Below are 66610 nucleotides of genomic sequence, written 5' to 3' on the forward strand. Positions count from 1 at the left end.
TATGTGCATCTGTGCATTAAATTTATGTTGAATGTTAGATGAAGAGCAAGCCTTAGAAAGCAAGGTTAGTAGAGAATTGAGAGAATTAAACCTAAATCACTTGAGTGATTAGAGTGCATACACTCCCAGTGAGGGTTCGATGATCGATTCTTTGTTCCCGGCTTTCATGAGCTATTTTCTTCTACAAGCCTATTTGTACTTCATTTTTATGATTTGAATTAGTAAAATCCAGTTCATATTTATTCTTGGAGAATTTATTTACTTTTAAACCAAGTAGGAAAAAGCATTCTTCATGTAGTTTGATTCATATAGATAAGTTGCATTTCATAGTTTCTACCATTCCTCTTCACTCCTTTATAGTTTCTCTTGAGCTTAGCATGAGAACATGCTAATGTTTAAGTGTGGGGAGGTTGATAAACCACTATTTTATGGTTTATCTTGTGCTCAATTGAGTGATTTTTATCAACTCTTTACCCACTTATTCATACTATTTGCATGGTTTTACGTTTTCCTTCCTAATTTTGTGCTATGATTGAAAACATGTTTCTTGGGCCTTTAAATTGCTAATATTAATCCTCTCTTATTACCATTAGATGCCTTGATATGTGTGTTAAGTGATTTCAGAGTTTATAGGGCAGGAATGACTTAGAGGATGGAAAGGAAGCATGCAAAAGTGGAAGGAATACAAGAAGTTGAAGGAACTGCAAAATTGTCAGCCTGACCTCTTCGCACTCAAACGGCTATAACTTTAGCTACAGAGGTCCAAACGATGCGGTTTTAGTTGCGTTGGAAAGCTAACGTCTGGGGCTTCGATTTCATATATAATATGCCATAGTTGTTCTGAATCTAGGCGACGCAAATGCGTGCTCCACGCGGACGTGTCGCAGTGGCAAAAATCAGCGTGGCAGATTTCTTCTCCAGCGATTTCTGAGCTGTTTTCGTCCCAGTTTGCGGCCCAGAAAATACAGATTAGAGGTTATAAAGTGGGGGAATCCATTCATTCATAAGAAGGAGCTCATAATTCATAATTTTTAATTTTAGATGTAGCTTTTAGAGAGAGAGGCTCTCTCCTCTCTCTTAGGATTAGAATTTCTACTTTTATGCTGTTGAGTTGGATATTACTACCTCCATTGAGGACTTTATTATTCTAGTTTGTTTTCTATTTCCTTACTCTTTTATATATTTAATCCTTATTCAGAGTTACAATTGGAAAGCTTTTATGACATTATTAATGCAAAGAGTATTTTTCTATTTACCCCATTATTTGTTTGATTATCCTCAAGTATTTATTTAGTCATTTATTATATGAAATTGGCATCCTTGTCAAGGGAGTAGGTTCCCAACTTGATTTTGGAGTTGATTAATATTTGGATACCCTTGAGTTGAATTACTTAAGAGTTAAATTGTAATTGGGTTTATTGTTGGCTGGCTCTCTAGTCACTAACGCTAATCCTTCCCAAGGGAGAGGATTAGAACTTGTGAATAGAAGTAGACTTCCAACTTACTTGACTTTCTTTTACTTTACTTGGTAAAGGATAACTAAGTAGAAGCAACCTTCAATTATCAATTGATCTTGAGAAAAATCCAACAAGGATAGAACTTCCGATTAATCTGTCCTAATCAAGGCTTTTTATTGTTATTATTTTATTTCCTCTGCCATTGCTATTCTTGCTTTTTATCTTAATCTGAAACCCCAAAACACACTTTTTCATAACCAATAATACGAACACCTCCCTGCAATTCCTTGAGAAGACGACTCGAGGTTTAAATACTTCGGTTATCAATTTTAAAGGGCTTTGTTACTTGTGACAACCAAAACGTTTGTAAGAAAGGTTGATTGCTCGGTTTAGAAACCATACTTACAACGGGAATTTATTCTGAATTCTAAACTGTCAATCTTCAGTTCTTCAAACATCCACCAATGCTTGAATCTCCAATAAGCTCCATTCTTCAATGTTGATATCTTCAAGCTTTGATGGAGTTCTTCACAAACCAGGAGCTCCCAAAGTTAATTTTTCTTGTGCGATTCGGGATCCCACACTTTGTTTTGACACCCATCTTCAAAGTGATCATCATGATTCCACTTGGGTGGTTTAGCCTTGGAATTCTCAAAAAAGCCTCCAAACAACTTCCTAGACCCATACAATTTAGCTCCACACCAAACCTTGCAATTAAACTTTGAGCAAGCAACCGTAATGAACCAAGAATGATGTTTCCAACCACTACACAACTCTCTCATACTCTTAATTTCATAAAGAGCTCTAAGTTGACCATCATTTTTAATCAAACCATATTCAAGTGGGAAATTAAAGCTTAGAAATAAGAATTTTACCCACTTGAATGTTGTGTAGGATGGTGACTTAGGAAGGGGGACTCCCCCACACTTAGCTAATGTGAGATCCATTCCCTTGTGCTCTTTCTTTGCATCTTCCACCTCTTTGCAAGCTTCTTCAATTTCAATTCCTTGCTCACCAACTTCTTCTATACACCCTTCATTGCTCAAACCATGTGTTGGAGGTTGTGCGCTGTCCTCCTAGTCATCAATTTCACAACACAATGAAAGAGATTCATCAATTCTAAAAGACTCATTAGTTGGTGTAGAATCATCTTCAATGATGGAACTTGCTTCTTGCTCAACCTCCTCCTCTTGGTAGCTTCCTTCCAATTCAATCTCTTCTTCATTGCTTACCAAGGGTATGGGAGGTGAGGTATCTTCTTCCTTACCTTCTATGTCAAACCCAATTGGAGAGGATTCAATTGTACATAAGAATTCTTTAATGATTGAATCCATTGTTGAGAGGCTCTCTCCTCTCTCTAGATCTTAGGGTAGTTTTAGTTAATTCTTCTTGGATCCAAGTTTTAATTCTTGTTTTGATTTAGTTTCTCCTTTTAATTTCTTGTTGTTACATCTCTACTCTTCTAGTTTTACTTGTCATTTCCTTTATTTTGTCCTCTTTTATGTTCATGAACAATTGTTGGATCTTAATTTTCTTTAACGCAATTTTATGTTTTCATGCTCTTTTATGTTGATCTTAGTTGCTATTATTGATTTCTTGCAATTGGTAGTTGGTAGATTTATTATTCTTGCACTTTATTGTGTTTTCCTTTATTACCCACCAAGTGTTTGACAAAATGCTTGGTTGGATCTTAGAGTAGATTTTGAGCATTCTTGGCTTGGAAAGAGTAATTAGGCAATCTTGAGTCATAAAAATCCAACTCATGTTGGTGATCTAGAGTTGTTAGCTAATATTGTTTCCATTGACGCTAATCTTTTGCTAATTTAATTAGTAAGTTGATTTGGACTTTTGGATTGAGATTAGCTAGTCTTGTTAGACTTTCTCTCATGGAAGATAACCTATATCTTCTTCCAATGTTGGAGATGACGTAATAAGGTAAATTCTTGTTTATTATTGTGGTATGATTGATTAATCTTATTTGACTTTCTCCCTATTTGTTGGAGTTGACTAAATAAGATGAATTAATCATTGTATGACTAGGATAGGAAGCCTACGATCTCAAACCTTGCCATGAATGTCTCTCTTTATTAATTGCTTTCTTTAATTGCTCATTTTACTTTATTGTCATTTAATTTCTTGCCCTCTTATCAATCAAACCCCCCCCCTTGATCTTCATAGCCAATAAGCATACACTTCATTGAAATTACTTGTGAGACGACCCGGAGTCTAAATACTTCGGTTAATTTTCATTTGGGGTTTGTTATTTGTGACAACATAATTTTTGCATGAAAGGACTATTGTTTGGTTTAGAAAATATACTTTACAACGAGAATTCATTAGTGGAATTCTAGACCACACAAAAGTTCGCTCATCAAAATGGCACCGTTGCCGGAGAGTTGCAATGGTGTTACATTATTGGCTATTGTGAATATTGTGAATATGTTTGCCTTTTGCTTATTTGTTAGTTTTTGTTGGGCTTAGGACTTTGTTGCTTATTTTTGTAGCTTTTATTTTTATTTGCTATTATGAATTCTCATCACTTTGAATATGAGTTTGGCTCAAATTATGTTGTAGGGAATGGAAGCTACAATGAGGATGTGCATCAAGGATTGAACAATCAAAGGTGGGAGGAGCCTCAAAGGATTGATCACCCTTCTTGGCAACAACAACCTCCGGATTCTTATGGGTATAATTCTAATCCTAATGCATATCAATCTAATGGATGTGGTGATCCTTATTGTAATTGTCAACAACCACCACCACATGCCTTTGAACCACCCCCTCAACCTAATTTTGAACCACCTTACTCACAAGTCCCCTACCACCAAACACCTCCATATGACCCTAATCCTTATCCACCATACCAACCACCTTATGAGCCATATGAACCATACATAGAACCACCCCAATTCCAACACAACTACTCTCAAGAACCACCTCAAAATACACCATCTCCATACCCTTACCAAGATAAACCAACTTCTAATTATGAACCTTCTTTCCCAAACAATGAACCTTCTTTCTCCACACCACCCCCAATGGATGATCCTCTCCAAGAATGTGTTAGTTCTTACATTTGAAGGCAAGAAGAGGACCAAAAGGAGTTCAAAGAGCTAGAAGCCAAGATGGCTATCCTAGTGGAAGCCGTTAGCAATATGATCTCCTCCCGCCTAAGCATATGCGATCAAGGAACTCCCATTATTGAATGTGGAGAAGCACTTAAGGAGCATAGTGAGGGAGTGAGCTTAGAGCTTCAAGGTGAAGAAGAGAAGTTGAAACAAGGATTGCCACAAGGGGAGGAAGTTAAGACAATTGAGCCGGAAGAAGTGCTTGAAGCCTTTGAAGAGGTTGACCAAGAGATGGATTCAATTATTGAAGAATTCTTATGTACAATTGAATCCTCTCCAATTGGGTATGACATAGAAGGTAAGGAAGAAGATACCTCACCTCCCATACCCTTGGTAAGCAATGAAGAAGAGATTGAATTGGAAGGAAGCTATTAAGAGGAGGAGGTTGAGCAAGAAGCAAGCTCCATCATTGAAGATGATTCTACACCAACTAATGAGTCTTTTAGAATTGATGAATCTCTTTCATTGTGTTGTGAAATTGATGATAAGGAGGTCCGTGCACAACCTCCAACACATGGTTTGAGCAATGAAGGGTGTATAGAAGAAGTTGGTGAGAAAGGAATTGAAATTGAAGAAGCTTGCAAAGAAGTGAAAAATGCAAAGAAAGATCACAAGGGAATGGATCTCACATTAGCTAAGTGTGGGGGAGTTCCCCTTCCTAAGTCACCATCCTACACAACATTCAAGTGGGTAAAATTCTTATCTCTAAGCTTTAATTTCCCACTTGAATATGGTTTGATTGAAAATGATGGTCAACTTAGAGCTCTTTGTGAAATTAAGAGTAGGAGAGAGTTGTGTAGTGGTTGGAAACATCATTCTAGGTTCATTATGGTTGCTTGGTCAAAGTTTAATTGCAAGGTTTGGTGTGGAGCTAAATTGTATGGGTCTAGGAAGTTGTTTGGAGGCTTCTTTGAGAATTCCAAGGCTAAACCACCCAAGTGGAATCATGATGATCACTTTGAAGATGGGTGTCAAAATAAAGTGTGGGATCCCGGATCGCACAAGGAAAATCAACTTTGGGAGCTCATGGTTTATGAAGAACTCCATCAAAGCTTGAAGATATCAACATTGAAGAATGGAGCTTATTAGAGATTCAAGCATTGGTAGATGTTCCAAGATGGTTACAAGCACAAGCCACCTTAAGAGGAGCTCCCCATAAGTCCAACTTAAGGACAATAAACAAAAGTGCTAGGTGGGAGACACCCCACCATGGTAAATTCTTTTCATTTTTCCCTTTTGTACATATTGGTAATTAGTTTAATTTCAGGTTTTGTTGATTTTGTTGAGTATAATTGTTAGTTTAGTAGGTTAAATAAGGTTTTATGGTGTTTGGGTAGCTGTTTGGAGGTTTGGAATGCTTGGATTGGTGCAAGAACATGGAAAAATTTTAAAAAACGAAGCACCAATCCGCGCGTGCGCGTACCTGGCGCGTACGTGCGCCTCAAGCATTTTCGACCATCCACGCGGGCGCGCCATGTGCGCAGACGCATGGATTGAAAAATCTCACCCCTCCATACATTGACCCGAAAGTTGTGCCTACACTGCGCCAGCACCATGCCTGAGGCACAAACCACTCACGCGTGCGCACACCTGGCGCGTACGCGTCCTTCAAGCTAATTTTGCAATGCGCGTGCACACACGCTGTGCGCGTACGCGCCGATAGCGTCACCTGCCCTCCTGGTACATGTTCCAAAGAGTTGGTACTTCCATGAGAATTCATCTCTCTTGCCACCCGGAGAAAACCACCATGATCAACTCAAGGACGGGTGTGAAAACAAAGTGTGGGATCCTGGATCGCACAAGGAAGATCAACTTTGGGAGCCTATGGTTTGTGAAGAACTCCATCAAAGCTTGGAGTTATTAACTTTGAATGATGAAGCACAATGGAAGTCCAAGCATTGGTGGATGTTCAAGGATGGATTTAAGCACAAGCCACCTTGATAAAGAGCTCCCCATAAGTCCAACTTAAGGACAATAAATAAAAGTGCTAGGTGGGAGACACCCAACCATGGTAACATCTTTTCATCTTTCCCTTTTGTACATATTGGTAAAATAAGTTTAATTTCATGTTTTGTTTGATCAGTTGAGTTTAATTGGGAGTCTAGTAGGTTAAATAAGGTTTTATGATGTTTTGGTAGTTGTTTGGAGGTTTGGAATGCTTGGTTTGGTGCAAAAGCATAGAAAAATTTTGAAAAATAGAGCACCACTCACGCGCACGCACACTTTACGCGTACGCGTGAATCAAGCAATTTTGGCCATCCACGTGGACGCGCAATGTACGCGTACGCGTGGATTGAGTTTTTCTACCCCTCCATACATTTACCCGAGAATTGTGCCTGAAGTGTGCCAACTCTGTGCCCCAGGGCATGCGAACGCGTACCTTGTGCATTCGCGTCACTTCCATTTCATCAATCCACGCTTACGCGCACATGACGCGCACGCGTGGATTGCTCTATTTCACTCACCTTCTTTCCTTCTCCTCTTTCCATTTCTTTCCTTCTTCTCTTCTCTTTTCACCCTTCAATCATCATCCAACACTACCAAGCATCATATAACACCATTTCTTTTAGTTAGTTAGTTAGTTTAATTTTTTGATTTCCGTTATAAGTGTTGGATTACTGATCTTGTTTACCGTTTACTGCTGCTTATTACTAATAGGATGTTAGTTTAACATCATTGTTGTTATTGTCATTGTTGGATTCCTTTATTGAGGTTGCAATTTATTACTTGGTTTTGAATTTTAATGTTGAACATTTGTGAGCACCAAGTGAATGTTACATTGCCTTTAAGCTTCTTAACTCTTTTGAATTGCATGTTTTGGCCACCATGCGTTCATCATATATTGTTAGGCAATTGTATATTATCATTGCATTTTTTTTAGGTGATGCTTGTTTATGGTTTACCTTTATTCACATCATTTATTTCATGCATTGAGATTGTAGAATTGTGAAATGGGATCAAAGCTTACCTAGTGACATATTTTTGAGCCTTGTAAAGCTTTGTGGGCCATGCTTGCTATATGATTAATTTCCACTTCTATCTTCTTTGTCCTAAGTTCCATAGCATCCATGTGTTTCACCTCTATGCCACTTAGGTGTTGCAACAACTTCAACATGTGTCATTGTTTGATGTGTGAGCTCTCTATACCATTTTGTTCATTAAATTTACTTACACATCAATCAATGTCCAAGCATTATCCAATTTCACAATTTCTTGATTAATTGCATGAATGCTTTCATGCCTCTTCACTACTTGTGTGGTTGACTTAACCTACAAATCTTTTAAAGTATCTCAAGCACACTAGAATGAGTGAAGTGCATGTTTTCTTTTGTATAATTGTGCCATGATTTTTAAATACTAGGGTGTGAGCTCTAAACCGCATGCAAGTTAGGACCCACACACTTATTTTTCATCAATGTCACACCAATTCACTCACTCAATTCTAGTGATCCACCTCATTCCAACAATTCACGCTTCCTAGCTTTTGTATATTTTCATCTTACGGTGTTTATTTTGTTTTTCATGATCAATGCACCATAAGCCAAAACGGAAGTGGGAAAAGAACATGCAACATCAGTTGACCTACCAATTGAAGGTAGCAACTAGGAAAGTCGCCGTACACCCTTGTTCATCTTTGAGTGCACCAAGGACGGTACAAACTTTTAAGTGTGGGGAGGTCGTCTGACCGCTCGGCATTTTTGGGTGACAAGTTCCTAATCCCAACACTTTTGCATTTCATTTTAGGATTTTTAGTTGCATTTTCTTATTTTGCATATGTATATATTAAGCTTAGTCAAAATCATGATATTTTCCAAGGATTTTATCTATAAGGCACCCCAATTGATTGAAAAAAAATTTTTTTTTTAGAACTTGCTTGAATTATATACTTTGTGGAACATGATTTTTGAGCAAAGAACATAAGCATGTGAGGTTTGAGCCTAATTGTGTGGTTATATCATATATAACCACTTATTTTCATTCTTGTGTGCATTATTCTCTTTCTATGATTGTAATTTTTGATTTGTTTAATTCTATATGTCCATTATTTTTTGTATACATGCATTTACATGATTGAGGCCATTGTTCAAATAACTCACTTACCCAAATAGCCTACCTTTTATCTTCCATTGTTAGCCAATTTTGAGCCTATGCTTAACCCATTTGTTCTTAATTGTAGCACATTACAAGCCTAAGCGAAAAACAATAAATATCACTTAATTTGGATCTTTGATTAGCTTAGGCTAGTGAGAGTATTTATCATATAATTTTGGGAGAGTTGGGAACATTGGGTAGAGATAAAAGTGTGTTTTTGTATTTGTGTTGAGAATCTTGGAAATTAGGTACATACTCATGTATTAATCATGTGTAAACCACATGCATTGATGTTCTTGTATATATTTTAGTTTGAATATATATATATATATACAAAAAAAAAGAAAAAATAATATATAAAAAAAAGAAGAAAAAAAAAGGGAAAGCAATAAGAAGGGGACAAAATGTCCCAAAGCAAGGTTCAATAAAAGTCAATGCATATGGGTGATGATCAAGAAAAGAGAATGCATCAGTGTGTGAAAAAGTGAAGAATGGGTAGTTAGGTTTGTTTAGAATTGTATAGGTTGTCATAGGATAGGTGGGAAGTTTAAGTTAATCAAAGATTCAAATTTCAAGCTCACTTGACCATATGCATCCTACCTTGACCCTAACCCCGTTACAACCTATGGGAAAGCCCTCATGATATTTGTATGCATGCATGAAATAATTGTTTATTGTTAGATGAAAAATAAATCTTGGAAAACATGATTAGGGAAGAATTGAGTGAATCAACCCCATACACTTGAGCGACTAGAGCGGATACACATCCGGTGAGGGTTCGATTGCTCAATTACATGTCTCCACACATGATCATCTTTTCTTGCAAGTTTGTAAGATCTTTCAATGATTCAATTCAATTGTGGGTTGATTTGATTACTATTGCCTTAGCCCTTGTGTTTGTATATGTATTCTTAGAAATTGATTTATTTTGACTAAGTGGATGCATTTTATGTAGATAGATTGCATATAGATAGGTTGCATTTAGTTAGTTTGCATTGAATAAATGTTAATACCCTTTGCTTCTTTCTTGATTTTAGCATGAGGACATGCTTAGTTTAAGTGTGGGGAGATTTGATAAACCCCGATTTTGTGGTTTATCTTGTGCTTAATTTGGGGGATTTTATCAACTTTTCTCACATTTATTCAATGAAATAGCATGGTTTTGCAATTCTCCCTTGAATTGTGCTTAAATGTGAAAACATGTTTTTTAGGCCCTAAAATTGGTAATTTTAATTCACTTTAATTCCATTTGATGCCTTGATGTATTTGTTGAGTGATTCAGGTTTATAGGGCAAGTATTGGATGGAAGAAGTGAGGAGAAAAGCATGCAAAGTGGGAGAACTCATGAAGAAATGAAGGAACCGTAAAGCTGTCAAGTCCGACCTCTTCGCATTCAATCGACCATAACTTGAGCTACAGAGGTCCAAATGAGGCGGTTCTAGTTGCGTTGGAAAGCTAATATCCGGGGCTTCGAAATGATATAAAATTTTTCATATGTTGCTTTGCATTAAGGGGCGCGCACGCGCCATGTACGCGTGCGCACCGGTTGAGCACGTGGCCCACTAATGTGAAATCACCCCCAGCGATTTCTGAAGCACTTTGTGCCCAACCCAACTCATTTCTAATGCTATTTCATGCCAAATTCAAGCTTGGGCAAAGGGGGGAGGAATTGTTTGTAGCATTAGCATCATGTAGGTTAGTTTCTAGAGAGAGAAGCTCCCTCTTCTCTCTAGAATTAGGATTAGAATTTCTTAGATCTAGGTTTAATTCATGCTTTGATTTACTTTTCCTTTACAATTTCTTGTTCCTCTACTCTTTCTCTGTCTAATTTTGTATTTCATTCTTGTAATTGCTTACTTTGTTGTTGATGCACTCTTTCTTCTTCTATTTTCCTTTAATGCATTTTATGGTTCATGTTCTTTTATTATTGATTTGTTTTGTTGTTGTTTAATTCCTTGCAATTGAGTAGTGTAGATTTACTTTCCTTGCAATTTAATATGTTTTCCAATTATGTCTTCCAAGTATTTGACAAAATGCTTGGTTGGGCTTTAGAGTAGAATTTTGTGCTCTTGGCTTGGGAAGGTAACTTAGGAACTCTTGAGTCACTAATGTCCAAGTGATTGACGATTGGGAGCCATTAACGCTAGATCTCACCAATTGATTAGGTGTAGAACTAGGACTTATGGACTTGGATTGACATAGCTCACTTGACTTTCCTCTACTATTAGTTAGGGGTTAACTTAGTGGGGTTGGTCCTTGCCAATTCTCATGTTGTGGTTAGTGATTAGGATAGAGATCCTTGACCACCTAACCTTGCCAAGACCTCTTTAGTTGTTAGTTTATTTCCTTTGCCATTTATATTTCTTGTCCATCATCTCAAAAACCCCAAAACATAACCCATAACCAATAACAAGATACTTCATTGCAATTTCTTTTGAGACAACCCAGAGTCTAAATACTTCGGTTAATTCTTATTTGGGGTTTGTTATTTGTGACAACTCAAATTTAATTTGATTTGAGGATTGACTATTGGTTTGGACTATACTAACAACGGAATTATTTTGTGGAATTCCGAACCGGTATAAATCTCCATTATCAAATTAATGGCGCCGTTGCCGGGGAGTTGCAACGGTGTTATGTTATTGGTTATTGTATATATGTGAATATTGTAAATAGGTTTACCTTTTGCCTCGTTGTTAGTTTTTGCTAGTTTTAGAATTTAATTTTCTTGCTTCTTATTTGATTTTGTTTTCATTTTCTCTTGCTATCATGAATTCTCACTTTGGCTATGAGTTTGGTTCTAACTATGTTGTAGGAAATGAGAGCTTCAATGAGGATGTGTATCAAGGATGGGATAACCAAAGGTGGAAGGAGCCATATGCATATGATCAATCCTCTTGGCAACAACCTCTACCAATGCACTATGAAGAAGAGCCATTCTATGATGCATACCAATCCAATGGTTATGGTGAATCCCCTTGTGACTTCCAAGAACCACCACCATACACCTATGTGCCATACCCTCAACATAACCCTCAACCATACTCACAAGCCCCTTCTTACCAACCATCTTCATATGACCCTAATCCATATCCATCCTACCAACAATCATATGAGCCATATGAAACACACATAGAGCCACCACTATTCCAACATCAACATTTTCAAGAACCGCCCCCTCTATATTATTACCAAGATGAACCACCTTCAATACATGAAAACTTTCAACCACAACTCTACCTAAAAGAATCACCTTCTGACTATAATACCTTTCCCTCAAACAATGAACCCTCTCTTCCACCATCACCTCCCGATGAAGCCTCTATGCTAGAATTAAGGGATCTTGAATCTCGTATCTTAAGGCAACACGAGGAGGATGAAAAGAAATTTCAGGAGTTAAGAACAAAAATAGCTATCATGGAAGAAGCCATTGGCAACATAGTCTCATCCCGCCTAAGCCTATGCGATCAAGGCACTTCTATTGTGGAATGTGGAGAAGCAACCAAGTAGCTTAGTAAGGAAGTGAACTTGAAGCTCCAAGGTGAAGAAGAGGAGTTAAAGCAAGAAATGCAACAAGAGGAGGAGGTAGAGATTATTGAAGAAGAGGAAGAAGTGGTTGAAGACTTAGGAGATGCGGAACCACCTTGGGAGTCTAGGATTGAAGAAAACCCCTCCAAGATGATTGAATTTGATGCTAAGGAGGAATGTGCACAACCTCCAAGGCATATCTCTTATGAAGAATTGGATGGGATAGAGCAAGAATTGAGTCCCCTTGGTGATGAAGATCCAGCATCAAGTTTTAGTGGTGAAGGATCTTTTGAACATGAAGAACCTTCTCCCAAAGAGATGGAAAGCAATGTGGAGGTAAATGTCTCTCACCCTCCCATTTATGATTTAAGTAAGGGAAAAGAGTTAGATAAAAGTGTTGAACAAAGGATTGATATTAAGAGATCTTGTGAGGAGGTGGAGATCCTTAGAAAAAGGAGGATGGGAATTGAATATGCTTTAGCAAGACCCTTGGAATCTCCTTTGCCTAGGTTTCCATCTACACCTTCATTTGAGTGGACGAAACTCATTTCTATTATCTTTATTATCCCACTTGAATATGGCTTGCTTGAAACGGATGGTCAACTTAGGATGCTTTGTGAGATGAAGCGTAAAAGAAAGATTTTTCGTGGTTGGCGTTGCAAATCAAGTGTAACGACCTAATTTCTGGTACGTCATGATCAAACTAAAAACTGAGCGCTACCAACTTGTCTACCTAATTATTATCTATTATTTATTATATGAGCCTGATTCGTTGTTAAAAGCATAGTTATTTTACGAGGTACTTTTTTTTTAAAAAAAAACGTTTGGATTAATGAACAGTATCATTCATAATCAATTCACAACTGATAATATATAAAACAATTATAAACAACCACACATAAATACATCACAAGCAGTTGACAATATTCGGTGATCCAGCCTTTATTAGAGTATAGACTTTTAGTTAGAACACCCCTAGACATAGCTAGATAATAACTATATACATATATATACATACAACATCCCAAGTCCTGACCTGTTCAAGAAGTCCCTAAGCTGGCGCCCAGGCTAGCCTAGGCTCTATACTCACCTAGTCCCTCTAAACTACTAAAGCGAGGGAAAGTACATTCTAGGTCTTCAAAACTCAAGTCAGGTGGATCATCATCAAAAGGTGGAAGGTCGTCTACTAATCCTCTGCACGATCATATGTCATCAAAGAACGTCTCTCAAATACTTCATCGAGTGGCCATATAACAGCAACATCGTACGGAGGACTTAGGTTAAAGTTTGTAGATAAGCAGGGTGCAGACGTTGGCTGGCCTCACATTATATACATATAAACAGGTAACGGAGTTCACTCTAGACTCAGAAGACTACCTAGAGCGGAATCCTCTTTGCAGAACAGTCATCAGCAAACTACGGAAGGGTACTCATGCTTCCATCTGAAGGGGGAAGGGAGAGAGAAGGGGTAAGAACTGGGGAGTTCTTAGTAGGGCCGGGGTTATTAGTTACGTTCATTAATTCCGTGTTGTTTATCAGATAAATAGCAGAATACCGAGAAGCAGTAGACAGATGAAACAGATAAATAGAGAAAATAGAGAAAACAAAAAGCAAAACACAAACAAAAGAATACAAGTAAACAAAACACACACAGAGAAAAGAATGAAAACAAAGAAGGCATACATTCAAACAACAATCATAACAGAGGAAATGCGCAACCAAATATGATGCATGTCTAGCCCTAGTGCAGGTAATGAGCTCATCTGTCGGTTACATACCCGCTCCCGACGTTACCCAGCAACCTCTGTCTAGATAAGGCTTTCCTATTGGCAATATCCACTGCAAGCAACTTTTGTCTTGCAGGGTATCCACTGCAAGCAACCCTTGTCTTGCAGGGCGGCACTTATTAGCTGATATACGCCCAACAGACTCACTGTAAGCAACCTCTGTCTTACAGGAGCAACAACATACTCACTGTAAGCAACCTCTGTCTTACAGGAGCAACAACACACTCACTGTAAGCAACCTCTGTCTTACAGGAGCAACAACACACTCACTGTAAGCAACCTCTGTCTTACAGGAGCACATTCATCTCGATACCTCTGTAAGCAACCTCTGTCTTACAGCAAAGCATCATAGCAAGGTATCCCAGGAAAGCGTTCTCAGTGGTCGTACCACCATCTATCTGACTGCCTCTCTGCAGCAAATTCTTACATAATCATTCTCATTATCATCATTTATTAACATTCTCATTATTCATCATCACTTTCACATTCTTATGCAGTGCCTCTTTCTTTCTCTGTTCAATCATGCTATACAAACTCTACAGCTTTTACTTTTACAACATCTTAACTCAAACCATTTCTCTTTATCACATTACTCTTTTCTCTTTGTCTTTTTACTTTGCTCTAATTACTCTTTTCTCTGTATCCCTTTATTCTTCTCTGGTTACTCTGTTCTCTATGTTTCTTTACTCTGCTTTGATTTCTCTGCTTAACATATGTATTTAAAGCTTATGTAAATTTCGGTATGAATTGTTAGTTTGTCCCAAGTATAGGTTCTTTAAGTCTATACTGAAACAGTTTAACTTTTCATATAATACCTAACCCTATTCGCAATTCCAGGACTAACTATGTTGCCCTAGTTCGTTCACTAGTCTCTGTCTGTTTTTCTGTCATTAAAACTTTACAGACTTTTTCTTCGATTTTTATCTTTTCTTCAACTTTTTATCTTTTCTTTATATTTGCCTCACTATCATGTTATTACCACTCCCTAAGTGTTTTATGAAGGTAATTATGAGATTCTGCACTTAAAGTTGTCTTTCTAAATCTTTTACAGAAAACTGCCTTTTCCGCATTATTTTATTATTTTTATTAAAATATTATTTTTAATTAAATATTATTATTTAATATTTTATTATTATGTATTATTTTAATACTAAATTTTCGAAAATTAACTTACCTTTTACTTTTAACCTTTAAAATTCACTTTTTACCACCCGTAACTTTTAATATTTCTACTTTTACCACTCTAACTTCCAGAAATTACCATATAACCCCTTAAACACCAAAAATTTTACTTCCTTGCCCTTTTCTAAGATCTAAAAGGTGTTTTTCAATGTTCTTCATCACACTCAAAGTGTTCTTCATGTTCTTCATAAATTCTTCAGATTCTTTTTCTGTTTTTACCCGTTTTTTAGTCTTTTCAGCAATTGATATTTACTATAATTCATAATAAATTAGCAGCCACTAAAACCCCATCTTTTCTACCTGATTTCAACACAAATTGAACCTCAATTTAAGCTTAGGGTTTCGTTTTTTCAGATGCCCAAGAACATGAACTTTAAAGCTTGAATTTCATCAAATTTCATCAAAATTTCACCAAATTTTCACCAAGAATCAATCATATATGCAACCAATTTTTAGCACAGACAATTTATACAACATTCACAAAACTCAAACACAAATAATCAAGATTAATTTCGTGACACCCTACCTGGTTTTGCTCCTCCTAATTCGGATAGACTTTCAGGTGGTCCTTAAGCACTTTTTCCTCCTAAATAACATCAAGAACAACATTAAATCCAAAAACCCTCAACTAACCAAATATCACTCAGCATGTTAGGAAGTGATTTATAACCTTAGACTTGCTGGAAATCCACATTTCTTGGCCCTCAAGTCAAGTTAAGCATGATTCCTAAGGAAAAACATCAAGAAAACACATGTTTTGCATGGTTTTCCTTGAAAATCGAATTGAAGAGGGAGGGAGACAGCCATATCACCTTATTTCCAGCCTTGATAAGTCACGTGATTATGTAGAGGAAGAAGAGAGGATCATTTTTGTGAAATCAGAGTTTTGATTTGAGTTTTAGTTCAGAAGAAATCAAGCTTTGAAGATTAAGTGTTCATGAAGTTTTCTCTCTTTTCTCTCCTTTCAATTTCGGCCACAATGAGCAAATGAGGCAGCCTTGGGGGTTTTGGGGGTGTAGGGTGAGTTGTGATTGGTTGGCTTGGAGGTAGATTAAAATAATATTAAAATATCTCAGGTGTATAACTACTAAAACTAGATGTATCGGAACACTTGCAAAAACATCTCTAAAAATTATTTTCTGAGCTACTAGCATAAATGACACTAGTAACATATTTATTATGAGAATAAAACATCAATAATGAGGCCTTAGCATTGCTAAAGTCATCAGAGAGTGCTGGTGCAAAGTTGCACCAGTAAATTGTAAATCTGGTTAAACCGATTTCCTGTTTTTAAATAAAACAGACCAGGTAACCTTATAATATCACTCAAGAAGCTTCTAATACTAATATAATAATAATATTATCCTATTATCTCTCTTCTCTCATGAATCGAGTCTGGTTCATCAAACTGAGACTATTTACAAAAAAATAGAATCAAAACTCTTAACCGATACAGTTCAAAAACTGGGTTTTTCGTGACTACGTTATCAAGCGTGCCTCAGAAAAGGTTCTATCTTAAAGATGACATAATGAAAATGAGGATAGAGATACTTGATGATATATCAGAGGTTCTCCCATTACTGATCTTCTGGAGGATTTCGTGCCTTCGGAAAAGATCTCGCATACTCGAAAATCAGGGTTGTTACATCAAGGCTCATTATGGTTGAAGCTTCAAGGAGTAAACGTTGGACTAGTGCTCAATTAGATGGGTCTAAGAGGATAGTTTGGTACTTCCATGAGAAGTCATCTCTCTTGTCACCCGGAGGAAACCACCATGATCAACTCAAGGACGGGTGTGAAAACAAAGTGTGGGATCCCGGATCGCACAAGGAAGATCAACTTTGGGAGCCTATGGTTTGTGAAGAACTCCATCAAAGCTTAGAGTTATTAACTTTGAATGATGAAGCACAATGGAAGTCCAAGCATTGGTGGATGTTCAAGGATGGATTCAAGCACAAGCCACCTTAATAAAGAGCTCCCCATAAGTCCAACTTAAGGACAATAAACAAAAGTGCTAGGTGGGAGACACCCCACCATGGTAACATCTTTTCATCTTTCCCTTTTGTACATATTGGTAAAATAAGTTTAATTTCATGTTTTATTTGATTAGTTGAGTTTAATTGGGAGTCTAGTAGGTTAAATAAGGTTTTATGATGTTTTGGTAGTTGTTTGGAGGTTTGGAATGCTTGGTTTGGTGCAAAAGCATAGAAAAATTTTGAAAAACAGAGCACCACCCACGCGCACACACACTTCACGCGTACGCGTGAATCAAGCAATTTCGGCAAATCACGCGGACGCGCCATGTACGCGTATGCGTGGATTGAGTTTTTCCACCCCTCCATATATTCACCCGAGAGTGGTGCCTGAAGTGTGCCAACTTTGTGCCCCAGGGCACGCAAACGCATACCTTGCGCATCCGCGTCGACTCTCTGCCTTGCCATGCACGCGTACACGCACTGCACGCATACGCGTCGCTTCCATTTCATCAATCCACGCTTATACGCACATGACGCGCACACGTGGATAGCCTTGTTTCACTCACCTTCTTTCCTTCTCCTCTTTCCATTTCTTTCCTTCTTCTCTTCTCTTTTCACCCTTCAATCATAATCCAACACTACCAAGCATCATATAACACAATTTCTTTTAGTTAGTTAGTTGGTTTAATTTTTGTTTTCCATTATAACTGTTGGATTACTAATCTTGTTTACTGTTTACTGCTGCTGCTTATTGATAGTATGTTAGTTTAATATCATTGTTGTTATTGTCATTGTTGGATTCCTTTATTGAGGTTGTAATTTATTACTTGGTTTTAAATTTTCATGTTGAACATTTGTGAGCACCAAGTGAATGTTACATTGCCTTTAAGCTTCGTAACTCCTTTGAATTGCATGTTTTGGCCACCATGCATTCATCATCTATTGTTAGGCAATTGTACATTATCAATGTATTTTTTTTAGGATGCTTGTTCTAATTGATCATCACCTATTTCATACATTAAGTTTGTGAAATTTGTGAAATTGGATCGAAAGCTTACCTAATGACATATTTTTGAGCTTTGTAAAGCTTTGTGGGCCATGCTTGCTATGTGATTGATTTTTGATTTCTATATCCTTTTTTCTAAGTTCCATAGCATCCATGTGTTTACCTCTATGTCACTTAGGTGTTGCAACAACTTCAATAAGTGTCATTGTTTGATGTGTGAGCTCTCTATACCATTTTGTCAATCAAATTTACTTACACATCAATCAATGTTCATGCATTATCCAATTTCACAATCGCTTGATTTTTGCTTGAATGCTTTTATACTTCTTCACTACTTGTTGGGTTGTTTTAGCCTACAAGTCTTTTAAAGTATCTCAAGCACACTAGAATGAGTGAAGTGCATGTTTTCTTTTGTATAATTGTGACATAATTTTTAAATATTAAAGAGTGAGTTTTAACCCGCATGCAAGTTAGAACACATACAACTATTTTTCATCAATGTCACACCAATTCACTCACTCAATTCTAGTGATCCACCTCATTCCAACAATTCACGCTTCCTAGCTTTTGTATATTTTCATCTTACGGTGTTTATTCTGTTTTTCATGATCAATGCACCATAAGCCAAAACGGAAGTGGGAGAAGAACACGCAGCATCGGTTGACCTACCAACTGAAGGTAGCAACTAGGAAAGTCGCCGTACCCCCTTGTTCATCTTTGAGTGTGGGGAGGTCGTCCGACCATTCGGCATTTTTGGGTAACAAGTTTCTAATCCCAACACATTTTCATTTTATTTTTAGGAGTTTTAGATTTTTTTGGTTGCATTGCATATGTATATATTAAGCTTAGTCAAAATCATGATATTTTCCAAGGATTTTATCTATAGGGCACCCCAATTGATTGAAAAAATTTTTTTTAGAACTTGCTTGAATTATATACTTTGTGGAACATGATTTTTGAGCTAAGAACACAAGCATGTGAGGTTTGAGCCTAATTGTTTGGTTACATCATATATAACCACTTACTTTTATTCTTGTGTGCATTATTCTCTTCCTATGATTGTAATCTTTGATTTGTTTAATTCTATATGTCCATTATTTTATGTATACATGCAATTATGTGATTGAGGCCATCGTTCAAATAGCTCACTTAGCCAAATAGCCTACCTTTTATCTTCCATTGTTAGCCAATTTTGAGCCTATGCTTAACCCATTTGTTCTTAATTGTAGCACATTACAAGCCTAAGTGAAAAATAATAATTGTCCTTTGTTTGAATCTTTGATTAGCTTAGGCTAGTGAGAGTGTTCATCATTTGATTTTGGGAGAGTTGGAAACATTGGGTAAAGATAAAAGTGTGTGTGTATTTGTGTTGAAAATCTTAGGAATTGGGAACATACTCATGTATTAATCATGTGTAAACCATATGTATTGATGTTCTTGTATATATATATATAGAAAAAAAAGGAAATATATAGAAAAGAAAGAAAAAGAATTACAATAAAAAGGGGACAAAAATGCCCCAAAGCAAGGTTCAATAGAAGTCAATGTATATGTGTGGTGATCAAAAAGAGAATACATGAGTGTGTGTGAAAAGTGAAGAATGGTAGTTAGGTTTGTTTAGAATTGTATAGGTTGTCATAGGTTAGGTGGGAAGTTTAAGTTTATCAAAGATTCGAATTTCAAGCTCACTTGACCATATGCACCCTACCTTGACCCTAACCACATTACAACCTATGGGAAAGTCCTCATGATATTTGTATGCATGCATGAAATAATTGTTGATTGTTAGATGAAAAATAAATCTTGGAAAACATGATTAGGGGAGAATTGAGTGAATCAACCCCATACACTTGAGCGACTAGAGCAGATACACATCCGGTGAGGGTTCGATTGTTCAATTACATGTTTCCACCCATGATCATCTTTTCTTGCAAGTTTGTAAAATATTTCAATGATTCAATTCAATTGTGGGTTTGATTTGACAGCTATGGCATTAGCCCTTGTACTTAAATGTGTTTTCTTGGAAGTTGACTTATTTTGACCAAGTGGATGCATTCATATAGATAGATTGCATTTAGTTAGTTTGCATTGAATAAATATTGATGTCCCTTTGCTTCTTTCTTGATTTTAGCATGAAGACATGCTTAGTTTAAGTGTGGGAAGATTTGATATACCCCGATTTCGTGTTTTATCTTGTGCTTATTTTGGGGGATTTTGTCACCTTTTCTCGCATTTATTCAATGAAATAGCATGGTTTTGTAATGAATTTCTCCCATGCTATTTCATTGAATAAATGCGAGAAAAGGTGACAAAATTTCCCAAAATAAACACAAGATAAATCACGAAATCGGGGTTTATCAAGAGATTAAATTAGAAGGAAACTACCAAGAGGAAGAGGTTGAGCAAGAAGCAAGCTCCATCATTGGCTATGAAGGGGTAAAGGGGGGTTTTGATTTGATGAGAGGGCAAGAAATTAAATGGCAAGAAAAATAAAGAGAACAATTAAAGAAAGCAATTAATAAAGAGAGACATTCATGGCAAGTGTTGAGATCATAGGCTTTCTATCTTAGTCATGCAATGATTAATTCATCTTATTTAGTTATCTCCAACAAATAGGGAGAAAGTCAAACAAGACTAATCAGCATGCGAAAAAAAAAATGGCAAAAAAAATGAATATGAAAAAAATTACGAAAATAAAAAGAAGAAAAAGCCAATAGCTCTTTAAACCAAAAGGCAAGAGCAAAATGCCAGTAACCCTTTAAACCAAAAGGCAAGGGTAAAAGGTTCCAAAGATCCTAAGAGTGTGCTTAAGAACTCTAGAAACCTCTATCTGGAGATTCTAGCAAACCTGAATCACAATCTGAAAGGGTTCACCCAGTTAAAGTGTCTGTGGCATTTATGTATCCGGTGGTAATACTGGAAAACAAAGTGCTTAGGGTCACGGCCAAGACTCTAAAAAGCTGTGTTCAAGAATAAAAAAGAACAGAACTAGGAGAGTCAATAATATCATCTAGATTCTAAGTTCCTAAAGAGACCAACATTTTTGAGTTTCAATGGATAGTGAGATGCCAAAACTATTCAGAAGCAAAAAGCTATTAAGTCCCGCTCATTTAAATTGAAACTGAGCTTCATTAGAAACCCTGAAATTTATTGTATCTTACCCTCCTTTTTACCCTACTGTGTTTTTATTTGCTTGATGACAAACAACAATTTAAGTTTGGTATTGTAATGAGCGGATATTTTATATGCTTTTGGCATCATTTTCATATAGTTTTTAGCATGTTTTGTTTAAGTTTTATTATATTTTCATAGGTTTCTTCTAAAATTCACATTATTGGATTTTACTTTGAGTTTGTGTATTTTTATGCAATTTCAGGTATTTTTTGGCTGAAATTGAGGAGCTGGAGCAAAAGTCTAATTCAGAGACAGAGAAAGCACTGCAGATGCTATCCGGATCTGACCTCCTTGTCCTTGAAATATCTTTTCTGGAGCTACAGAAGTTCAAATAGAGCGTTCCTAATGGCTATGGAAATCTGACTTCCAGAGCTTTTCAGTAATGTATAATAGTCTATTCTTTGCTTCAGATTAGAAGGCCCAAAACTGGTGTCCAACGCCAGCCTCCTTCCCCATTCTAGGCATCCAGCGCCCAAAGGAAGAGACCAGGCATCCAAACGCCCAAAGAGGACCCCCTAGCCAGCGTTCAGTGCCCTAGAGGCCTCATAGCATGTGGATCTCATCAAAGCTCAGCCCAAACACTCACCAAGTGGGCCCCAGAAGTGGATCTTGGGACTAAGACTATTTTACCCTTTCTTATGTAATTCTTAGTCATTAGTTTAGTATTTAAGTGATGATTTACATAATCATAAGGACCTTTACACCATATTTTCGTTTATCATTGTTTTTTCTTTCAGCATGAGTTTCTAAACCTCCTAGGTTCAGGGGAGGAGCCCTGCTGAGTTCTATGAATTAATAAAAGTATTATTGTTTCTATTCAATCCGTGGTTGATTCAATTTTAATATGTATATTCATTCTTCAACTTGATGAATGGGATGATCCGTGACAATCAACTCCATTCTTCATACTAAGATTGCATGCCTGACAACCGCCCGTGTTCTTCTTGGTTTCATGTGAATACGTGACTAGAAAGTATCAAACCGCCAGTTTGATTATATATCTCTTAGATAGTTAATCCACGACTTTGTTGGGGACTTCTCGAGACACCAGTTCAGTCGAAGTATGGGGAGATTAGGGTCTCTGTGGTAGAGGCTAGAACCCAAAGGCGCAGCATTCTCTGATCCGGAAGATATGACCTTGTCTGTGGCGTTTTGAGTAGGATCATTAAGGAGAATAGACTGCAGGAGCATCACCGTCAATCAGAATGGATCTGCACTAACCCTGGGGTTCAGATCTGGAAAAGATTGGCGACCGCAGCCGTATGGCGTTGATTACATACAGCCTGCCATAGAAGAAATCACTCACAATTGAAGAAGACAATAATACCAGAGTTAATCCAGAAGGACAAAGCATCTCAAAACCTTAACAAATTTCTTATCACTGGTTACATTCAATTTCACAAAGTATTTTATACCCTTTTCTTTATTCCTTTTATGTAATCAAACAATCAAACCAATTCTTTTATCCGCTTGACTAGGATCTGCAAGATAACCATAGCTTGCTTCAAACCACAATCCTCGTGGGATTGACCCTGACTCGCTTAGGTATTACTTGGACGACCCAGTGTATTTGCTGATTCAGTTGTATGAAGTGTGGAGATTCGTGCACCATGCATCACCAAGCATAAGAAGCACCAAAGCAATTTATTGGATTCACAAAAATGCAGTATGAAATAACCAACACTAATGTGAAAATAACAAGCCAAGAAGAAAAGAAGAGAAACTAACTACAAATAATAAACTAAATTGTAATTAAAAACAAAAAAGTTAAACACATGTAACAAGCAAAAGAAAAGTACAAAGAGGGAGAGAAGACATGGAGAGGAGAAAAGAAGGAAAGAAGAAAGAAGAAAGAAATGGGGGAAGAGCAGCGACGCGTGTGCGTCGACCACCTGTACGCGTAGAGAGCAGAAGGAGGAGGCTACGTGTACGCATGAGTGGCCCAAAAGAGGTAGTGACGCGTAAGCGTGATAAGTTTTTGTGCTAGACGCATGATATTGGCAACACTCCATCACAACTCTCTGGTTTTTGCACCAGGCATGGTCGCATTAAGATACGACGCGTGCGCATCGGTCACGCCCACGCATGGGAAGGTTAAAATTCTGGGTGACGCGTACGCGTCGACAATACGCACGCGTGGGGAAGGTTATGCGCCTGACACCCTACTCGCATGGTTTCATCACAATTCTTGGGTTTTCGTACCGGAGAGCAAAATTGGGGCTTTGACGCGCACGCATCGGTCACGCTTACGGTGACAGCCCTCCTTTTTATTTTGTAAATCAGAATAAAGGAAAATATGTATAATTGAAAAGTATCACACACATCTAATAAAACAAAGATAAGCAAATAAAGAAAAAAATAAACTATTAAAAAGGAAGATCATACCATGGTGGGTTGTCTTCCACCTAGCACTTTTAGTTATTATCCTTAAGTTGGACATTTTTGTGTGGTCCTTGCTAGGGTGCTTGAACTCTTCCTTGAATCCCACCAATGTTTGCATATCCAATAGCCTCTGGGATCTCAAACTAAGCACATCAAGCTTCCAAGCAAATTTGAACAAGTGACAAGGCTCCTAGATTGATGATGGTTGAGGTGTATTCTGGGGTCCCAAACCTTGTTTGTCATCACCCTTTCTTCTTGATCATCATGCTTCCATTCGGGTGACAAGGTTGAATAATTCTCATTTAAGCCCCAAGACATCTTTCTAGACCCAATCAATTGAGTACTATACCAACCAGTGCATTTAGACCTTGAACTTCCAACCATAATGAACCTAGGATTGTGTTGCCAACCACTAACCATCTCCCTTTTACTCTTAAAGCCACAAAGAGCTCTGAGTTGACCATCCATCTCAAGCAAACCATATTCAAGCAGAAAGTAAAGCTTAGGGATAGGAATTTTACCCACTTAAATATTGTGTTGGGTGGTAACTTAGGAAGGATTGTTTCCAACAGTTTTGACAATGTATTCTTCACTCCCTTGTGTTCTTCCTTGACTACTTCCACCTCTTGGCAAGCTTCTTCAACCTCAACCTCTTCCTCTTGGTAGCTTTCTTCTAATTCAACTTCTTTCCCATTGCTTACTAAGGGTATGGGACATTGTGTATCTTCTTCTTTAGCCTCTATTTCATGACCAATGGGAGAGGATTCAATTGTGGATAAGAATTCTTCAATGATTGAATCCATGTCATCCAATTCTTCATTCATGACATGTTTTGAAGGTGGCGCACCCTCCTCAACATCAAATTCAAACTTCTTAGAAGGAGGCTCTATGACTTGAGATTCCCATGGAGGTTCCGCATCTCCTAAGTCTTCAACCACTTTCTCTTCTTCGATAATTTTGGCCTTTTCCACTTGCTCTAGTACAAAGTCACATTCTTCATTTTCTACCAGAGTTTCCAATCTCTCTTTCATGCTACACTCTTCATTAGATTCTCCATATGAGGCCATGGGAGTTCTTTGAGTGTCGAAGCATTGGGAAGCTAAATTATTTACTACCTCGGTCAAGGCAGCCACTGATAAACCACTATTTGATGGTTTATCTTGTACTCAATTAAGTGGTTTTTATCAAGTCTTCACCCACTTATTCATATAAACTGCATGGTTTTACCATTCCTTCCTCATTTTATGAGATTTATAAAAACATGTTCCATATGCTTTAATAATATTAAAATTTATTTATCCTTTATTACCATCCGATGCCGTGATTTGTGTGTTAAGTACTTTCAGGTTTTATAGGGCAGGAATGGCTTAGAGGACAGAAAGGAAACATACAAAACTGGAAGGAAAGCATAAAAATGGAGTTTTGAAGAGAAGGCAGCAACGCGAAAGCATAGGCGACGCGACCGCGTGCCTGGCGCAAAACGCAAGCGATGCGGACGCATAGATGACGCGGACGCGTGACCTGAGCGGAACGCATACGACGCGGACGCGTAACTGACGCGTACGCGTAACTGACGCGTACGCGTGACCAGGAAAAACTCCAGATGACTCGAACGCGTGACCCACGCGCACGCATGACAGACGCCACGTGCAGAAACTGCAGAAAACGCCCCCAGCGATTTCTGAAACCCTTTTGGCCCAGATCCAAATCCAGAAAACACAGATTAGAGGCTATAAAGTGGGGAATGCATCCATTCGAAAAGGGGGTCTTCGATAATTTAGTTTTCATAATCTAGATGTAGTTTTTAGAGAGAGAGGTTCTCTCCTCTCTCTTAGGATTTAGGATTTGTTCTTCTCAAGTTCCAGGTTTAATATTCTTTTTATTTACTTTCTCAATTTAGTTTATGAACTCTTTATGTTTGGATTGAATTTCTTTTATTAATCCAATTTGAGGTATTTCAGAATTATGATTACTTTCCTTTATTTATATAAATAATTTAGATTTTTTCCCTTTTGGCTTTAATTGATTAATTGGAGACTCTTGAGTTATCAAACTCATCGTGATTGATAATTGTTACTTTTGCTAATTGAATTGAATTCCAATAACTCTAGTCCTTTCTTAGGAATTGGCTAGGACCTGAAGATCAAACTAATTAGTCCACTTGACTTTCCTTTGCTTTAGTAAAGGTTAACTAAGTGGGATTGAAAATCAATTCTCATACCTTGCCTAGAGTTTTATTAGCTATTGATTTATTTTTCTTGTCATTTAAATTACTTGTTCCCTATTTCAAAAATCCAAAAACATACAATTTTCCATAACCAATAATAAATACACCTCCCTGCAATTCCTTGAGAGACTACCCGAGGTTTAAATACTTCGGTTTATTAATTTTATTGGGTTTGTTATTTGCGACAACCAAATATTTGTACGAAAGAATTTTCTATTGGTTTAGAAGCTATACTTACAACGCGATCATATATTTGTGAAAATTCTTTACCGACAGGAAAACCGTTCGTTCGAAATGGCGTCGTTGCCGGGGAATTGCAAACGTGTGCCTTATTATTGGTTATTGTAAATATTTTTCTTTTACTTGTTTATTTGTTTTTTTTTGTTTTCCCTTTTGTTTCTAATAGATACTTTGAGTTCTCACCCCTCTCGCTTTGAGTTTGGTTCTAAATTCGTTGAAAGGAATGGAAGCTATAATAGGACTATGCATCACGGTCATAGCAATCAAACATGGATGGAGCCACGAGGATCTGATCAACCCTTTAGGCAACAACACCCTCCAAGATATCATGCCAAGATATGGTGGGCCCCCTTGTATCTACCAACAAGCCCCACCCTGTGCTTATAGACCATCCTCTCAACATAGCTTTGAACCACCACACTCACAAGTTCCTTTTCACCATTCACCACCGTATGACCCTTATCCACCACAATTCCAATCCAATTACTCCCAAGAACCACCACCGCAATATTCACCATCTCCATATCCTTATCAAGAAGAACCACCTCTGTATTATGAGCCCTCTCTCCCAACCAATGAACCCTCATATCCACCCCAATCTCCAATGGATGACACCCTTCGTGTTCTTCTTCAAGGGCAAGCGAAGATGCAAAGGAACGTACTGGAACTCGCTACTGCCTTAACCGGGGTAGTAAATAAATTAGCTTCCCAACATATGAGCACTCAAGGTACTCCGATGGCTATATGTGGGGAATCAAAAGAAGAGCGAAGCATGAAGGAGACACTAGAAACTTCGGTGGACAATGAGGAGCATGGCTTTGTATTGGAACAAGTGGAGGAAGTCATAATAGTTGTAGAGGAAGAAGTGGTTGAAGATTTAGGAGATGCTGAACCTCCATAGGAATCGAGAACTGTAAAGGATTCCGCCGAGAAGTTCGAATTTGATGCCAAGGAGGATAGTGCACAACCTCCAAAGCATATACCTTGTGAAAAATTGGACGGAACAGACCAAGAAGTTGATTCCATAGGCAGTGATGATCATGAATCTAGCTCTCCTAGTCAAGAACTTGCATCCGCAACTGAACCCCTTGAGCCTGAAGAACCTTATCCAAGTGAATACGAAGATGATGTCGAGGTAGATCTCTCTCAACCTCCAACTTATGACTTGAGTGACGAGGAAGACATAGAAGACTTTAATCAAGACACATTTGTAGTTGAAGAATTTTGCAAAGAAGTGGAGGAATTAACAGAAGAATACAAGGGAGTAGAGCTTACAGAATCACTGGAAATACCTATCCCTAGGCCATTACCACCTAATACAAGCTTCAAGTGGGTACAATCCTTAACCTTTATCTTTACTTTTCCACTTGAATATGGTTTGCTCGAAACAGATAGCCAGCTTGGAGCTCTCTGTGGCTTTAAGAGTAAGAGGGAAATGGCTCGTACTCAGAGCTGGTGTGCAAGATTCAATAAGGTTCCATGCTTCAATTCGAAGTGCACGGATTGGTATCAAGTTCAATTGAATGGTCTTAGAAGGCGTTTGGTCATCTTGGTGAGAATACAACTTCCAAACCGCCCGGCTGGAAAAATACAATTCCAGGCAAAGGCGGATGCAAAAGCAAGGTTTGGGATCCTGGAATCTATTCTGACATTCCTCACCCCGGGAGCCTGAGAATCAGTTTGTAGCTGCTCAACGGCTTTACATGCCTAGTTTGGGACCCCGGAGGCTGTTGGAATTCCAAACACTGGTGGAGATTTTTGGATGAATTCAAGCATAAGCCACTATAGCAGGAAGCTCATCAAATGTCCAACTTAAGGACTATAAATAAAAGTGCTAGGTGGGAGACAACCCACCATGGTATGATCCTTTCTTTTTCAATTTTATTTTGTGTTGTTTGTTTTTATTTTATTTTAATTTCATTGAACCTAGAATTATTCATAGCATCTACATTAGCACTGCATATTACATACTGCATAATTGCATTAAAAAAAAAGAGATCACCCCATGCGAGCGCGCAGGCCACGCGTGGGCATGAAAAGGAAATCAGCGTAAAAATCCAACGCCCAGAAAGCTGGGCTGGAATTGTGCGGCTGGTGTGCGTTTAGCACAAAACGGCCCACGCGTTCGCATCCCTGACACAAACGCGTCACTTGCACAACACTCATCCCAAGCGAAAGCATGAGCGATGCGTCCGCGTCGCGTGGATATTATGGCCCCCTAAATGGAAATAGAGAGTTGCGCCAAAACGACGCTGGAACTGTGCGTCTAGCACAATTCACAGCGACGCGTTCGCGTGCCTCACGCGTTTGCGTCACTCATCTTTTACCCAACTTACGCACTTGCGTCAATCATGCGACCGCGTCATACCCCTTTTGCCCGAATCACGCGATCGCATGCACCACGCATTCGCATGGATTTGAATTCACTTAACCTAACCACGCAAAACCCTAGCCCCCCTCCCCCCCGCGTCACCATTTTCCCTCCCAACCCTCCTCTGCACTTTCTCTTCTCCCCACCCAACCACCACCACTCACAGCCGCCATTCCGACCACCACGCCGCCATCCCGACCACTGCACCACCCTCGCTGAAACCCATCCTCTTTCCTTCTCTTTTTTCTCTTTTTCCTCCACCACTCTCTTCTACCCCCTGTTACCCACCGCTGCCCCCATCACCGAGCCGCCACCACCGCGCCACCCACACAAAACCGCTAGCTAACCCCCCTCCAACCTACCTTCTTTTATCAATTCATCCCCTTTTCCAACCTTAACCCTCATCCACCCAGCACCACCGAACCACCCTTGCCGCCACCACACAATGCCTACGCACCACCCTCCTAACGTCGCCGCGTCACCACCACCATCTCTCTGCCCTCACCTCTATTCATATACATACCAGGTTCCGCCAAAAACCGATTTCTCTATCATCCGTAGTTAATTGCATATTTCATGGTTTATCTTGTACTCAATTAAGTGGTTTTTATCAAGTCTTCACCCACTTATTCATATAAACTGCATGGTTTTACCTTTCTTTCCTTATTTTATGAGATTTATAAAAACATGTTCCCTATGCTTTATTAATATTAAAATTTATTTATCCTTTATTACCATCCGATGCCGTGATTTGTGTGTTAAGTACTTTCAGGTTTCATAGGGCAGGAATGGCTTAGAGGACAGAAAGGAAACATACAAAAATGGAAGGAAAGCATAAAAATGGAGTTTTGAAGAGAAGGCAGCAACGCGAACGCATGGGCGACGTGACCGCGTGCCTAGCGCAAAACTCAAGCGACACGGACGTGTGACCTGAGCGGAATACATACGACGCAGACACGTAACTGACGCGTACGCGTGACCAGGAAAAACTCCAGATGACGCGAACGCGTGACAGACGCCACGTGCAGAAACTGCAGAAAACGCCCCCAGCGATTTCTGAAACCCTTTTGGCCCAGATCCAAGTCCAGAAAACACAGATTAGAGGCTATAAAGTGGGGAATGCATCCATTCGAAAAGGGGGTCTTTGATAATTCAGTTTTCATAATCTAGATGTAGTTTTTAGAGAGAGAGGTTCTCTCCTCTCTCTTAGGATTTAGGATTTGTTCTTCTCAAGTTCCAGGTTTAATATTCTTTTTATTTACTTTCTTAATTTAGTTTATGAACTATTTATGTTTGGATTGAATTTCTTTTATTAATGCAATTTGAGGTATTTCAGAATTATGATTACTTTCCTTTATTTATATAAATAATTTAGATTTTTTCCCTTTTGGATTTAATTTATTAATTGGAGACTCTTGAGTTATCAAACTCATCGTGATTGATAATTGTTATTTTTGCTAATTGAATTGAATTCCAATAACTCTAGTCCTTTCTTAGGAATTGGATAGGACCTGAAGATCAAACTAATTAGTCCACTTGACTTTCCTTTGCTTTAGTAAAGGTTAACTAAGTGGGATTAAAAATCAATTCTCATCACCATCGATAAGGATAACTAGGATAGGACTTCCAAATTCTCATACCTTGCCTAGAGTTTTATTAGCTATTGATTTATTTTTCTTGTCATTTAAATTACTTGTTCCCTATTTCAAAAATCCAAATATATACAATTTTCCATAACTAATACTAAATACACCTTCCTGCAATTCCTTGAGAGACAACCCGAGGTTTAAATACTTCGGTTTATTAATTTTATTGGGTTTGTTATTTGCGACAACCAAACATTTGTACGAAAGGATTTTCTGTTGGTTTAGAAGCTATACTTACAACGCGATCATATATTTGTGAAAATTCTTTACCGACAGGAAAACCGTTCGTTCAGCCACGAATTCTAATGTCATCCTTTGCATCTCTCTTTGCTATTGAAAAACAAGACCAAGGGTGTCATCCATTGGAGATTGGAGTGGATATGAGGGTTCATTGCTTGGGAGGAAGGGCTCATGATAGGAAGATGGTTTTTCTTGATAAGGATATGGAGATGGTGTATATTAAGGTGGTTCTTGAGAGTAATTATGTTCGAATGATGGTGGTTTTATAGGCTTTCTTTTATAGTGATCACAAGGGTGAGGCATGGGTGATTGGATGTGTAAGGGATATAGATCATAGGATGGTGGTTGGTAAAATGTGGCTTGTGAGGGAGGTGGTTAAGGGCTTTGTTGAAGATAGGGCTCATAGGCATATGGTGGTTGTGATTATTGATAATCATAAAGAGGTCCACTATAGCCATTGGTTTGGTATGCATCTTGGAATGGCTCTTGCTCATAGTAAGTTAGAGGAGGTTGTTGCCAAAAAGGTTGATCATATGCTTGAGGCTCCTCCCACCTTTGATTGTTCCATCCTTGATGCATGTTCTCTTTGTAATCTCCATTTCCTACGACATAGTTTGAACCAAACTCATAGCCAAAGTGGTGAGAATTCATAGTAGCAAGAGAAAATAAAAACAAAGACTAATAAGAACTAATGGAAATCAACTCCTAAAACTAACAAAAACTAACAATGAAGCAAAAGGTGAATATATACAATAACCAATAATAAGGCAGACATTTCCAATTCCCCAGCAACGGCGCTAAAAACTTGATGGAGGATTTTCGTCGGTAAAGGATTTCTCAAAATAACTTTGTTGCAAGCATAGTGACGTGGCGGAAATTGGCAAGTTAAGAAATTATTATAAGAGATACATTGCAAGTACAATTCTTAACCAACCGAAGATCCGTTTATCAATTTAGAAGGGTTGTCACAAAATTAGAATTAAAATACTGGGAGTATGAATCCCAGGTCGTCTCCCAACGAGTTGCAGAAAGATGTGCTATTTTATTAATCAGATATTTTCTAAAAATGGTTGAGTTGATAAACAAGAAATTAAATTAGAGAATTTATGTAATTTAAATAAAAAACCTTGACCGGGAGTAGATTAGTTGGAAGCCCTATTCTTGTTGGAGTACTCTCAAGATTTATTGATGATTGAAGGTTATTCTGCTTAGTTATCCCTTACTAGGTAGAGGAAAGTCAAGCAAGTTGGAAAGTTATTTCTATTCACAAGTTTCAATCCTCTCCCTTTGAAGGGATTAGTGTCAGTGACTAGAGGGCAATCCAACAGTAAACCCAATTACAATTTTTCTCTTGAGCGTTCCAACTCAAGGTTCTCCTTTCAATTAACTCTCAATCAAGTTATGGAACTACTCGCTTATTATAAATGTAAACTTCACAGCATAAGAAAGGGAAATAAAGAAAGACATGATAAATAATAATCAAAAGATCAATTAAAAATAAAAATAGTTCTTGTATTAATCAATTCTAAAAATAATCCAATAGTAATTCTGAATAAATTGAGGACATGGAAGAGTAAGAGACAAGTAAAGAAAAACAAACTAGAATAATGAAGTCTTAGCGGAGGTAATAACTCTTCTCAATATCCCAATCTAAAAAGCAATAAAAACGAATACCTAAGAACTATGAATGTGTAGAGAGAAAACCTAGAGAAGGAGTAAAATCAGATCTAAAACTAAAATTATGTGGAATGAATGTTGTCCTCTGGTCTCTGCATATTCCCTGGCTCTAATCTGCTTTTCTGGGCCGAAAACTGGGTCAAAACAGGGCCCAAAATCGCCCCCAGCGAATTTTGCAGATTCTGCAGATCGCGCACGTCACGCGATCGCGTCATCCAGGCGTTCGCGTCATCCAGCGTTTTGCCTTGCCACTCGTGCGCGTCGTCCACGCCTTCGCGTCACTTGTGCAGTTTCCAATCCGCGCGGTCCCGTGAACCATGCGTCCGCGTCACTGCAATTTCCTCTATGTCGCGCGGTCACGTGAGCCATGCGTCTGCGTCACTTCTCGCTGGTCATCTCCTCAATTTCTTGTGTTCCTTCCATTTTTGCAAGCTTCTTTTCTAATCTCCAAGTCATTCATGCCCTATAAAACCTGAAACACTTAGCACACAGATCACGGCATCGAATGGAATAAAGGAGAATTAAAATACAAAATTAAAAGTCTCTGGAAAGCAAGTTTTCAACCATGAAGTATTTTTAGGAAGGAATTATAAATGCATGCTAATCATATGAATAAGTGGGTAAAGATTTGATAAAATCACACAATTAAGCACAATATAAACCATAAAATAGTGGTTTATCAACCTCCCCACACTTAGTCATTAGCATGTCCTCATGCTTAATTGAAGGAGATAAAATAAATGAGTAGGAACATGTAAAACTCATGCAATGCAATGCAACCTATATATGTGAATGTAACTATATGATTCTTGTCCACTTGGTTAAAAGTAAATAAGCTCTTCAAGAAAATCGCAAATCGAATTCCACTAATTCAATTCTCATACAGTAAGAAAAATGCAAGAAGGTAGCTCATGAAAGCAGGGAACATAGAATTTAAGCATTGAACCCTCACTGATGATGTATGTATGCTCTAATTTCTCTAGTGTATAGGGTAATCACTATATCCTTCTCTAATCATGCTTTCTAACTTTTTTTCTTCTCCTAACCAATCCACAACATTTAATATACCAATGCAAACATCATGAGATCTTTTCAAGGTTGTAATGGGGCCAAGGTATGGGTAAGGGTACATATATGGCTAAGTAAGCTTATAAATTGAATCTTTAATTAACCCAAGGTTTCACCTAACACATATATATATATTCTTTATAGCTTAAATTTCACACTTAGCTACCCAAAATTTTTCTTTCACATTCCTTACTTATGTATCAACTTTTATTTTAATTTTATCATACATGCATTGATCTTTAAATTCTTAACTTAACATTGGGGTAATTTTGTCCCCTTATTTAATTATTGAATATTTTTGGATTTTTTTTTGAACATAAATATAAATGTAGTTTATCAATCCACATAGATTTTTAATTTTCTATAGTTTCACATGAGTAGGTACCCAAATTCCCATTATATCATCATGACACATTTCCTTATTATCTTTTGTTCCCACAATTTTCCCATACTTAATTAACACACAATTCTATCTTAAGCTAACCAAAGATTCAATTGGGATATAAAATTGTTTTTCTGCTTAAGGCTAGTGATGTGGTAAAATAAAGAACAAATGGGATTTAAAGGCTCAAAGTGGCTAACAAAGGTAATTGAAAGGGTAGGCTCAATTTGGGTAAGTGAGCTAAACAAATAATGGCCTCAATCATATGCAAGCATATAAATATATTAAACATTGGACATATAGGATGAAACAAAATATAAATTACAATCTTAGAGAAGTAAACACACAAGAACAAAATAATTATGGTTAAATAATGTAACCATGTATAAAGGCTCAAATCTCACAGGTTGTGTGTTCTTTAGCTCAAAAACCATGTTCCAAATACAACTTCAAGCAAATTTAACATAAAAGTTTGGATTAAAATTAGTGAAATTTTGTTCTAAAAATAGGGTCTTAGAAGAAACTTATTGTCTTTTCAATCAAGTAGAACATGCATGCAACTAATCTATTACTATGTAATTTATCCTATTCTACAAGAAAAAACTAACTAAATATCCTATTTTATTGGTGTTAGGGAAGAGAATTTACCTCTGAAAGTCAGGTATTGACCGACCTCCCCACACTTAAGGCTTTGCATCGTCCTCGGTGCCATCTGTCAGGAACAAAGGTGCCATCGTCAATATTAAACATTCTGTGGAGATACTGCTACCAGCCCACCTTTGTTCCGCAATTCTCATCTCAAATCTTGATTCCGCTCAACTAGAACACACTTCTAATCCGAATTGCTCACTCAACCAATCCTTGTGGGATTCGACCTCACTCTATTGTGAGTTTTTACTTGACGACGATAACCGGTGCACTTGCCGGAAGGAATTTTGCCGATCGTGCAATTTCCTAAATCGTAGCATAACACGTTTATGCGCATCAAGTTTATGGCGCCGTTGCCGGGATTGGTTTTCGATTGACAATTCTCAAATTGGAAGCTAACTAGATTGAGCAATTTTCTCTTGCTTTGTTAATTCTGTTCTAAATACTTGTTGAATTTTAATTTCTGCACTTGGTTACATGCTTTCCTTCTTTATGCCTTTAAATTCATGCAACTAACTCACTGACTCACTAACTGTTTGAATTAATTCCTCAATTGAGCTGACCATACTCTTCCATTAACCAAGAGTATTTTACCTGTTTGTGTTTGAGCTGTGTTCTTGTATGACAGGTAGGAGAGGAGAGACATCAACTCCTCCATATACCGAACCGGAAAGGACCCTTCATAGACTTAGAAGGGAAGCAAGAGGGAAGAGAGTAGTGGGAGAAGAGGAATCTGAAGGAGAATCTGAGGACAATTTTGAGGAAGCTCTAGATCTCAACATGGATAGAGAAGTTCACAACCATGAGAGAGCTGATGGAAACAATGCCATTCCTGAGAGGAGGGTTCTTAGTTCATACATAAACCCAACCTCTGGGAATTGTGGTAGTAGCATCCAGAAACCACCCATTCAGGCCAACAATTTTGAGCTCAAGCCACAGCTAATATCATTGGTGGAAAATCATTGTTCCTTTGGAGGAAGTGCTAATGAAGACCCAAACCAACATCTCACAAAATTCCTGAGAATTTGTGACACTGTGAAGTCCAATGGAGTCCAGGAAGATGCCTATAAACTGCTCTTGTTCCCATTTTCACTTAGGGACAAGGCAGCTAAGTGGCTGGAATCATTCCCAAGGGGGAGTCTAACCACATGGGATGAGATGGAAGGCAAGTTTCTGGCACGTTTCTACCCTCCACAAAAGGTCAATAGGCTTCGATCTGAGGTCCAGACTTTTAGACAACAAGATGGTGAAACTCTCTACGAGGCATGGGAGAGATTCAAGGACTTGACAAGGAAATGCCCACCAAACATGTTCCATGATTGGGTGCAATTGCACATCTTCTATGATGGGCTCTCTTATGAATCAAGGAAGGCTGTAGACCATTCATCAGGAGGTTCATTGAACAAGAAAAAGACCGTGGAAGAAGCCATTGAAGTGATCGAGACAGTGGCTGAGAATGAGTACTACTATGCATCAGAAAGGCACAACACTAAGGGAGTCATGGAGCTGAACCATGTTGATACAATTCTAGCCCAAAACAAGGTGTTTGCCAAGCAACTAGCAGAGCTTACCAGGCAATTAGAAACAAAGCAAGTGGCTGCAATACACACACAAGATCAAGAGGAAGTAGGCATTGAAGGAGGTGATTGGGATGAGGTTAACTATGTGGGAAACCAACAAAGGCAATCATATGATCCACACTCCAACACTTACAACCCAGGCTGGAGAAACCACCCAAATTTTGGGTGGGGAAACCAACAAAACCAACCACAAAACCACAAACCTTACAACCACAACCAACAAAACAATTCCACATACCAAAACTCCAACCAAAGATCATACCAAGCCACACAAAACACTTACCCCCAATCATCATATCATGGCCAAAATAATCAACATACCCAACCTAATCCGAACCAACAATTTCAAGATCAATTAAACCGGATGGAAGGAATGATGGCAACCATGAGCCAAGACATAATTGAATTGAAGAGCTTCAGGGATGATGTGAGAACTACCTTAAGAAACCATGGTGAAAAACTCAAAAGGTTGGAATCTCAAGTAGGAGAGCTATCTCAACAGGCACCCAAATCAACTGCAGTGTTCCCTAGTGACACAGAAAAGAATCCTAAGGGGGAACAAAAGAGAGTAAGATGGGAAGAGTGCAAGGCCATCACCATATTGAAGGAAGTCTCAGAAGAAGAAGGAATCAGGTCCTCACAGCAGGAACCAGAAATCTTGAAAGAAGATGTGGAAGAAGTTAAGCAGGAAAGTGGAACTGAGCAAGCCAAGGATCTGCAAAAAGGCATGATGGAAGTATACCAACCAAAAGCACCATTTCCTGAGAGGTTAGGAGGAGGTGAAAAAAGGAAAACCTATTCAAGGTTTTTAGAGACATTTAATTCTCTGCATGTCAATATTCCCTTTCTTGAGATTCTTCATCAAATGCCCACGCACATCAAGTATTTAAAGGAATTGTTAAGCAAGAAAAGAGTTTTGAAGGGAGGACAAACGGTAACAATGAACAAAGAATGCAGTGCTCTCATCAAGAAGGACACACTCTCTAAGAAAACGGACCCAGGAAGTTTTCATATCCCTTGCATCATAGGGGAAACAAAAATTGACAGAGGATTCTGTGATCTAGGAGCTAGCATAAATGTGATGCCTCTAACTCTTATGAAGAGGCTACAACTGAACGAGGTGAGATCCACTGATGTAATCATACAACTGGCTGACAAAACTCAGAAGCAAGCTGAAGGGGTAGTTGAAAATGTGTTGGTGAAAGTAGGAGATTATTATTTCCCCACAGACTTTGTCATTGTGGACATGGAGGAAAGCTATTTACACCCTATCATTCTGGGCAGACCATTTCTAGCCACTACTAGAGCGCTCATAGATGTAGAACAAGGAGAACTAATTCTGAGAATACATGATGAACAGCTCATTTTCAAAGTCTTCAAACCTGCATCTGAGCCTGAACCAGAATCTGAAAAGCCTAAAGATGAGAGTAGCCATCCGTGTTTGGAGGAAAGTAATCCAGCAGCTGAGACTCTAAAACAGTCATTGGAAGGCAAACAAGAGTTGCAAGAGTTAGAGCCACAAGAATCAGTGGAAACAGATCAGAAGGATCCTCCTGACATAAAGGTCAATGAAGAAATCCTCAAGAGAAAGGGAAGAGTGATAGGGAGATTGCCAAGAGGATGGAGAAACAAGAAAATTCCCACTGAAGGTTTTTCTCCGGGAGATAAAGTGATCTCAAGTCATTATCTGCCAATCCCACCTGGCCTCAAGACCATTCCTTCCCAGCTCCCTCAAGTGTTCACAATCAAGAAAGTTCTTTCTATGGAACATTTAGAGGTCATGAATGAATCAAGAGGGGACGTTTTCATAGTGAGAGGAGAGGACGTCAAGCACTACAATCCACCCTAACAAGGGACAACCGTCAAGCTAGTGACGTTAAACAAGCGCTTGTTGGGAGGCAACCCAACCTGAGGTAATACCTTTTTGCTGTTTCTTTTATTTGTTTCAATAAAAGGGGTAAAGTAGTTTCTGTGCATTGCAAAGAATTAAGTTTGGTGTTTCACACCAAACAATGAATTCATGGATCCATAAGTCAAAGGGGAATGTGTGACTCTAAGTTTGGTGTTCCACCATAAAGATCAACTGAACACAACAACCTTTGAATTATGTGAAAGGAACAACTATTCTAAGCAGTCACAGAAATGCTTAAAACCCTTAGTAGCAACATCATTCCAAGATAACTCAAGGATTCAAAGAACACAGAGAAGTAAGTGGGAGACTAAGTTTGGTGTTCACACACCAACTTAAGAATCCGATACTTACCCACACATAGTTGAGCTAACCACTTAAGTGCTTGAGGAGCAAGCAACTTCATTACTCTTTGCAGGAAAGGAAACAAGAACCTTAAAGCATGAAGCAACATTTAGGAAGAAGAAGGAGAAATCAAAGTGTTTCCTGACAACAAAGAGAAAACAAGGAATTTCACAAGGTGGTATTATTCCTTGATAATTCTTTAAAAAGGTTAAACAAAAGCATGCGTGTTCTGGTTTAAACTGTAAATGTTGACTCTTTCTGGAATGTGTAGTTTTTTTTGTTAATTGCTTTGAATAAAGTGAATGCTTAGATGTTTGGATATAACTTCACCTTCTTAAACAAGTGCCTGCCATGCTTGTTCTGTTTCCAAAAATAAAAGAAAAGCTTGAACAAAAGTAACTTGGCTAAATTAGTGACAAATCAAGTAGAATTAAGTGGTGGTATGCATGCTTGATTGTTTAGTCACATCACTAAAATTAGAGTGTAGAATTATCATTTTTTATGTAGAAGTAAAAATTGTCTATGGATCTTGATGAATAAATGTCTTTGGCCATGAAAAAGAAAGAAAAAGGAAAAGAAAAAGCCACGGAAAAAGGCAACCAAAAAGCAAAAAAATTGAGAAAATAAGCTAGGCACCAATGGTTTGAACTTCTGAGACAAATGCCTGTGGTGTTTATGTATTAAGGATATGCTTGGATGAATAGGTTCTGAGGAGTGTTTCAACACTTGGTAACTTGGGTTAACTAACCCGGGATTATCAACCAAAAGTCCATTATCAAGAGCAACCTCAATACAAAACATTTAGTCACACAAAGAGGTGCTGGGCACCAATGTCTCAAGAAGAAATGTGAACTAAAATGCCTAAAGTGGATATGTGTAGTGCACTGATAAGAAAAAGAAAATGCCAAAGGCTTGTGCAACACATGACACTAAGCAAACAAGGAGCAAAAGAAGCTCTAAGAAAAAGAAAAGAAAAACAAAAGAGAAGTGCCAAAGACATAAGAATAACAGGAGGCCATAGCAATTTTTGACGGATGCAATGAAAAAGTGATAATCCTACCTGATAAGTATGAAAAAGTGATGCTGCAACTTTCTGCATAGAACCCTTCTGATGAACTTCAAATGCTTGCTAATATAGCCAATGTAATTACTTTCTGTTCATACTTTCTTCTCAAATAACTCAGGACTTGCTTAGGGACAAGCAAGTATTAAGTTTGGTGTTGTGATGCCAAGGCATCATAGGCTAGTTTCACTGGCATTTTTCTGTTAGTTTTAGTTGTTTTATGCATTTTCTTGAGCTTAAAGTAACCAAAAATGGTTAAATGAAGAACAAAGTAATGAACCATCCAAACAATATGATTTCGATGCAAATTCCATGAGTTTTAGTTATATTACTTAAATGCTATGAATGAAAGATTTCTCATGAAATTTTGCAAGACTTTGATGCAATTGTTTGGATGATTTCAGGGAAGAAGAGGCTAAGCAAGGAAGCAACAAAATCAATAAAGGAAGCTTGAATATCACATGTGGAGTTTAAGTTCCAGTTTAAGCCTAAACTGGAGCTTAAACGCCAAAATCATGAAGGATAAGAAATGCTGGGATTGAAGTTTAACCTCCAGTTTGACCTCAAACTGGAGGTTAAACGCCAGAATGAGTATGCCACCCAGGGAGGAGTTCCACGTTTAACCTCCAGTTTGACCTCAAACTGGAGGTTAAACGCCAGAACCAGGAAGAGTACCAGGGGCCATTCCACGTTTAAGCTCCAGTTTGACTCAAACTGGAGCTTAAACGTGTTCGATAGTTTTTTTCACTCCAGGGTTGCTCTCTCCATCTCCACGTTTAACCTCCAGTTTGACCCCAAACTGGAGGTTAAACGTGTTCGACACCTCCAGGGCCACCATTCCAAGCTTCCACGTTTAACCTCCAGTTTGACCTCAAACTGGAGGTTAAACGTGTTCGACCTCCAGTATGCCTCCACCCTTTTCCACGTTTAACCTCCAGTTTGACCTCAAACTGGAGGTTAAACGTGTTCGACCTCCAGGGCTGCCCTTCCTATCTCCACGTTTAAGCTTCAGTTTAACCTTAAACTGAAGCTTAAACGTGTTCGACTACATGACTCTCCAGGGCTACCTTCTTCCATTTCCACGTTTAAGCTTCAGTTTAACCTTAACTGAAGCTTAAACGTGCTTCTACAAATGGCATCACTGGAAGTGTCTGGCGTTTAAGTTGCAGTTTAAGCTTAAACTACAACTTAAACGCCACTCTTGAAAAAAGGTTTCTGGGCCAAAAATATTGTGATTTAAGTTAGTCTTTGAGCACAATTATTAACTTAAACTTACTTTGGTATGAAACCCAATTGAATATCATGGTTTATGGGATTGGGCCTGAGGGATTGATGAGTTTGAAATCTCATTTATTGAGTCATGTGCCATTATTTGATTATCACTAAGTTGGCTCAATAAATGTTACAGGATTTGGATCAACAACCTCATCAAGATTATGGATCATAAACCCAAGACAAAAGGAAAGCAAGGAGAGGCCTCAAAGCCCAAGAAGCACAACTGAAGCTCAATATAGAAAGTGTATAAATAGGATAGAAGTTAAGTTAGAAAGGGGACTTTACTTTCACTTTTAGCTAGTTTCTTTTTCTTTGTAATTGAATTCAGAGCTATGATTCACTAAACCCCCTTTCATTGGGTTAGGGAGCTCTATTGTAATTCAATGAATCAATAATAGTTTATCTTCTTCTTCAATCTTTTCTCTTGAATTTTGTTAGAAAGCTTCTCGATCTAATTCCATTGAGTAGTTGTCTTGGGAAAGAGACTACTCATACTTGGAATCCTTCGGAGCCTTGGGAAAGGAATGGAGGATTCATGCTAGAGAAGCTTTCTCACAGTGGATTGGATTGGGGTTTGGATGGATATTGTGACATGTAATCCTACCAAATTGTGGTTCATGAAATTGTGTGGTATAATCAGTGATCAAGCATCATCTCTTCTTATGAACATTTAAACCAAGGGATTGGGAATTTGTTTGTTTTTAGAGAGCATTGGTGAGCCAAGGAATTGGGATCCAATCATATAAGATTGCCAAGCAAAATTCAATGAATGCATTGGTTGAGGAAGAGATTTACATGTTTTGATTCGGAGATTTCAATATCTCCTAAACCCAATGAATTCCCCATTTCTGATTTCCACTTTCTCTTTACATTCTGCAATTCAATTCTTGCAATCATCCCCATTCCCTTTTAATTTCAGCAATTTACATTCTGCTCTTTAATTCATGCAATTTAAGATTCAGCCATTTAATTTTCTTGTCATTTACTTTTCCCGCCAATTTTACATTCCGCAATTCTCATCTCAAATCTTGATTCCGCTCAACTAGAACACACTTCTAATCCGAATTGCTCACTCAACCAATCCTTGTGGGATTCGACCTCACTCTATTGTGAGTTTTTACTTGACGACGATAACCGGTGCACTTGCCGGAAGGAATTTTGCCGATCGTGCAATTTCCTAAATCGTAGCATAACACGTTTATGCGCATCAAGTTTATGGCGCCGTTGCCGGGGATTGGTTTTCGATTGACAATTCTCAAATTGGAAGCTAACTAGATTGAGCAATTTTCTCTTGCTTTGTTAATTCTGTTCTAAATACTTGTTGAATTTTAATTTCTGCACTTGGTTACATGCTTTCCTTCTTTATGCCTTTAAATTCATGCAACTAACTCACTGACTCACTAACTGTTTGAATTAATTCCTCAATTGAGCTGACCATACTCTTCCATTAACCAAGAGTATTTTACCTGTTTGTGTTTGAGCTGTGTTCTTGTATGACAGGTAGGAGAGGAGAGACATCAACTCCTCCATATACCGAACCGGAAAGGACCCTTCATAGACTTAGAAGGGAAGCAAGAGGGAAGAGAGTAGTGGGAGAAGAGGAATCTGAAGGAGAATCTGAGGACAATTTTGAGGAAGCTCTAGATCTCAACATGGATAGAGAAGTTCACAACCATGAGAGAGCTGATGGAAACAATGCCATTCCTGAGAGGAGGGTTCTTAGTTCATACATAAACCCAACCTCTGGGAATTGTGGTAGTAGCATCCAGAAACCACCCATTCAGGCCAACAATTTTGAGCTCAAGCCACAGCTAATATCATTGGTGGAAAATCATTGTTCCTTTGGAGGAAGTGCTAATGAAGACCCAAACCAACATCTCACAAAATTCCTGAGAATTTGTGACACTGTGAAGTCCAATGGAGTCCAGGAAGATGCCTATAAACTGCTCTTGTTCCCATTTTCACTTAGGGACAAGGCAGCTAAGTGGCTGGAATCATTCCCAAGGGGGAGTCTAACCACATGGGATGAGGTGGAAGGCAAGTTTCTGGCACGTTTCTACCCTCCACAAAAGGTCAATAGGCTTCGATCTGAGGTCCAGACTTTTAGACAACAAGATGGTGAAACTCTCTACGAGGCATGGGAGAGATTCAAGGACTTGACAAGGAAATGCCCACCAAACATGTTCCATGATTGGGTGCAATTGCACATCTTCTATGATGGGCTCTCTTATGAATCAAGGAAGGCTGTAGACCATTCATCAGGAGGTTCATTGAACAAGAAAAAGACCGTGGAAGAAGCCATTGAAGTGATCGAGACAGTGGCTGAGAATGAGTACTACTATGCATCAGAAAGGCACAACACTAAGGGAGTCATGGAGCTGAACCATGTTGATACAATTCTAGCCCAAAACAAGGTGTTTGCCAAGCAACTAGCAGAGCTTACCAGGCAATTAGAAACAAAGCAAGTGGCTGCAATACACACACAAGATCAAGAGGAAGTAGGCATTGAAGGAGGTGATTGGGATGAGGTTAACTATGTGGGAAACCAACAAAGGCAATCATATGATCCACACTCCAACACTTACAACCCAGGCTGGAGAAACCACCCAAACTTTGGGTGGGGAAACCAACAAACCCAACCACAAAACCACAAACCTTACAACCACAACCAACAAAACAATTCCACATACCAAAACTCCAACCAAAGATCATACCAAGCCACACAAAACACTTACCCCCAATCATCATATCATGGCCAAAATAATCAACATACCCAACCTAATCCGAACCAACAATTTCAAGATCAATTAAACCGGATGGAAGGAATGCTTGCAACCATGAGCCAAGACATAATTGAATTGAAGGCTTTTAAGGAAGAAGTAAATTCTAACTTGCAAAACCAAGGAGCTGCCATCCAGAAGCTAGAAAATCAAATTTTGTATTTGACTAAGCAAGCCCCTGGGACAAGCAGTTCTCATACTGTTAAGGCTATTGCAAGGGAGGAATGTAAGGCCATAACCCTCAGAAGTGGAAAGAATCTAAAGGAGATTTCAAGGGAAACCACAGAGGATGAAGTAAAGGAAAATGTGAAAGACAAAGAACAAGGACAATCTGTTACACCGTTTGCAACAAAAGAAAAAGAAAAAGAGGTCTTGAAGCCTTACACACCTAAAGCACCTTATCCTCAACGTTTGATGAAAAGTGAAAAGGATGGCCAATTCTCCAGGTTCTTGGAGATTTTCAAGAAGCTTCAAATCAACATTCCCTTTGCTGAAGCAATAGAGCAAATGCCACTCTATGCAAAATTCTTAAAAGAATTGATGACCAAGAAGAGAAGCTGGAGAAATGAGGAAACTGTGTTGTTAACTGAAGAATGCAGTGCCATCATTCAGCACAAATTGCCTCAGAAATTGAAGGACCCAGGCAGTTTCCAAATCCCCTGTATTATAGGAGAAGTCATGGTGGAGAAGGCCTTGTGTGATTTAGGGGCCAGCATCAATTTGATGTCGCTAACAATGATGAAAAGAATGAAGATTGAAGAGGCCAAACCAACAAGAATGGCCCTCCAATTGGCAGATCGAACTTTTAAATTCCCTCATGGGATAGTTGAGGATCTGTTGGTGAAGGTGGGAGAATTTATATTTCCTGCTGATTTTGTGGTGTTAGATATGGAGGAAGAAGCCAAAGCTTCAATAATTCTGGGAAGACCCTTCCTAGCTACTGCTGGAGCCATCATAGATGTACAAAAGGGTGAACTCACTCTTAGACTCCATGATGAGAAATTGGTGTTTAATGTATTCAAGGCAATGAGCTATCCATCAGAATCACTAAGGGAATGCATGAGGGTTGATGTAGTGGACATTGCAGTACAAGAAACTTTTGAGGAAACAATAAAGGAAGTGGCAGAGGAGGAGTTCACCAAGGATATTGAAGTTAGTGATATCAAGGATGATGACACAACTATGCTAAGCAGGCCAGAGAAAGTGAAAGAAGAAAAGGAAGCACCAAAACCTGAGCTCAAAGCATTGCCCCCTAATCTCAAGTATGCATACTTGGGTAGTGATGAGAGTCACCCTGTTATCATTAGCTCGGCCTTGAGCCAAGAACAAGAAGAAGAATTGATCAAGGTGCTGCAAACTCATCAAGATGCCATTGGATGGACCCTAGCTGATTTGAAGGGGATAAGTTCATCCATATGCATGCATAAAATCTTGTTAGAAGAAGATGCTAGACCCTCCATTCAAGCTCAAAGAAGATTGAATCCCGTCATGAAAGAAGTGGTACAAAAGGAAGTGAGGAAGTTATGGCAGGCAGGGGTAATCTACCCCATTTCTGATAGCCCATGGGTTAGTCCCATCCATGTAGTTCCCAAGAAAGGTGGCATAACGGTGGTGCCAAATGAGAAGAACGAACTCATACCCACAAGAACCGTTACTGGGTGGAGGATGTGCATAGACTACAGGAAGCTCAATGAAGCCACCAGAAAAGATCATTTCCCACTCCCATTCATGGATCAGATGCTTGAAAGGCTTGCCGGACATGCTTACTATTGTTTCTTGGATGGATATTCAGGCTACAACCAAATAGTAGTTGATCCTAGTGATCAAGAGAAAACATCATTTGTTTGTCCATATGGAGTTTTTGCTTATAGACGCATGCCCTTTGGATTGTGCAATGCACCTGCCACTTTCCAAAGATGCATGCTGTCCATCTTTTCGGACATGATTGAAAAATTTATTGAGGTCTTCATGGACGATTTTTCTGTGTTTGGGGATTCTTTTCCCAGCTGCCTACACCACCTTGCCTTGGTGCTTAAGAGGTGCCAAGAGACTAATCTAGTATTAAACTGGGAAAAGTGTCATTTCATGGTCACAGAAGGAATAGTCCTTGGCCACAAAATCTCTAATAGAGGCATGGAGGTGGACAGAGCTAAGGTGGAAATCATTGAAAAACTACCTCCACCAAGTAATGTCAAGGCAGTTAGGAGCTTTTTGGGCCACGCTGGTTTTTACAGAAGGTTTATTAGAGACTTTTCTAAAATAGCCAAACCTTTGAGTAACTTGCTTGTCTCTGATACACCCTTTGTATTTGATGGAAATTGCATGCTAGCCTTTGAACTTTTGAAGCAAAAACTTTCCTCTGCACCTATCATTGCCCCACCTGATTGGAACTTACCGTTTGAACTGATGTGTGATGCATCAGACCTTGCTATTGGGGCAGTGTTAGGACAAAGGAAAGACAATTTGGTACATGTGATTTATTATGCCAGTAAAGTCTTGAATGCTAACCAAAGGAATTACACAACCACTGAAAAAGAACTCTTGGCAATAGTCTTTGCATTTGAAAAATTTAGATCTTATCTCATTGGATCTAAAGTCATTGTTTTCACTGATCATTCAGCGTTAAAATATTTACTTGCCAAACAAGAATCTAAACCGAGACTTATTAGATGGGTTCTTTTGTTGCAGGAATTTGACATTGAAATCAAAGACAAGAAGGGTGTAGAGAACAAGGTGGCAGATCATTTATCAAGGATACCATGTGAAGAAGGAAGCACACAAAGCACACATGTAAATGAGTGCTTTCCTGATGAACAACTCATGCTAATTCACAAAGCACCCTGGTTTGCAGACATAGCAAACTTCAAGGCCACTGGGAGTTTACCTTTGGAATTTAACAAACATCAAAAGAAGAAATTGGTAAATGATGCCAAATACTTCATCTGGGACGAACCATACTTGTTCAAAAAATGTTCCGATGGCATACTCAGAAGATGCATATCTGAGGAAGAAGGAAGGGAAGTTTTATGGGACTGCCATGGCTCCACTTATGGAGGGCACTTTGCAGGGGAAAGAACAGCAGCTAAGGTGTTGCAGTGTGGTTTTTATTGGCCTACTATTTTCAAAGATGCAAAAGAATTAGTGAAGCACTGCCCTGAATGCCAGAAAGCTGGGAACCTGCCAAGAAGAAATGAAATGCCACAACAATTCATTCTGGAACTTGAATTGTTTGATGTATGGGGGATAGATTTCATGGGACCATTTCCCTCCTCATACTCGAATAATTACATTCTTGTGGCAGTAGATTATGTCTCCAAATGGGTTGAAGCAATAGCAACTCCAACCAATGATAATAAGGTAGTCATGAACTTCCTCAGAAAACACATTTTTTGCCGTTTTGGGGTTCCAAGAGCAATCATCAGTGATGGAGGAAGCCACTTTTGCAACAAACCATTAGAGGCATTGCTCCTAAAATATGGAGTCAAACACAGGGTAGCCACACCATACCATCCACAGACAAGTGGGCAAGCCGAAATATCTAACAGAGAACTCAAAAGAATCCTGGAAAAAACTGTGGGAACTTCAAGAAAGGACTGGTCGATTAAGCTAGATGATGCTCTTTGGGCATATAGGACAGCTTTCAAAACACCAATTGGAATGTCTCCTTACCAACTAGTATATGGAAAAGCTTGCCATCTGCCACTGGAGTTGGAGCACAAGGCATACTGGGCCTTGAAACTTCTGAACTTGGACAACAAAGCCGCTGGAGAAAGAAGGATGTTGCAAATTCAAGAATTGGAAGAATTCAGAGCGGAAGCTTATGAGAATGCCAAAATTTACAAAGAAAGAGCAAAGAAGAAGCATGACAGCAACATAGCCCCAAGGAAATTTAAAGAAGGGCAAAAAGTATTGCTCTACAATTCTAGGCTAAAGCTATTTCCAGGGAAGTTAAAATCAAGGTGGTCTGGACCATTCCTTGTCACCAAGGTCTCCAACTATGGACAAGTAGAAATCATGGAAGAAAAGTCGCAACGAACCTTCATTGTTAACGGTCAAAGACTCAAACATTACTTGGGAGATGTGGAGGAGAAGGACAAAGTTAAATATCACCTCAACTGAGGAAGCTGACCGTCAAGCTAATGACGTTAAACAAGCGCTTGTTGGGAGGCAACCCAACCTGAGGTAATACCTTTTTGCTGTTTCTTTTATTTGTTTCAATAAAAGGGGTAAAGTAGTTTCTGTGCATTGCAAAGAATTAAGTTTGGTGTTTCACACCAAACAATGAATTCATGGATCCATAAGTCAAAGGGGAATGTGTGACTCTAAGTTTGGTGTTCCACCATAAAGATCAACTGAACACAACAACCTTTGAATTATGTGAAAGGAACAACTATTCTAAGCAGTCACAGAAATGCTTAAAACCCTTAGTAGCAACATCATTCCAAGATAACTCAAGGATTCAAAGAACACAGAGAAGTAAGTGGGAGACTAAGTTTGGTGTTCACACACCAACTTAAGAATCCGATACTTACCCACACATAGTTGAGCTAACCACTTAAGTGCTTGAGGAGCAAGCAACTTCATTACTCTTTGCAGGAAAGGAAACAAGAACCTTAAAGCATGAAGCAACATTTAGGAAGAAGAAGGAGAAATCAAAGTGTTTCCTGACAACAAAGAGAAAACAAGGAATTTCACAAGGTGGTATTATTCCTTGATAATTCTTTAAAAAGGTTAAACAAAAGCATGCGTGTTCTGGTTTAAACTGTAAATGTTGACTCTTTCTGGAATGTGTAGTTTTTTTTGTTAATTGCTTTGAATAAAGTGAATGCTTAGATGTTTGGATATAACTTCACCTTCTTAAACAAGTGCCTGCCATGCTTGTTCTGTTTCCAAAAATAAAAGAAAAGCTTGAACAAAAGTAACTTGGCTAAATTAGTGACAAATCAAGTAGAATTAAGTGGTGGTATGCATGCTTGATTGTTTAGTCACATCACTAAAATTAGAGTGTAGAATTATCATTTTTTATGTAGAAGTAAAAATTGTCTATGGATCTTGATGAATAAATGTCTTTGGCCATGAAAAAGAAAGAAAAAGGAAAAGAAAAAGCCACGGAAAAAGGCAACCAAAAAGCAAAAAAATTGAGAAAATAAGCTAGGCACCAATGGTTTGAACTTCTGAGACAAATGCCTGTGGTGTTTATGTATTAAGGATATGCTTGGATGAATAGGTTCTGAGGAGTGTTTCAACACTTGGTAACTTGGGTTAACTAACCCGGGATTATCAACCAAAAGTCCATTATCAAGAGCAACCTCAATACAAAACATTTAGTCACACAAAGAGGTGCTGGGCACCAATGTCTCAAGAAGAAATGTGAACTAAAATGCCTAAAGTGGATATGTGTAGTGCACTGATAAGAAAAAGAAAATGCCAAAGGCTTGTGCAACACATGACACTAAGCAAACAAGGAGCAAAAGAAGCTCTAAGAAAAAGAAAAGAAAAACAAAAGAGAAGTGCCAAAGACATAAGAATAACAGGAGGCCATAGCAATTTTTGACGGATGCAATGAAAAAGTGATAATCCTACCTGATAAGTATGAAAAAGTGATGCTGCAACTTTCTGCATAGAACCCTTCTGATGAACTTCAAATGCTTGCTAATATAGCCAATGTAATTACTTTCTGTTCATACTTTCTTCTCAAATAACTCAGGACTTGCTTAGGGACAAGCAAGTATTAAGTTTGGTGTTGTGATGCCAAGGCATCATAGGCTAGTTTCACTGGCATTTTTCTGTTAGTTTTAGTTATTTTATGCATTTTCTTGAGCTTAAAGTAACCAAAAATGGTTAAATGAAGAACAAAGTAATGAACCATCCAAACAATATGATTTTGATGCAAATTCCATGAGTTTTAGTTATATTACTTAAATGCTATGAATGAAAGATTTCTCATGAAATTTTGCAAGACTTTGATGCAATTGTTTGGATGATTTCAGGGAAGAAGAGGCTAAGCAAGGAAGCAACAAAATCAATAAAGGAAGCTTGAATATCACATGTGGAGTTTAAGTTCCAGTTTAAGCCTAAACTGGAGCTTAAACGCCAAAATCATGAAGGATAAGAAATGCTGGGATTGAAGTTTAACCTCCAGTTTGACCTCAAACTGGAGGTTAAACGCCAGAATGAAAAGCCTCACTTAAGGAGCATTCCACGTTTAACCTCCAGTTTGACCTCAAACTGGAGGTTAAACGCCAGAATGAGTATGCCACCCAGGGAGGAGTTCCACGTTTAACCTCCAGTTTGACCTCAAACTGGAGGTTAAACGCCAGAACCAGGAAGAGTACCAGGGGCCATTCCACGTTTAAGCTCCAGTTTGACTCAAACTGGAGCTTAAACGTGTTCGATAGTTTTTTTCACTCCAGGGTTGCTCTCTCCATCTCCACGTTTAACCTCCAGTTTGACCCCAAACTGGAGGTTAAACGTGTTCGACACCTCCAGGGCCACCATTCCAAGCTTCCACGTTTAACCTCCAGTTTGACCTCAAACTGGAGGTTAAACGTGTTCGACCTCCAGTATGCCTCCACCCTTTTCCACGTTTAACCTCCAGTTTGACCTCAAACTGGAGGTTAAACGTGTTCGACCTCCAGGGCTGCCCTTCCTATCTCCACGTTTAAGCTTCAGTTTAACCTTAAACTGAAGCTTAAACGTGTTCGACTACATGACCCTCCAGGGCTACCTTCTTCCATTTCCACGTTTAAGCTTCAGTTTAACCTTAACTGAAGCTTAAACGTGCTTCTACAAATGGCATCACTGGAAGTGTCTGGCGTTTAAGTTGCAGTTTAAGCTTAAACTACAACTTAAACGCCACTCTTGAAAAAAGGTTTCTGGGCCAAAAATATTGTGATTTAAGTTAGTCTTTGAGCACAATTATTAACTTAAACTTACTTTGGTATGAAACCCAATTGAATATCATGGTTTATGGGATTGGGCCTGAGGGATTGATGAGTTTGAAATCTCATTTATTGAGTCATGTGCCATTATTTGATTATCACTAAGTTGGCTCAATAAATGTTACAGGATTTGGATCAACAACCTCATCAAGATTATGGATCATAAACCCAAGACAAAAGGAAAGCAAGGAGAGGCCTCAAAGCCCAAGAAGCACAACTGAAGCTCAATATAGAAAGTGTATAAATAGGATAGAAGTTAAGTTAGAAAGGGGACTTTTACTTTCACTTTTAGCTAGTTTCTTTTTCTTTGTAATTGAATTCAGAGCTATGATTCACTAAACCCCCTTTCATTGGGTTAGGGAGCTCTATTGTAATTCAATGAATCAATAATAGTTTATCTTCTTCTTCAATCTTTTCTCTTGAATTTTGTTAGAAAGCTTCTCGATCTAATTCCATTGAGTAGTTGTCTTGGGAAAGAGACTACTCATACTTGGAATCCTTCGGAGCCTTGGGAAAGGAATGGAGGATTCATGCTAGAGAAGCTTTCTCACAGTGGATTGGATTGGGGTTTGGATGGATATTGTGACATGTAATCCTACCAAATTGTGGTTCATGAAATTGTGTGGTATAATCAGTGATCAAGCATCATCTCTTCTTATGAACATTTAAACCAAGGGATTGGGAATTTGTTTGTTTTTAGAGAGCATTGGTGAGCCAAGGAATTGGGATCCAATCATATAAGATTGCCAAGCAAAATTCAATGAATGCATTGGTTGAGGAAGAGATTTACATGTTTTGATTCGGAGATTTCAATATCTCCTAAACCCAATGAATTCCCCATTTCTGATTTCCACTTTCTCTTTACATTCTGCAATTCAATTCTTGCAATCATCCCCATTCCCTTTTAATTTCAGCAATTTACATTCTGCTCTTTAATTCATGCAATTTAAGATTCAGCCATTTAATTTTCTTGTCATTTACTTTTCCCGCCAATTTTACATTCCGCAATTCTCATCTCAAATCTTGATTCCGCTCAACTAGAACACACTTCTAATCCGAATTGCTCACTCAACCAATCCTTGTGGGATTCGACCTCACTCTATTGTGAGTTTTTACTTGACGACGATAACCGGTGCACTTGCCGGAAGGAATTTTGCCGATCGTGCAATTTCCTAAATCGTAGCATAACACGTTTATGCGCATCAAGTTTATGGCGCCGTTGCCGGGGATTGGTTTTCGATTGACAATTCTCAAATTGGAAGCTAACTAGATTGAGCAATTTTTCTTTTCTTTTGTTAATAGTTTTTGTTTCAGTTTATTACTGCTAATTTCTGCAAATTTTAATTTGTTTTCTTTGCTTATTCACTTGTTAGCATACTAACCACTAGCTGTTTGTGATATTGCCTCACTATGGGATTTCCACTATCTTTGGATGAGTATTGTTTGAGACTGAGCACATTGCAAAAAGAAAGGAGTATCCATCATCTTTTGGTCAATCAAAATCCATGAGAAACTCTCCACCACCACAGAATGATTCATGTTATTATGCTCATGGTGGGTGGGGGTATCAGGAACAGGAAACGGGGTACTTCCCAGAGCCACAAAATGGTCCATGTTTTGGTGAATTTGATCACTACTCAAGTTGTGGCTGGGAAGATCAAAACCAAAGAGATTTCACTTATTCACACCCCATTCATCAAGAGCCATCACCTCTGAATTATCCAACCTCACCTCCTAGTTTTACATATCCAAATTCTTCATCACTTGAGCATTTCTCAGCACAAAATTCCTTCTCAAATTCATACAATTCATTTCACTATCCACAAGACTCATTCCACTACACACAAGAGTCATACCACTACCAACACGCCAACCAAAGACTCTATCAACCCACACAAAACACATACTCCCAGCCACCATATCACAGCCAAGATAATCAACCTCATCAACCTAATCCGAACCAACAATTTCAAGATCAATTAGACAGGATAGAAGGAATGCTTGCAACCATGAGTCAAGACATAACCGATTTGAAAGGCTTTAAGGAAGAATTGATATCCAACTTACAAAATCAAGGTGCTGCCATTCAAAAGCTAGAAGCACAAATTGGATATCTATCAAAGCAAATCCCTACCCACAATTCTTCTAGTGAGACCATGGCAAACCCAAGGGAGGAATCAGAAGAACAAGAAATGGAGAAGGTTAATCAAGGGAGATCACACTCCAATGAAACAGAGAGTTGCAAAGAGGAAGGGTTCATTGAACCACAAATTCAGGAAGATTTTGATGAACAGGATACTCCAACTGTCCAACAACAACCAAGTTCTGAGATCAAGGATGTGAAGGCAGTAGAAACAAGCACCAAAATGAGGATTGTGACCGAGAAACAAAGGACCATATCCATGAAGAAGAGAAGGTCGAAGAACAATCCAACTCCTGAGCCAACAAGCAAGTTCACTCAAGCCAATCACAAGGGAAAGCTTGCTGGAAAGAAGCATTCACAAAAAGGGGCACTAACTAGCTCCTTTATCCACTTGAAGTCATTCCTCTTAACAAACTGGAGGAAGAGGAAGAAAGTCAGGAACAGCATGTCAAGCTAATGACGTTAAAGAAGCGCTTGTTGGGAGGCAACCCAACCAAAGGTAGTTTTTCTTTTCTAGTTATTTCAATAAAAGAGTTAAGTAGATTTATCTGTATTGCAAGGAGCTAAGTTTGGTGTTGCACACCAAAACAATTCAAGGATGAATGTGAGATTCTAAGTTTGGTGTTCCACCAAAAACTTCATTAAAAGCACATTTCTACCTCAGCATGACTAGTCACTAGCTCCAACCAATCAGGGAAACTACTTAAACAATAGTTTAATTTCTAGTTCATAGTTTCTTTTTCTAGTTCATAGTTATTTTCTTAATAAAAGCACATGAGGTTTTCTGCATATGATCCAAATTGCTGCATATGGCAAGGAACTAAGTTTGGTGTTCACACACCAATCTAAGTTCAGAGGCCTACAAACATACATGCATGCTAACCAATTCTCAAAGTGCTTGGGGAACAAGCAACTTCTAATAGCTTTGCAGGAAGACAATCAATCTCATGGAAGGAATATACATCATCATCAAAGAGAACACCAAGGCTAGGAAGGATGATGAACAACAAAGAAGATGCTAAAAGGTTGTATTGTCACTTAATTGCTTGTACTTTGAATTGCTGATATTGGAAGTTTGCATGCACCCCTGCTTTAAGTTTGAGTCATTGCAGTTTTTGTTTGTCTGTTTGTTTAATTTCCAAATAAGTGATAGTCTAAGTGTTTGGATAAACTTCACTTGCTTAAATGTATGCTTGCCATGCTTGTTCTGTTTCCAAAAAAATAAAAGAAAAGTTTGAACAAAAGTAACTCAATTCCATTTAGTAAGAAATCAAATAAGATTAAGTGGTGGTATGCATGTTTGATTGAATAGTCAGCTCACTAAGAAATAAAGTTAGAATTGTCACTTTTAGTGGAAATTAGGATGCTGTCTATGGATCTTGATGAATAAATGTCTTTGGCCATGAAAAAGAAAGAAGAAGAAGAAGAAAAAGCCACTGAAAAAGGGCAACCAAAAGCAAAAAAAAATTGAGAAAATAAGCTAGGCACCAATGGTTTGAACTTCTGAGACAAATGCCTGTGGTGTTTATGTATTAAGGATATGCTTGGATGAATAGGTTCTGAGGAGTGTTTCAACACTTGGTAACTTGGGTTAACTAACCCGGGATTATCAACCAAAAGTCCATTATCAAGAGCAACCTAAATACAAAACATTTAGTCACACAAAGAGGTGCTGGGTACCAATGTCTCAAGAAGAAATGTGAACTAAAATGCCTGTAGTGGATATGTGTCGTGCACTGATAAGAAAAGAAAATGCCAAAGGCTTGTGCAACACATGACACTGAGCAACAAGGAGCAAATAAGCTCAAAGAAAAAGAAAAACAAAGAAAAGAAACTTGCCAAGGATATGTGAATAACAAGAGGCCATAGCAGTGTTTTAGTGGAAACATAAAAAGTGACATTCTTACCTAAGAAACAATAAAGTGATGCTGCAACAACTTTCTGCATGAACACCCCATTAATCAATGTCAATTACTTACTGATATGGCTAATGAATTTACCTTCTGTTTCATTCTTTCTTCTCAATAATTCAGAACTTGCTTAGGGACAAGCAAGTATTAAGTTTGGTGTTGTGATGCCAAGGCATCTTAGGCTAGTTTCACTAGCATTTTTTATGTTATTTTTAGTTGTTTTATGCATTTTCTTGAGCCTTAAGTAATCATTTGGGCCAAATAGTCATGCTTGTCTTAAATCATTCAAACATGAAGATTTTATGCAAATTCCATGAGTTTTTAGTTATATTCCTTGAATGCTATGAATGGAAGAATTCTCATGAATTTTAGCAAGACTTTGATGCAACTGTTTGGATGATTTCAGGGAAGAAGAGGTTAGGCAAGGAAGCAACAAAATCAATAAAGGAAGCTTGAATATCACATGTGGAGTTTAAGTTCCAGTTTAAGCCTAAACTGGAGCTTAAACGCCAAAAATCATGAAGGATAAGAAATGCTGGAAATGAAGTTTAACCTCCAGTTTGACCTCAAACTGGAGGTTAAACGCCAGAATGAGTATGCCACCCAGGGAGGAGTTCCACGTTTAACCTCCAGTTTGACCTCAAACTGGAGGTTAAACGCCAGAACCAGAAGAGTACCAGGGGCCATTCACGTTTAAGCTCCAGTTTGACTCAAACTGGAGCTTAAACGTGTTCGATAGTTTTTTTCACTCCAGGGTTGCTCTCTCCATCTCCACGTTTAACCTCCAGTTTGACCCCAAACTGGAGATTAAACGTGTTCGACACCTCCAGGGCCACCAATCCAAGCTTCCACGTTTAACCTCCAGTTTGACCTCAAACTGGAGGTTAAACGTGTTCGACCTCCAGTATGCCTCCACCCTTTTCCACGTTTAACCTCCAGTTTGACCTCAAACTGGAGGTTAAACGTGTTCGACCTCCAGGGCTGCCCTTCCTATCTCCACGTTTAAGCTTCAGTTTAACCTTAAACTGAAGCTTAAACGTGTTCGACTACATGACCCTCCAGGGCTACCTTCTTCCATTTCCACGTTTAAGCTTCAGTTTAACCTTAACTGAAGCTTAACGTGCTTCTACAAATGGCATCACTGGAAGTGTCTGGCGTTTAAGTTGCAGTTTAAGCTTAAACTACAACTTAAACGCCACTCTTGAAAAAAGGTTTCTGGGCCAAAAATATTGTGATTTAAGTTAGTCTTTGAGCACAATTATTAACTTAAACTTACTTTGGTATGAAACCCAATTGAATATCATGGTTTATGGGATTGGGCCTGAGGGATTGATGAGTTTGAAATCTCATTTATTGAGTCATGTGCCATTATTTGATTATCACTAAGTTGGCTCAATAAATGTTACAGGATTTGGATCAACAACCTCATCAAGATTATGGATCATAAACCCAAGACAAAAGGAAAGCAAGGAGAGGCCTCAAAGCCCAAGAAGCACAACTGAAGCTCAATATAGAAAGTGTATAAATAGGATAGAAGTTAAGTTAGAAAGGGGACTTTTACTTTCACTTTTAGCTAGTTTCTTTTTCTTTGTAATTGAATTCAGAGCTATGATTCACTAAACCCCCTTTCATTGGGTTAGGGAGCTCTATTGTAATTCAATGAATCAATAATAGTTTATCTTCTTCTTCAATCTTTTCTCTTGAATTTTGTTAGAAAGCTTCTCGATCTAATTCCATTGAGTAGTTGTCTTGGGAAAGAGACTACTCATACTTGGAATCCTTCGGAGCCTTGGGAAAGGAATGGAGGATTCATGCTAGAGAAGCTTTCTCACAGTGGATTGGATTGGGGTTTGGATGGATATTGTGACATGTAATCCTACCAAATTGTGGTTCATGAAATTGTGTGGTATAATCAGTGATCAAGCATCATCTCTTCTTATGAACATTTAAACCAAGGGATTGGGAATTTGTTTGTTTTTAGAGAGCATTGGTGAGCCAAGGAATTGGGATCCAATCATATAAGATTGCCAAGCAAAATTCAATGAATGCATTGGTTGAGGAAGAGATTTACATGTTTTGATTCGGAGATTTCAATATCTCCTAAACCCAATGAATTCCCCATTTCTGATTTCCACTTTCTCTTTACATTCTGCAATTCAATTCTTGCAATCATCCCCATTCCCTTTTAATTTCAGCAATTTACATTCTGCTCTTTAATTCATGCAATTTAAGATTCAGCCATTTAATTTCTTGTCATTTACTTTTCCCGCCAATTTTACATTCCGCAATTCTCATCTCAAATCTTGATTCCGCTCAACTAGAACACACTTCTAATCCGAATTGCTCACTCAACCAATCCTTGTGGGATTCGACCTCACTCTATTGTGAGTTTTTACTTGACGACGATAACCGGTGCACTTGCCGGAAGGAATTTGCCGATCGTGCAATTTCCTAAATCGTAGCATAACACGTTTATGCGCATCAAGTTTATGGCGCCGTTGCCGGGGATTGGTTTTCGATTGACAATTCTCAAATTGGAAGCTAACTAGATTGAGCAATTTTCTCTTGCTTTGTTAATTCTGTTCTAAATACTTGTTGAATTTTAATTTCTGCACTTGGTTACATGCTTTCCTTCTTTATGCCTTTAAATTCATGCAACTAACTCACTGACTCACTAACTGTTTGAATTAATTCCTCAATTGAGCTGACCATACTCTTCCATTAACCAAGAGTATTTTACCTGTTTGTGTTTGAGCTGTGTTCTTGTATGACAGGTAGGAGAGGAGAGACATCAACTCCTCCATATACCGAACCGGAAAGGACCCTTCATAGACTTAGAAGGGAAGCAAGAGGGAAGAGAGTAGTGGGAGAAGAGGAATCTGAAGGAGAATCTGAGGACAATTTTGAGGAAGCTCTAGATCTCAACATGGATAGAGAAGTTCACAACCATGAGAGAGCTGATGGAAACAATGCCATTCCTGAGAGGAGGGTTCTTAGTTCATACATAAACCCAACCTCTGGGAATTGTGGTAGTAGCATCCAGAAACCACCCATTCAGGCCAACAATTTTGAGCTCAAGCCACAGCTAATATCATTGGTGGAAAATCATTGTTCCTTTGGAGGAAGTGCTAATGAAGACCCAAACCAACATCTCACAAAATTCCTGAGAATTTGTGACACTGTGAAGTCCAATGGAGTCCAGGAAGATGCCTATAAACTGCTCTTGTTCCCATTTTCACTTAGGGACAAGGCAGCTAAGTGGCTGGAATCATTCCCAAGGGGGAGTCTAACCACATGGGATGAGGTGGAAGGCAAGTTTCTGGCACGTTTCTACCCTCCACAAAAGGTCAATAGGCTTCGATCTGAGGTCCAGACTTTTAGACAACAAGATGGTGAAACTCTCTACGAGGCATGGGAGAGATTCAAGGACTTGACAAGGAAATGCCCACCAAACATGTTCCATGATTGGGTGCAATTGCACATCTTCTATGATGGGCTCTCTTATGAATCAAGGAAGGCTGTAGACCATTCATCAGGAGTTCATTGAACAAGAAAAAGACCGTGGAAGAAGCCATTGAAGTGATCAGACAGTGGCTGAGAATGATACTACTATGCATCAGAAAGGCACAACCTAAGGGAGTCATGGAGCTGAACCAGTTGATACAATTCTAGCCCAAACAAGGTGTTGCCAAGCAACTAGCAGAGCTTACCAGGCAATTAGAAACAAAGCAAGTGGCTGCAATACACACACAAGATCAAGAGGAAGTAGGCATTGAAGGAGGTGATTGGGATGAGGTAACTATGTGGGAAACCAACAAAGGCAATCATATGATCCACACTCCAACACTTACAACCCAGGCTGGAGAAACCACCCAAACTTTGGGTGGGGAAACCAACAAACCCAACCACAAAACCACAAACCTTACAACCACAACCAACAAAACAATTCCACATACCAAAACTCCAACCAAAGATCATACCAAGCCACACAAAACACTTACCCCCAATCATCATATCATGGCCAAAATAATCAACATACCCAACCTAATCCGAACCAACAATTTCAAGATCAATTAAACCGGATGGAAGGAATGATGGCAACCATGAGCCAAGACATAATTGAATTGAAGAGCTTCAGGGATGATGTGAGAACTACCTTAAGAAACCATGGTGAAAAACTCAAAAGGTTGGAATCTCAAGTAGGAGAGCTATCTCAACAGGCACCCAAATCAACTGCAGTGTTCCCTAGTGACACAGAAAAGAATCCTAAGGGGGAACAAAAGAGAGTAAGATGGGAAGAGTGCAAGGCCATCACCATATTGAAGGAAGTCTCAGAAGAAGAAGGAATCAGGTCCTCACAGCAGGAACCAGAAATCTTGAAAGAAGATGTGGAAGAAGTTAAGCAGGAAAGTGGAACTGAGCAAGCCAAGGATCTGCAAAAGGCATGATGGAAGTATACCAACCAAAAGCACCATTTCCTGAGAGGTTAGGAGGAGGTGAAAAAAGGAAAACCTATTCAAGGTTTCTAGAGACATTTAATTCTCTGCATGTCAATATTCCCTTTCTTGAGATTCTTCATCAAATGCCCACACACATCAAGTATTTAAAGGAATTGTTAAGCAAGAAAAGAGTTTTGAAGGGAGGACAAACGGTAACAATGAACAAAGAATGCAGTGCTCTCATCAAGAAGGACACACTCTCTAAGAAAACGGACCCAGGAAGTTTTCATATCCCTTGCATCATAGGGGAAACAAAAATTGACAGAGGATTCTGTGATCTAGGAGCTAGCATAAATGTGATGCCTCTAACTTTTATGAAGAGGCTACAACTGAACGAGGTGAGATCCACTGATGTAATCATACAACTGGCTGACAAAACTCAGAAGCAAGCTGAAGGGGTAGTTGAAAATGTGCTGGTGAAAGTAGGAGATTATTATTTCCCCACAGACTTGTCATTGTGGACATGGAGGAAAGCTATTTACACCCTATCATTCTGGGCAGACCATTTCTAGCCACTACTAGAGCGCTCATAGATGTAGAACAAGGAGAACTAATTCTGAGAATACATGATGAACAGCTCATTTTCAAAGTCTTCAAACCTGCATCTGAGCCTGAACCAGAATCTGAAAAGCCTAAAGATGATAGTAGCCATCCGTGTTTGGAGGAAAGTAATCCAGCAGCTGAGACTCTAAAACAGTCATTGGAAGGAAAACAAGAGTTGCAAGAGTTAGAGCCACAAGAATCAGTGGAAACAGATCAGAAGGATCCTCCTGACATAAAGGTCATGAAGAAATCCTCAAGAGAAAGGGAAGAGTGATAGGGAGATTGCCAAGAGGATGGAGATACAAGAAAATTCCCACTGAAGGTTTTTCTCCGGGAGATAAAGTGATCTCAAGTCATTATCTGCCAATCCCACCTGGCCTCAAGACCATTCCTTCCCAGCTCCCTCAAGTGTTCACAATCAAGAAAGTTCTTTCTATGGAACATTTAGAGGTCATGAATGAATCAAGAGGGACGTTTTCATAGTGAGAGGAGAGGACGTCAAGCACTACAATCCACCCTAACAAGGGAAAACCGTCAAGCTAATGACGTTAAACAAGCGCTTGTTGGGAGGCAACCCAACCTGAGGTAATACCTTTTTGCTGTTTCTTTATTTGTTTCAATAAAAGGGGTAAAGTAGTTCTGTGCATTGCAAAGAATTAAGTTTGGTGTTTCACACCAAACAATGAATTCATGGATCCATAAGTCAAAGGGGAATGTGTGACTCTAAGTTTGGTGTTCCACCATAAAGATCAACTGAACACAACAACCTTTGAATTATGTGAAAGGAACAACTATTCTAAGCAGTCACAGAAATGCTTAAAACCCTTAGTAGCAACATCATTCCAAGATAACTCAAGGATTCAAAGAACACAGAGAAGTAAGTGGGAGACTAAGTTTGGTGTTCACACACCAACTTAAGAATCCGATACTTACCCACACATAGTTGAGCTAACCACTTAAGTGCTTGAGGAGCAAGCAACTTCATTACTCTTTGCAGGAAAGGAAACAAGAACCTTAAAGCATGAAGCAACATTTAGGAAGAAGAAGGAGAAATCAAAGTGTTTCCTGACAACAAAGAGAAAACAAGGAATTTCACAAGGTAGTATTATTCCTTGATAATTCTTTAAAAAGGTTAAACAAAAGCATGCGTGTTCTGGTTTAAACTGTAAATGTTGACTCTTTCTGGAATGTGTAGTTTTTTTTGTTAATTGCTTTGAATAAAGTGAATGCTTAGATGTTTGGATATAACTTCACCTTCTTAAACAAGTGCCTGCCATGCTTGTTCTGTTTCCAAAAATAAAAGAAAAGCTTGAACAAAGTAACTTGGCTAAATTAGTGACAAATCAAGTAGAATTAAGTGTGGTATGCATGCTTGATTGTTTATCACATCACTAAAATTAGAGTGTAGAATTATCATTTTTATGTAGAAGTAAAAATTGTCTATGGATCTGATGAAAAATGTCTTTGGCCATGAAAAAGAAAGAAAAAGGAAAAGAAAAAGCCACGGAAAAAGGCAACCAAAAAGCAAAAAAAATTGAGAAAATAAGCTAGGCACCAATGTTTGAACTTCTGAGACAAATGCCTGTGGTGTTATGTATTAAGGATATGCTTGGATGAATAGGTTCTGAGGAGGGTTTCAACACTTGTAACTTGGTTAACTAACCCGGGATTATCAACCAAAAGTCCATTATCAAGAGCAACCTCAATACAAAACATTTAGTCACACAAAGAGGTGCTGGCACCAATGTCTCAAGAAGAAATGTGAACTAAAATGCCTAAAGTGGATATGTGTAGTGCACTGATAAGAAAAGAAAATGCCAAAGGCTTGTGCAACACATGACACTAAGCAAACAAGGAGCAAAAGAAGCTCTAAGAAAAAGAAAAGAAAAACAAAAGAGAAGTGCCAAAGACATAAGAATAACAGGAGGCCATAGCAATTTTTGACGGATGCAATAAAAAAGTGATAATCCTACCTGATAAGTATGAAAAAGTGATGCTGCAACTTTCTGCATAGAACCCTTCTGATGAACTTCAAATGCTTGCTAATATAGCCAATGTAATTACTTTCTGTTCATACTTTCTTCTCAAATAACTCAGGACTTGCTTAGGGACAAGCAAGTATTAAGTTTGGTGTTGTGATGCCAAGGCATCATAGGCTAGTTTCACTGGCATTTCTGTAGTTTTAGTTGTTTTATGCATTTTCTTGAGCTTAAAGTAACCAAAAATGGTTAAATGAAGAACAAAGTAATGAACCATCCAAACAATATGATTTCGATGCAAATTCCATGAGTTTTAGTTATATTACTTAAATGCTATGAATGAAAGATTTCTCATGAAATTTTGCAAGACTTTGATGCAATTGTTTGGATGATTTCAGGGAAGAAGAGGCTAAGCAAGGAAGCAACAAAATCAATAAAGGAAGCTTGAATATCACATGTGGAGTTTAAGTTCCAGTTTAAGCCTAAACTGGAGCTTAAACGCCAAAATCATGAAGGATAAGAAATGCTGGGATTGAAGTTTAACCTCCAGTTTGACCTCAAACTGGAGGTTAAACGCCAGAATGAAAAGCCTCACTTAAGGAGCATTCCACGTTTAACCTCCAGTTTGACCTCAAACTGGAGGTTAAACGCCAGAATGAGTATGCCACCCAGGGAGGAGTTCCACGTTTAACCTCCAGTTTGACCTCAAACTGGAGGTTAAACGCCAGAACCAGGAAGAGTACCAGGGGCCATTCCACGTTTAAGCTCCAGTTTGACTCAAACTGGAGCTTAAACGTGTTCGATAGTTTTTTCACTCCAGGGTGCTCTCTCCATCTCCACGTTTAACCTCCAGTTTGACCCCAAACTGGAGGTTAAACGTGTTCGACACCTCCAGGGCCACCATTCCAAGCTTCCACGTTTAACCTCCAGTTTGACCTCAAACTGGAGGTTAAACGTGTTCGACCTCCAGTATGCCTCCACCCTTTTCCACGTTTAACCTCCAGTTTGACCTCAAACTGGAGGTTAAACGTGTTCGACACCTCCAGGGCCACCATTCCAAGCTTCCACGTTTAACCTCCAGTTGACCTCAAACTGGAGGTTAAACGTGTTCGACCTCCAGTATGCCTCCACCCTTTTCCACGTTTTAACCTCCAGTTTGACCTCAAACTGGAGGTTAAACGTGTTCGACCTCCAGGGCTGCCCTTCCTATCTCCACGTTTAAGCTTCAGTTTAACCTTAAACTGAAGCTTAAACGTGTTCGACTACATGACTCTCCAGGGCTACCTTTCCATTTCCACGTTTAAGCTTCAGTTTAACCTTAACTGAAGCTTAAACGTGCTTCTACAAATGGCATCACTGAAGTGTCTGGCGTTTAAGTTGCAGTTTAAGCTTAAACTACAACTTAAACGCCACTCTTGAAAAAAGGTTTCTGGGCCAAAAATATTGTGATTTAAGTTAGTCTTTGAGCACAATTATACTTAAACTTACTTTGGTATGAAACCCAATGAATATCATGTTTATGGATTGGCCTGAGGGATTATGAGTTTGAAATCTCATTTATTGAGTCATGTGCCATTATTTGATTATCACTAATTGGTCAATAAATGTTACAGGATTTGGAATCAACAACCTCATCAAGAATTATGGATCATAAACCCAAGACAAAAGGAAAGCAAGGAGAGGCCTCAAAGCCCAAGAAGCACAACTGAAGCTCAATATAGAAAGTGTATAAATAGGATAGAAGTTAAGTTAGAGGGGGGACTTTTACTTTCACTTTTAGCTAGTTTCTTTTTCTTTGTAATTGAATTCAGAGCTATGATTCACTAAACCCCTTTCATTGGGTTAGGGAGCTCTATTGTAATTCAATGAATCAATAATAGTTTATCTTCTTCTTCAATCTTTTCTCTTGAATTTTGTTAGAAAGCTTCTCGATCTAATTCCATTGAGTAGTTGTCTTGGGAAAGAGACTACTCATACTTGGAATCCTTCGGAGCCTGGGAAAGGAATGGAGGATTCATGCTAGAGAAGCTTTCTCACAGTGGATTGGATGGGGTTTGGATGATATTGTGACATGTAATCCTACCAAATTGTGGTTCATGAAATTGTGTGGTATAATCAGTGATCAAGCGTCATCTCTTCTTATGAACATTTAAACCAAGGATGGGAATTGTTGTTTTTAGAGAGCATTGGTGAGCCAAGGAATTGGGATCCAATCATATAAGATTGCCAAGCAAAATTCAATGAATGCATTGGTTGAGGAAGAGATTTACATGTTTTGATTCGGAGATTTCAATATCTCCTAAACCCAATGAATTCCCCATTTCTGATTTCTACTTTCTCTTTACATTCTGCAATTCAATTCTTGCAATCATCCCCATTCCCTTTTAATTTCAGCAATTTACATTCTGCTCTTTAATTCATGCAATTAAGATTCAGCCATTTAATTTTCTTGTCATTTACTTTTCCCGCCAATTTTACATTCCGCAATTCTCATCTCAAATCTTGATTCCGCTCACTGAACCACTTCTAATCCGAATTGCTCACTCAACCAATCCTGTGGATTCGACCTCACTCTATGTGAGTTTTTACTTGACGACGATAACCGGTGCACTTGCCGGAAGGAATTTGCCGATCGTGCAATTTCCTAAATCGTAGCATAACACGTTTATGCGCATCAAGTTATGGCGCCGTTGCCGGGATTGGTTTCGATTGACAATTCTCAAATTGGAAGCTAACTAGATTGAGCAATTTTCTCTTGCTTTGTTAATTCTGTTCTAAATACTTGTTGAATTTTAATTTCTGCACTTGGTTACATGCTTTCCTTCTTTATGCCTTTAAATTCATGCAACTAACTCACTGACTCACTAACTGTTTGAATTAATTCCTCAATTGAGCTGACCATACTCTTCCATTAACCAAGAGTATTTTACCTGTTTGTGTTTGAGCTGTGTTCTTGTATGACAGGTAGGAGAGGAGAGACATCAACTCCTCCAATATACCGACCGGAAAGGACCCTTCATAGACTTAGAAGGGAAGCAAGAGGGAAAGAGAGTAGTGGGAGAAGAGGAATCTGAAGGAGAATCTGAGGACAATTTTGAGGAAGCTCTAGATCTCAACATGGATAGAGAAGTTCACAACCATGAGAGAGCTGATGGAAACAATGCCATTCCTGAGAGAGGGTTCTTAGTTCATACATAAACCCAACCTCTGGGAATTGTGGTAGTAGCATCCAGAAACCACCCATTCAGGCCAACAATTTGAGCTCAAGCCACAGCTAATATCATTGGTGGAAAATCATTGTTCCTTTGGAGGAAGTGCTAATGAAGACCCAAACCAACATCTCACAAAATTCCTGAGAATTTGTGACACTGTGAAGTCCAATGGAGTCCAGGAAGATGCCTATAAACTGCTCTTGTTCCATTTTCACTTAGGGACAGGCAGCTAAGTGGCTGGAATCATTCCCAAGGGGAGTCTAACCACATGGGATGAGGTGGAAGGCAAGTTTCTGGCACGTTTCTACCCTCCACAAAAGGTCAATAGGCTTCGATCTGAGGTCCAGACTTTTAGACAACAAGATGGTGAAACTCTCTACGAGGCATGGGAGAGATTCAAGACTTGACAAGAATGCCACCAAACATGTTCCATATGGGTGCAATTGCACATCTTCTATGATGGCTCTCTTATGAATCAAGAAGCTGTAGACCATTCATCAGGAGGTTCATTGAACAAGAAAAAGACCGTGGAAGAAGCCATTGAAGTGATCGAGACAGTGGCTGAGAATGAGTACTACTATGCATCAGAAAGGCACAACACTAAGGGAGTCATGGAGCTGAACCATGTTGATACAATTCTAGCCCAAAACCAAGGTGTTTGCCAAGCAACTAGCAGAGCTTACCAGGCAATTAAACAAAGCAAGTGGCCTGCATACACACACAAGATCAAGAGGAAGTAGGCATTGAAGGAGGTGATTGGGGATGAGGTTAACTATGTGGGAAACCAACAAAGGCAATCATATGATCCACACTCCAACACTTACAACCCAGGCTGGAGAAACCACCCAAACTTTGGGTGGGAAAACCAACAAACCCAACCACGAAACCACAAACCTTAAACCACAACAACAAAAACATTCCACATACCAAAACTCCAACCAAGATCATACCAAGCCACACAAAAACACTTACCCCAATCATCATATCATGGCCAAAATAATCAACATACCCAAACCTAATCCGAACCAACAATTTCAAGATCAATTAAACCGGATGGAAGGAATGATGGCACATTGACCAAGACATAATTGAATTGAAGAGCTTCAGGGATGATGTGAGAACTACCTTAAGAAACCATGGTGAAAAACTCAAAAGGTTGGAATCTCAAGTAGGAGAGCTATCTCAACAGGCACCCAAATCAACTGCAGTTTCCCTATGACACAGAAAAGAATCCTAAGGGGGAACAAAAGAGAGTAAGATGGAAGAGTGCAAGGCCATCACCATATTGAAGGAAGTCTCAGAAGAAGAAGGAATCAGGTCCTCACAGCAGGAACCAGAATCTTGAAAGAAGATGTGGAAGAAGTTAAGCAGGAAGTGGAACTGAGCAACCAAGGATCTGCAAAAGGCATGATGGAAGTATACCAACCAAAAGCACCATTTCCTGAGAGTTAGGAGGAGGTGAAAAAAGGAAAACCTATTCAAGTTTCTAGAGACATTAATTCTCTGCATGTCAATATTCCCTTTCTTGAATTCTTCATCAAATGCCCACACACATCAAGTATTTAAAGGAATTGTTAAGCAAGAAAGAGTTTGAAGGGAGGACAAACGTAACAAATGAACAAAGAATGCAGTGCTCTCATCAAGAAGGACACACTCTCTAAGAAAACGGACCCAGGAAGTTTTCATATCCCTTGCATCATAGGGGAAACAAAAATGACAGAGGATTCTGTGATCTAGGAGCTAGCATAAATGTGATGCCTCTAACTCTTATGAAGAGGCTACAACTGAACGAGGTGAGATCCACTGATGTAATCATACAACTGGCTGACAAAACTCAGAAGCAGCTGAAGGGGTAGTGAAAATGTGCTGGTGAAAGTAGGAGATTATTATTTCCCCACAGACTTTTCATTGTGGACATGGAGGAAAGCTATTTACACCCCTATCATTCTGGCAGACCATTTCTAGCCACTACTAGAGCGCTCATAGATGTAGAACAAGGAAACTAATTCGAGATACATGATAACAGCTCATTTTCAAAGTCTTCAAACCTGCATCTGAGCCTGAACCAGAATCTGAAAAGCCTAAAGATGATAGTAGCCATCGTGTTTGAGGAAATAATCCAGCACTGAACTTCTAAAACAGTCATTGGAAGCTAAAACAAGAGTGCAAGAGTTTGAGCACAAAATCCATGGAAAACATCGGATCCAGAAGGATCCTCCT

The 66610-nt window shown here is 38.7% G+C and overlaps 3 non-coding genes across 3 annotated transcripts; all 3 read right to left on the bottom strand.

Moving 5' to 3' along the window:
• Nucleotides 1–35417: 35417 nt before the first annotated feature.
• Nucleotides 35418–35521, bottom strand: LOC112739771 (small nucleolar RNA R71). Its single transcript, XR_003170709.1, has one exon. It is a non-coding gene; the product is annotated as a small nucleolar RNA R71 (small nucleolar RNA).
• Nucleotides 35522–42461: 6940 nt separating this feature from the next.
• Nucleotides 42462–42565, bottom strand: LOC112739772 (small nucleolar RNA R71). The gene has a single exon (XR_003170710.1). It is a non-coding gene; the product is annotated as a small nucleolar RNA R71 (small nucleolar RNA).
• A 14944-nt stretch (nt 42566–57509) lies between these two features.
• Nucleotides 57510–57613, bottom strand: LOC112739773 (small nucleolar RNA R71). Its single transcript, XR_003170712.1, has one exon. It is a non-coding gene; the product is annotated as a small nucleolar RNA R71 (small nucleolar RNA).
• Between the last annotated feature and the right edge of the window lie 8997 nt (nt 57614–66610).

This window comes from Arachis hypogaea, chromosome 13 (assembly GCF_003086295.3).
Source record: "Arachis hypogaea cultivar Tifrunner chromosome 13, arahy.Tifrunner.gnm2.J5K5, whole genome shotgun sequence".
NCBI lineage: Eukaryota > Viridiplantae > Streptophyta > Magnoliopsida > Fabales > Fabaceae > Arachis > Arachis hypogaea.